Below are 72,089 nucleotides of genomic sequence, written 5' to 3'. Positions count from 1 at the left end.
TGCTATTGTCAATCTAAATGCCACCTACTTCAAGAATTCCCACCTCCTCTCTGACACTTTCTCTGACCATAAATTTTAAACATTTGTCTCTTTCAGTGATGAACATTTGGTGATAAGATACCTTGTACTGCTATTTATCTTAATACCTTACCCTACATAGTATGCATATTTTAAATTTCAAAACAATTTCACATAAATTATCTCTTTTTTATTCTGTGAGATAGTCAGGGAGGATATAATCTCTATTTTTGTCATGTGGGAAGACAAAGGATTACGTACTTTGCCTAAATTTCTAAAGAGCCAAGACCAATAGCATAGACTTTCTGACTCTTTATATTATTTTATTTTCAGCATATGAGGCTACACTTGGTTTATTTTTATTTGGAAACCACTTTTTCTCTCTGACTACACTGTAAATAAACTCTGTGAGCTCAGGGACCCACTAGCACTTAAGACTATAGTATATAAAATAGGTCCCCTATAAAATTGTTCACTGTTTAATATTTTGACAATGTCTTTGAGGCAAATTAACTTATAAATCAAAGCAAATTTTCCAAGCTCCTTTTTAAAAGATAAACCTCACAATACTAATTCTGCAACTGTATCCTTCTTCAAGCTTTTATTTTAATATTTCATTTTAAGGTATATGTGCTTGTTTATTTTAACATGTAAGCAGGAAATTTAGAAAAAAAAAAAAAAACAATTCCACATTTAGAAAGAGAAGACTTGACACTTTCTTTCAACTGAAAGGGAAAATTAAGAGAGGAATGACTTACTGAGGAGAGATGAGTGTAACTGACAAAAGCTCTCGCTGGAGTAGGAGAAAAGAACATCACAGGGGGAAGAGAGAAGCATGAGGAAATGTTGTAATGTAGGGGCTCTTTCCAGATTGTATATATTGCTGACAAGAGGGGGGATAGGAGGCTCTCACAGGTATAAGGCAAGATTCAACAAGGTTTGCAGTATACTGATGAGCAGAGATTTCCAACCACCAGTGGTGTCCAAAGTAGATAAAGTCCTAGCAAGTCAATCTAGCTAGAGTGGCAAAATTTTATGGTAAGCATTGATACTTCTGGATGAGTTGGTTGGATTAAGAAGCAAGGTAAATCACTCAAAAGCTAAAGGTAGGAAATGAATACCTAAGGGAGAGTACAATTTTTCTATTTATAGCAAAAGTAAAATCTAGTTAGGCAAACAATGATACCAATGAACTGGGTACTGACACATACTCTATAGTTCTTTCAATCTTTGTATGTATCATACAAACTTAAAATAATGTTTATGTTATAGTGAGTAATGAAATCAATATAGTATATGTTTTGTACAAAAATAATGACGGGTAGAAGCATGTGCTCATCTCTCTCCTCTCTTGGATAATTTCTATGGAAGATACTTTCATTCATTCAACACTTATTTTATCAATCGCCATATAAGGTAGGCCCAATACTAGGCACTGGGGTTATAATGGTGATGTAAGCAGACCTGAGCTCTGGCTTCACAAAGTTTTCAGTCTGGTTGGGGGATGGAGATTCACAAATAAATGTAAAATTAAAAACTGTGGTAGAAGCTTTAAAGGAAAATCTTGGGTTGCTATGGAAACATATGGCAGAAAGATGAGACAAAGTCTGGATGATACAGAATTCTCACTTGAGGAAGGGACATTTGACCTGAGGTTAGAAAGAATTAACTGCATCATTGTGGGTTGGAGAAATAGTGTACAAAAATGAGTATACAAGGCAGAGAGACCACAGGGACTTTAGCGTTCAGGCTAGGAATATCACGGCTGTGGAAGAGCCAGTGTAGAACTGTACATACTCTAATATCTACATGGGGACCTGCCCAAACAACAGGCCTAGTGTCTAGGGAGATCTTGTCAACCCAGAGAACATCCTCTGCAGAGTCAGTGTTGTATGATGACACACAAGTTTTTCTAATAAAAATTTTAAGAAAAGGCATAATAATATAACAGTAATTATTTAAAAAAGATGAATATGGTAATTTAGTAAATACCTATTTTGATGGTCATGTACTTGCAGGCTATTGTTTATTTGACTCACTGCTATCATCTGAATTGTGTCCCCTTCTCCACCCTCCACCACCAAATTCTGGGGGAGGAATTAGGTTTAGATGAGGTCATAAGGATGGAGCCCTCATGGTGGATTAGTGCCTTTATAATAAAAGGCACCAGGGAACTTGCTGTCTCTGTCTCTCTGCAATGTGAGGACACAGCAAGAAGGTGGCTGTCTGCAAACTAGAAAGACAGCCCTCACCAGAATCCATGATCTCAGATTTCCAGATTGTGAGAAATAAATACCTAAGTAATTTTGTTGTGAAAGTCTGAGCTGACTAATACACTCACAAATTGTTGTTTAATTTTTGTTTTAATTGTCAACATTTAAAAATGGGCAATGGCAGGGTGTGGTGGCTCATGCGTGTAATCTCAGCACTTTAGGAGGCTGAGGCAGGCAGATCACTTGAGGTCAGGAGCTTGAGACCAGCCTGGCCAACATGGTGAAAGCTCGTCTCTACTAAAAATACTATATATATATATATATTAGCCAGGCATTGTGGTGCATGCCTGTAATCCCAGCTACTTGGGAGGCTAAGGCACAAGAATTGCTTGAACCTAGGAGGCAGAGGTTATAGTGATCAGAGATCCTGCCATTGTACTCCAACCTGAGCCACAGAGCCAGATCTGGTCCAGTGTACCCACTTTCCCACAGGGTATCGATCTGGCTGGAGCCGGGTAGTGTTTGCTCCCTTTAAACAAAATTCATGTCCCAGTTCACAATCCCCATTTCACTTTTTAAAATCTTATCGATTATCTGGCTTTTAGCTTTTACTGGTGTGGTTCCTTTGGGCATTCAGATTTGTGACCCTTTCACTAAATTATTCAGATCTAGAAAAATAGTGATGGAAATTTAAACTAGAAAACAACATATACTATATTTAGAAGATAATTTTTTTTTTTTTTGAGATGGAGTCTCACTCTGTTGCCCAGGCTGGAGTGCAGTAGCACGATCTCAGCTCACTGCAACCTCCGCCTCCTGAGTTCAAGCAATTCTCCTGCCTCAGCCCCGCAAGTAGCTGTGATTACAGGCACCCTCCACCATGCCCAGCTAATTTTGTACTTTTAGTAGAGATGGAGTTTTACCATGTTGGCCAGGCTGGTCTTGAACTCCTCACCTCAGGTGATCCACCCACCTCAGCCTCCTAAAGTGCTGGGATTACAGGCGTGAACTGCTGTGCCAGATAGTAAATGATTTTTAAATCTCATATCAAAGCTGTAATAAAAGGTAGGAAGCAGAAAGCTTCAGAAATCCTTGAATGTGGCAGGTAAATAAGTTATAACATCAGTTGTTAGTTTGACACTTCCTTTACTAGCTACCTCTTTACTTTCTCTTATTCTAGTAATTATCCCCACCCCTACGTCACCGCACAGAAAATAGACTCTTTGATAAAGAAAATGATGACATGACAGAGTTGGTTAAAAAAATAATTGTAATTAAAAGAGAAGAGAAAAATCATATTTTCATATATCAAAATTACTGTGATTTTCAAAAATCGTTAAACTTTTGGTTGAATTATCCCAAGAGTCCTTTCCTAATCTCACAGACTTCTTAGTCTCATTTATCTTATTCACAAAATAAGAAAGAAGAATTTGCTATTTGTTCAATGAAAACACATACATATCTTAGGGGACAGAAAGAAATCTTAGAAATTAGTCTTAGATTATAGTCCAGAAAGGATCTTGAGAAAATCAGCCAAATAGATGGAAAGAAAGAGTAATATAGCACTCTAGGTTATTTTCTCTACTTCTTTTTTTACTGAGAATTTATGTGTGTGGGTTTAGTATCTCCCCCAGCCCCCACCCCATCTTGATTTTCCTTGATTTTCTGCCCACCATTTTTTTGTTTTGTTTTGTTTCTGCTGGGAGTCGGGGCAGAGTCTCGCTCTGTTGCTCAGGCTGGAGTGCAGTGGCACAGTCTTGGCCCACTGCAGCCTCAACCTCCTGGGCTCAAACCATACTCTCACTTCAGCTTTCCAGGTAGCTAAGACTATAGGAGGCACATGCCACCAGGCCTAGTTAATTTGATTTTTTTGTAGAGATGAAGAGATGAGGTCTCACTATGTTGCACAGGCTGGTCTTGAACTCCTCGACTTAGGTGATCCTCCTGCCTTGGCCTCGCAAAGTGCTGGGATTACAGGCACCATTCACCATGCCCAGCCCTTCCCACTGATTTTTATTTTTTTGCTGTACTCTTTTCATTTCAGCAAATGACCCAGTATTGTTCAGGTTTCCCAAGATGGAGATTTGTGTGAAGACATTTTATCGGGCTGTGCTTTTGAGTACAGCACCTGTAAAGGAATGAACAGTCAGAAAGCAGGAGTAGGCAGAGGGAAAAGTACAATGTAGTTGCAACAGAAGTCTGCTTATTTTATAGTTTTTATAATTATTGTTTGCCAGAACCTCTCAAAATATTTTACTAACCAGCCTATTCCCTCACACCAGTATTCCATAAGTTCAGGCACTGTGAAGGTTTTAATAATTGCACTGCTACAGTATGACAGAAGCTAGCAGTGTTCCTTATACCATCAGGGGTAGGGTTCTTATGCTATTGGGCCCTTTCTACCAATGCATTCTGTATCACTTTGATAATAGGATATTCCTATAGGCTCTATCACAGAATAAAGTCAGCGGAGGTTGTCCCTGTATGTAGTATGTCCACTCAAGCATACTACTTCCCCAAGTCTTTGAGTTCCTTCTTCCACCATCTTACGTGGCACTTCTAGCATTTCACTCCATGTGAATGATTACTTTTTCTAACTTTCACAGCTTCTAATCCAGGGTGTTGGTTGTGCCTTTTGTTTGCTTGTTTGTTTATAACAAACAGCTTTATTGGGATATAATTCATATACCACACAATTTATCCATTAAAGGTGTTCAATTTAATGGTTTTTGGAATACTCACAGAATTGTTCAACCATCACCAAAACTAATTTTAGAGCATTTTCATCACCTTAGAAAGAAACCCAGTACTTTTTAGATATCACTCCCCATTCTCCCTTTCTAAGCAACCACTAATCTGCTTTTTGTCTTGTAGATTTACCTGCTGTATTTTTTCAGATGCTTTATATATATTGAGTCATATAACATGTGGCCTTTTATGAATGACTTCTTTTACTTAGTATAATGTTTGCAAGGTTCATATATGTCATAGCACATAGTATACAACGTTCCTTTTTTATTGCTGTTTATATTTCATTGTATGTATATACCTCATTTTGTTTATCTACTTATCTGTTGGACTTTTTTATTTTCAGTTTTTACTGTTATGAATATTGCTTCTCTGAACATTCATATACAGGCTTTTATACGGACGTATGTTTTCAATTAGTCTGCATATCCACCTAGGGGTAGAATTTCTGGATCCTATAGCAACTCTATATTTAACCTTTTGAGAAATTGCCAGACTGTTTTCCAAAGTAGTTGTACTGTTTTACACTCCAACCAGCAGTGTATGAGGGTTTCAATTTCTCCATATCCTCTTTAAAACTTGTTGTTTATTTGTTTTTATTATGGCCATCCTAGTGGGATGTGAGGTGGTTTCACATCGTGGTTCTTATTTGCATTTCACTCATGACTAATGATGTTGAGAATGTCTTCATGTGCCTATTGACACATAAAATGAGACTGGAGAAATGTCTATTTTAATTTAGTTTTAAATTGAGCTTTTTTTTTTTTTTTTCTTTTTGACACGGAGTCTCGCTCTGTCGCCCAGGCTGGAGTGCAGTGGCGCCATCTCGGCTCACTGCAAGCTCCACCTCCCGGGTTCACGCCATTCTCCTGCCTCAACCTCCCGAGGAGCTGGGACTACAGGCGCCTGCCACCACGCCTGGCTAATTTTTTGTATTTTTAGTAGAGACGGGGTTTCACTGTCCTAGCCAGGATGGTCTTGATCTCCTGACCTCGTGATCCACCCGCCTCGGCCTCCCAAAGTGCTGGGATTACAGAGTGAGCCACCGCGCCCGGCAGAGCTATTTGTTTTTTAAGTTTTAAGATCTTTACATATTCCTGATATAAGTTCCTTATGAGATATGTGATTTGCACATTTTTTCACTCATTCTGTAGGTTGTCTTTTAAATTTTTGGTGATGTCATTTGAAGTATAATAGTTACTAATTTTAATGAAGTCAAATTTATCTAATTTTTTACTTTGTTTTTTTGTGCTGTTTGTAATATCCAAGAAAACATGGGCTATGGCTTTATTAGTGTGTCAACTTAGCTATGCTAAAGTCCCCAGTTTTTTGTTTTTTTTTTTGAGTCAGAGTCTTACTCTGTCACCCAGGCTGGAGTGCAGTGGCTCCATCTCGGCTCACTGCAAACTCCGCCTCCCGGGTTCACGCCATTCTCCTGCTTCAGCCTCCCGAATAGCTGGGACTACAGGTGCCCACCACCATGCCCTGCTAATTTTTTGTATTTTTAGTAGAGACGGGGTTTCACGTGTTAGCCAGGATGCTCTCCATCTCCTGACCTCATGATCCACCCGCCTTGGCCTCCCAAAGAGCTGCAGTTTTTTAATCAATACTAATTTAGGTGTTACTGTGAAGGGATTTTGCTGATATAATTAAAGTTCTTAATCAGTTGATTTTATATAAGAGGCACTATCCATCTGGGAGACCCTAAGTGCAGCGGCGAGGCTTCTCTGAAAGACAGAAATAATTGTGGATTACAACTTTGGTCTGTGTCTGTGAATTGTCATTTCGCTCTTGATCTTTCCTTATTGAATGCCTTCTCCATGAATTAGAACACACTTAGCCAGCCCCAGTAAGTGTGTAAGCCAATTTCTTTGTAAAAAAATTATGTGTGTATACATGTACATATATATGTGTACACATGTGTATGCATGATATACACACAGGCACAATTTCCTATTGGTTCTGCTTCTTTGGGTGAGGTCTGAGTTCCGTGATATAGTGTTAAATCTAGTGTTGTCAAAGGTTGGTGTTTCCCTATCAATAAATGTTATCTCAATAAATACATTAACATGATTTTTAAAAATAAATGATCCTTTTTCCAGCTTTATATTCTGCCCTCTTCCTCTGGACCCATAGTCTCAGAATCGAAGTCCATGCTTACCTCTCCACCTCTGTTGGAAAATGCTGGATGTATCCTGAAGCTCCTTTAGTGTATATTACCTTGTGTCTTTCAACAGACCAAACAGTCTTGCAGCTGGATTATGTCATATTTTTATAATTATTGCTCTAGAGCCCATTTAGGAAGGTAGGGAGAAATGTTCTCCTGCAAGGCAGATGCCTCGATATGGTTATTAGACAACAGTGGAGCATACCTACACCTTTAACCAGGAGGACAGGCCACTTCTTCAGAGAAGTCAGTTCAGGGAAACCTAGTGACTCAACTTTTTTTGTTGTTCATCCACTCAAATAGCCCCTTCCTATCTCTGAGGACCTCCCTTCTTCTCAATCAGAACCTCGACCATAGTTATCAGATGTTCTGGGTTGGGAATTTGATCTTCTCTGGGCTCTGCTAATCTTCTACCTTAGTTCTGAGTTTAATAAACACCTTGTGTGCACTGCAGCTATGGTAGGTGAATATATCTTTACATTCTGCCAAAAACATCCACTGCTTTTTTTTGTTTTATTTTTTCAAGTTGGTGATCATTCAATCTCAGAGTGTCATTAACTTGTTTAGTTCGTTGATAGTTTACAGAAAGCCATGCAAAGCCATAATCCTGAACCTCTCAGTCACATGACCTAACGCACTAACCAGTGCTTCCTTTTCTTTCACTATTTCATTCCATTTCATTAATTGTGACAATTGTAACAGTGGACCCATTATAGCATGCTACAATACTATCAATGTCTATCAGGGAAGGGGTCCTCATGGCTGGCCTGCCAGCAGGTGATGATCTAGTTCCAACATCACATTTTTAGATTGTAGAGCCTGCTTGTAGAGCCTCAACTAACACAAATCCTCTTAGGTTGGATACCCTGGACACAGTCTGAAGCAGCGATCTGTGTAAAGGAAATTATTGGGAGGGTTTTCTGGAACCACACCATCTGAGGGAGTGGGAAGCAAGACTGGACAGAGAAAGAAGCAGAACTGCATTCCGCAACAAAGGCCTCAGATGCACCTATGGAGATCTCTGAGCTGGGGTGGCACTTTAGAATTGTTCTGAATTTTACCCCACATTTTAATGGGCCAAGCCTTTTTAGCCCATTATCTACCAGTCTTTCTCTAGAGGCTGTCTCTGGGAAGGATGTTCAACTTTGGGCAAGGCAGCAACTTTCAGCTGAGAGCAGTTTCCAGGGAGGGATTGGCTATGAGCAGTCAGCAGCCAACACTCCCAGAGGCTGGGGAATGAGTGCCTTTTTCCTGAACGTGGGAAGGAAGGATTTGGGCAGGACACCACAGCATCTGCTACATTACACCACCATCCCACAACTGCTCCGGCTCAAAACCTGGATCCTTCTTCTTCTCACATCCCACATCCAAGCCATCAGAGTCCGCTTGATGAGACCTCCAAAATATCACCTGAATTTGTTCACCTCTCACCATTTCTACTGCAAAAATTCATATCCAAACAACTGTTTTCCTTTACCTGGATGACAGTCTCCCAATGATTTTCCCTGCGTTAGCCTATTACCATTCATCCATTTTCTTCACAACAGAATAATCTTCTGAAACTATGAAGTGTATTTCATATTTTAGAACCTTCTAATTGTTTCTTATGGCAGGTAGCATAACACTGATGTTCATTATCATGGTCTACTCTCATCATAACAGTTGCCCTTTTTGAGTCCAGAACCTGCTAAGTATATTGCGTTCATTATCTCGTATAATCCTCACAGTAGCCCTTTCAAGATGCTATTGATGTCACTATTTTACAGATAAAGAAACTGTGTCTTAGTGAGGTTAAGTATCCAGCATGACTACAGCTGCAAAGCAGTGGAGCCTGGCTTTGAACTTGTCCTGTCTGATCCCAAAGCCTTACACAATTCGACCATCCCTGTTGTTAATATGTGTACATACATTCAAATTCCAAACTCTTGCGTTCGTTTTAGACAAACATTGTTTGGGCTTCTCAGACAACCTCTCACCTATGAAATCATCACCACTGTTAACAACCCATATTTTTTTCTAAGAACATAAAGTATTTAATAAATATAATTTAATTTTGTATTTTGTCTTCATGAATATTTGGAAAATGATGGAGTCAATAAATAATTTCAGATGGGGAAAATAAGCCATAAGGTGGTCAAGAGAACTGTCAAGGTAACCAAGTTAGCCGATTCTGGAAAGAGGAATAGAAATATATCACCAGCCTCTGAGCAATGCCTTTTCCTACCATGGCCTCCTGTCAGCCTATGGGAGTTTCTTCAAGAGAATACTACCTCTATTTCTTTCTTTCTTTTTTCTTGAGACGGAATCTTGCTGTTGTCACCGGGCTGGAGTGCAGTGGCACTATCTTGGCTCACTGCAACCTCCGCCTCCCAGGTTCCAGCAATTCTGCTGCCTCAGCCTCCCGAGTAGCTGAGATTACTGGTGCCCACCACCACGCCTGGATAATTTTTGTACTTTTAGTAGAGACAGGGTTTCACCATGTTGGCCAGGCTGGTCTTGAACTCCTGACCTCAGGTGATCCACCGCTTCAGCCTCCCAAAGTGCTGGGATTATAGGCATGAGCCTTCGCACCTGGCCACTACCTCTATTTCTTAAGCCGCGCACCACTACCACTCGATATCAGTGTTTCCAGACAAGAATGGAGACTCGCACTCTAGGAGAAGCAGTCTGTGGTCATCACTGACTAATTAGAAGGATGGCCAGCAGGCTGGAGGGCTTGTGAGTTCTTAACCCTCATGCAGCTTGAAGGGCTGGCAGTCTTCATGTACTTGAGAGCGTTAAAACCTGATGCCTCCTTGTGAAGGTTTCTTGTGGGAGTGAGAATTCATCTACATCTTTTGAAGCTTCAGGTCTAAACCTGGGTCATTGCAGTTACTCTAAGAATTGAGAAGGAGGAATTGATATATTTTAGTGTTTTTTTTTTTTTTTTGGTTTGTTCAGCAAAATTGTCTCAACGTTGCATGCAAATAATTAAAAATAAAACAAAAAGTCAGAAGAGCTGCTAGTTAGTATTTAATGACCAGCTCCATGGCAGCAGTGCACATTCCAAAGATTTCCCAACAGGTTGTGTTTATACTGCTAAACCTCCAGCAGGTCCAGCGTTTTCCCCCAGCCTGGAGCACACTCCAAGAGCTAATATTTTCCCTACCTGAGAACTTTAAAAATGACCTAAAAAAAAAATAGCCAGGAATGTAGTGGCTCATTGTTGATGTTGTTGTTAGCCTAGAGAAGTTAGCAGCAAAAACTATCTTCTTGTTTATTGCTGAATAGACGATGAGAATACTCGTTCTTTGTCAACTTCATCAGAGAAATTACCATACATTAAGAGAAGCAAGTCATTTCAAAACTTGGTATGCAACCTATTTGTTTCTGGAAAATCAGGATATAAACTTGAGCTTAAAAGCAATGAGAAAGCTCAAAAGGAAAGATTTGTAAATTGTAACATTCTGACTTAATATTTCTGTTAAAAATACAGATACTGTGATCTGTTAAATAAATAATAACCAATATTTTTGTAGGCCTGTGTGTAAAGACTACTTTGCACATGCTATTGCATTTGGCTGTGTTGAGTTTTTCAGGATTCATGAAATATTATAGTAACAAGAAGTACCACTCTGAGTATGTCAGGAAGTGTGAAGTGTTGGTGCTTGTAGCAATAAAACCACTGAATCTTTTCCTAAGGAATTTCTTGGTATTGCATTTTATAACAGCTGAGTTGGCTAAAGGATCCTTCCTTTTAGCTTTATTGAATAGTTCTTTGATCAGAGTTATCTATTTCTAAATGAATATACTATCTGCACGCAAAACATGCAGTGTATAGATCAAACCTTTAATTAGTTTGATAATTAACTAGCATATGGAAATCTATAAGAAAGTGATGTGGTTTATGGGAAAAAATACAGGGTCACAAATCAAGAGATGAGATTGCTGTTGAGAGTAACAATAATAGCAGCCAATATTTATTTAGTTTGTAGTTTGTGCCCAAAACTGTTTTAAGTTTTTTCTCTATAGCTCATTTAATCCTTGTAACTATTCTATGGATTAGATCTTTTTGCTATTTCTGACATACAGATGAGGACACTGATGGTTAGAGGAGTTAAGAAACTTACCGAAGGGCCCTGAGATTTTAGGTGGAAGAGCTGGGATTCAAAACCTAGAAATGTTAACTGTAGAGCTCATGCTATTAATGGCTGTACTGAATTGGCTTCTGATTAATAGCTCTTCCCTTGTTAAGTGAACATGGCCAATGTCCTTTCATTTTTAGTCAATCTATTGCAATGATCTGATACCTGCCATCACTATTCCCATGAAGTTGTTTCCAGGATTAACTGAAATAATATTTTTAAAAGCACTTTAAAAGATAATGTGCTCTTCAAATGCAGGTGATAGTATTACATTGTATACAATGGTTAGTTACTCGGAACAATGGTCCATTAAATGGTCAGCAATGAGTGTATTTGGTATTCTAATAAACGGAACCACAGTAACAAGCTTCTACTACATGTACACTCATTAGTTCTTCCTAGAATTCATGAGCAAGTCAAGGCTCAAACTGCCTCTAAACACAGTTATTTGGAGATACATAGGCATATTTCCGGAAACAGGGAGGAACTGCTGTTAATTGTTTGCACATGCAGACATTGTCTCAAATATGATTTTGCTATTTCAGAGATTCCCTTGTCATAACTATCAAAATGACACAAGCGGTACTTTTTTGTAATCTCCATATTTGACGCATGAAAGAAGACTTAATTCCTGTTTGAATAAACAACATAATAAGGTTATTGAGATTAGAGACCATTACTATATAAAATTATGTCTAAGTGGCAGATATAATTAACATTGGATTGTAATTACACTAATTACAAGTCACATTAAGACACTCCAGTAATGACAAAGTGAGAACCCTATAATTGAATGGAATAAGTAGGGAAACATGCTGCTCACACTAATTACCTAAATGAGCTAATATGTCTTCAGAGCGACAGTCATGCTCAATGTTATTACGCAGACAAAGCAGTTGAATGAGGTATTTTTAAATTTATTTTTATTTATTTATTTTGCTAATTTTCTGTCTTTATTCTCTCCAGGACCTATTTCAAGGCATCACCTGCTTCAGAATTTCACTCTTGAGCCAAAGAAAACAAAAACTGCAATTAGAGGTTTCTCTAACCTTGTTAAAGGAGACTGTGCACAGCAATCCATAAACTCAGGTGAGATTCCAATCTTAGTGTGTGTGGAATGTACTGAACACCAGTTGGTTTCTCAGACTGGCGATGCTCTCAGATTTCTCCTCTGTTCGGCCTTCCAGATCAAGCAGCTCCAGCTCACCGTGTAGTTTGCAGCATAACAGTCATCATATTGTGGGTGCTGAAGAAACAAATATGGCTTCCAGGAACCCCACTTCAGAGAGGCCCTAGAAAGTGATAAAACCTGAATTATTCAGGACAATTAGTGCAAGCATTGCCCTGGAACTCACGTTTCAGCCTAAGCTGTTATGTGAGACTGTAAACTAATAGTGGAATATGAATTCACGGCACTGTGAATATTGGTTTTTTTTGAGTTGTTATTTCTTTCCCCGCTTCATATTACTTTTCCTTTATATGCCCCCATTGTCTGGGGGCACTGCTTGGGTGAGAAAAGAAAATAAAGGGAACAGACGGAAGCTATTTAAAAGCTTTCTTCCAAAAACAGAGATTTTTTGTTTTTAAGTCGGGGAAATCACAATATGCGGAAAACAGAATTGATGCACTGAAATTGATAAACAATGTTGAGCATAGCTTTTCTTTCTCTTGTGTTGGTGAAGAAGGAAAATTGTGTCAGGCATGCTTTTGTTAGCAGAGCTTTGGAGCAGTTTCTGTGCATTCCGCTTTTTACTGTAGCCATGTAAATGGGTTTTTCTTATCTTCATCCAGAAACTACAATTTTGCCTCTAAGAAACCAGGCCTATGGGTTTCTAATACAAAGCAGTAAACCAAATATGCAAGGTTTATTTTATTTATTTATTTTTGAGACAGAGTTTTGCTCTCGTTGCCCAGGCTGGAGTGCAATGGCGTGATCTTGGCTCACCGCAACCTCCGCCTCCCGGGTGATTCTCCTGCCTCAGCTTCCCGAGTAGCTGGGATTACAGGGATGCGCCTCAATGCCCAGCTAATTTTGTATTTTTAGTAGAGACGGGGTTTCTCCATGTTGGTCAGACTGGTCTCGAACTCCCAATTTCAGGTGCTCTGCCTGCATCGGCCTCCCAAAGTGCTGGGATTATAGTCATGAGCCACTGCACCTGGCCCTACAAGGTTTACTAATAAGTGGGTGCTATATTAGTTCAAAGGTGACAATTTGACCCTCCCACCCTATTAATATTTGGCATGTAGCTAAGAAATAATGACCTTGTTCTTTTGAAGCACTCCACTTCCAGGGTTATGTAATTCTTGCAATCAATTATATTTTAGTTCAAAATTGACTGAATTTTGAATTTGAATTAGGATTATACTCCATTAATTCTGTAGTTGTACGAATTCATATAATCAAGCATTAGGATTTTACATAAGAAGATGTTTATTGAAATAAATAGTATTGGAGGCCAGGCTTCCACTAATGACCATGCAAATCAGAGGCAAATGGAGCTTGGCATGTTTAATCTAAGATAAGGAGTGGGGTGACTTAGACTGTATCCTTAGCACTATCCTGTTCTCACTGATGATTTTGCAAATTATTCATTATTTCTGTTTTGGTATGATGGCGATTTCACTGGTTACTTGCAACTTATTTAGTCCTTGAGGCTTAAAGCAGCTCAGAAACTTATTTCATTTTATGTCACTACCTCCTGGTAAATGAGTTAGCCAAGTTGGCAGAGCAGTAAGATATCCCAGACCAGGGTTGGCAAACTTTTTCTGTAAAGAGCCAGATAGTAAATACTTAAGTTTTTCCGGATCACATATGGTCTCTGTCACATATATTTTTTTTTACAACCCTTAAAAAACGTAAAAACCATTCTTAGATAGCTGTATACTAACTGTGTATATTGTGTGTATATTATCTATATACAATTAGTATACAGGGCTGTATACTATCAGGCCATAGGCAGAATTTGGCCCACAATCTGCTTGCCAGCCCCTGTATTAGACAAATACAGGGTGTCACAGGGAAGATTGTTCTTTATTAGAAACTAAATAGAAAACTACTCAAATAAACTTTTCCTGAACACTGAAAAATGAAATGTAGACCATAGATACTCAAAGATATGGACATTTTAATTCTATTTATACTTGAATAAATTACTATACTTGGACTATCTGAGTTGGAGATGGGATGGGGGCTTCCACACACGCCATGGGGAGCAACCTGGCCTGGGGCTGGGGATCAGAGCCTAGGTGAAGTGAGGAGGGCATCTATGCACAGCTGGAGATGGACTGATGACATAACAGGGTGATAGGGTTTGCCTGTGTCCCCACCCAAATCTCACCTCGAATTGTAGCTCTCATAATCCCCACATGTGATGGGAGGGACCCTATGGGAGGTAGTTGAATCATGGGGTGGGGGGGTTTCCCATACTGTTCTCGTGATAGTAAATAAGTCTCATGAGATCTGATGGTTTTATAAAGCACAGTTCCCCTGCACGTTCTCTCTTATCTGCTGCCATGTAAGACATCCCTTTGCTCTTCCTTTGCCTTCTGCCATGATTGTGAGGCCTCCCCAGCCCTGTGGAACTGTGAGTCTATTAAACCTCTTTTTTTTTTTTTAAATAAATTACCCAGTCTTGGGTATGTCTTTGTTAGCAGCAGGAGAACAGACTAATACACAGGGGTTTGATCAAATAAGTAATTCTGCTAAAGGCATGGTGATCCAGGTATCAGAAGAGAGTTACAAATATGGAAATGAATAAAACTAGAATGATTTCTGAAGTTTTCAATACATATGGATTCATAAATAAATATAGATGTAAGTTGTATACATACACACACACTCATATATAGTCATGTACTACTTAGTGATATTTTGGTCAAGGACAGACTACATAAATGACAGTGGTCTCATAAGATTATAATACTGTATTTTTACTGTACATTTTCTATGTTTGGATATGTACATACTTACCATTGTGTTACAGTTGCCTATGGTGTTCAATACAGAAACAAGCTGTACAGGTTTGTAGCTTAAGAGCAATAGGCTGTGCCATATAACCTAGGTGAGTAGTAAGCCATACCATCTAGGTTTGTGTAAGTACACTCTGTGATGTTCCCGTGATGACAAAATCGTGTAATGATGCATTTCTCAGAATGTATCCCCACTGTTAAGTGATGCATGACTATATACCTTTCCTACCTCTGTCTACTGCAAGGGTCTGGGAGCAGCAAAATCTTAAAAAGAATGAACAGTCTTAGTGCCCAGATCATGACTTCTCAATATCGTTCTCCACTAAATGCAACCAGCGCTCCTCAGAGAAATGATTGATTCCAGAACTAAGGCAGGAAACATATGAGTCTAGAACTTTTTTTTTTCTGTCCTGGAAACAAACAAAAAGATCGCAGAGTGACTGGGTTGTGTCAAAAAATCCAGAAATCAGTTTGAAGGGCCCCTCATCAGGATAGTCAGGAATAATTTCAGGAGGGCTGACTTGGGTAGGCTGCTGTATCAAAGGGCTTGGATAACCATAATCCCTCATGGGAAAAGGAGTAGCAGACAAGAAGGTGTTGGTGGAACAATGATATGCAGGGGAAAAATTCTCATTGTCAAAGGTGATTTAATACCTGGGAAAGAATCCTTGATATTGCCATTTTGCTTCCATGAACACCGTAGAAAAACACTTGGTTCCACTCCTGGTCCTCCAGGCCCCATTCCAGCACACCCAGATGTGTAATTCTTGCACCCCCTGTCAAGCACACCCACTTCCTTATCCCTAGTAACTGGCTCTATCTTTAGAGTACTGTATATATAAAAAAACCAAATCGATACTAAAGCCCATTGAGTACCTTGGTGCCACCGTGATAGGTCAGTGCAGGATTCTCCCTATCACTGCTCTAATAAATTTTCCACTATAATTCTAATATCTACATTCTCAAACCTTAAGACGTATTTCTGTGCCTGAGAACTTCTTATCTAGACTAGAAACTAACACTCATTATCTGACGTTCCTTTTTTTTATTAATCACTTTTATTTTAGGTTTGGGGGTACACATGAAAGTTTGTTACATAGGTGAACTCATGTCATGGGGTTTGTTGTACAGATTATTTCATCACCCAGGTATTAAGCCCAGTACCCAATAGTTATCTTTTCTCCTCCTCTCCCTCCTCCTTCTCTCCACCCTCCAGTAGACCACAGTGTGTGTTTCCTTCTTTGTGTTCCTGAGTTCTTCTCATTTAGCTCCTACTTTATATGTGAGAATATGCAGTATTTGGTTTTCTGTTCCTGTGTGAGTTTGCTAAGGATAATGGCCTCCACCTCCATCCATGTTCCCACAAAAGATATGGTCTCATTCTTTTTTATAGCTGAATAGTATTCTATGGTGTACACGTACCACATTTTCTTTATCCGGTCTGTCACTGATAGGCATTTAGATTGATTCCATGTCTTTGCTATTGTGAATAATGTTGTGATGACCATTCACTTGCATCACATTCCTTTCTTAACCTCTGGGGTTCAGTATGTTATGCTGTAAAAAATGGACCTTCAGCTAATGTTATTATCTGAGGCTTTAACAGACCTTCCCAGATACTATCTGTCTACTCAGTACTAGATCAATTGTGACTGTAGAGTTCATGTCCCTGTTTGAAAGTTCATTTGTAGGTATCTCCACCGATGCTGAATAAACAGAGGTCCAATTTAGGCCCCATTTTCCCTACCTTTATTTTCTGCAACACCTCTGGATGTACTTGGTGATGTTTTCAGATGTAAATGCAATCTCCTGCCTAAAGCAACCTTGGCTAAGTCAGAAAATATACCAAATGCCTTAGTCCCTCCATCTGACGGGGCTTAGGATTAAAGCCCCCCAGAGAAACAACTAATCTGGTCATGACTGCTGGGCTCTTTGTTGCTCCCCCAGTGCCTTTGCTACCAAGAAACCTATGTATGGCCAAAGCCCCAGGGTGTTCTTTCCGCGCGAGGCTGTGTGCCCTTGCTTTCCTTTCCTTCTCTTTCCTGTCCGCGCTGTGGCTCTGTTCAAAAGCTTGAATTTTTGCCATGGTTCCTGCTCCTTAGTTCTGCCTGAACCACGATCTCATGGTTTCAGCACTGTCATTTTCTCTTTAGTGCCAGTCTTTTTCACCTAAGAAAACATTCCTGACCTGTATATAATCCAGCTTGGTAGCTAGGGCACTGCAACATCTGGACAAATCTTTTCAATTAAATTTTTTTCCCCATCATAATATGTAAAATATGTTTAAAACGTGGTCTGAATTAGGTTCCTTCACGGGTATTTGGGGCATATGTGTACTCCTTTGAGATCCCCTGTAGTGGGCTCCTCTTACCATCCCTTAATCCACTGGGTTTCACCTTCCTTACCCTTCTTGCTTTCCTGCCATCCCTTGAGCTCAGTCTTGCTTGAGTGAAGGCAGTTGTAGGCAAATCAGTACTCTCAGTGTCACTCAGGCATAGTTCTTGATTTTAAGGCACATCCTGGCACCACGTAATATTCCATCTGCCAAGTGCTACTTTGAATGGATAGCCTTGCACCTGAGATGCAAACTAATGAAATTGACTAACATGCTATTCTACATTTATCTTTTTTGTAGTGCTCTAACCATAGTTAAGAGCAGAGTTTTGGAGTTAAAGCCTCACCTTGACTCTAATTCTGGGCAAGTTATTGAACCTCTCTGGGCATGGTTGGCAGACCATGAGGATAATGTACAAATAAAATGTGCATAACAATTCATACATTAATCATGAGGTCGTTAAGAAATGATAACAATAGCTATTTATCCAGAGATATGTGAGAGGGTGCTGTGCTAAGTGCTTTACATATATTATTTCTAATTCTTAGAATTACATTACATAGAGTATTGTATTCTCATTTTATAGAGGAGGAAATTGAGGTTTAATGTGGTTCAGTAATTTACTGAGCTCACCACAGTAAGCAAGATGCAGAACTAGAATCCAATTCCAAGGTTTGGCTAACTCTTAAACTCTAGCATATTTCACTTTGTTCTTCTGGACGCCACCGATGGGAAGGTTTTTCTCCAAAAAAACAAAGAGACACATTTCTCTGTGGCATTTCCTGTTTTCCTTTTTCAAACATCTTTTTAGTGGCAGAAGAGTTGCCAGAATCAAAAACATAATTCATGTGTTGAACTGCTGCAGGCTGAGAAGAAAAATGCATTTTTAATCGTTTAACTCGTTCGCTGCAGGTATTTAAGTGCTTCAGGTGAGGTAGAAATAGACATATTTTAATGAGAAGTTGCGTTGACTGGACATTGGTGGGGATGAAGGACATGTGAGACAGGAATGGCAAGATTCTAAGGATCCCAGCCTGCAACATATTAGGTGCTTTTGAAAATGGTAAGAAGGTGAATTTAATTCTTAGGGATCCTGGGGAAAGCAAGTCTCCACAATGTGCTGGAGATTTCCTCAGGGTAGTATTTCGTGATCTCTTTAAAGTTGGTCCTCTAAGTATTCTTTAACCCAACCTACTGTTTGATTCCTCAATCACATTTTTTATATTTGTAATTATTATATTTGTCTGTTTCCCTTATTTTTTTCCCTGGAATGTAGTCTTAAAAGACCAGGAAAATGAAATAGTGATTGACACGTAGTAAGTGCCCAATAAATACTTGTTGAATGAATATGACAAAAGTCCAAAGAAGATCCCCTACCTATGTGTGGAGGTTGAGTTCAGGAACTGCCATACTAAAATCTACATACCTGTTTAGGGTTAGCCAGGCAAGATAATAACATGTATAAATGTGTTTTCATTAATATTTCCTCTGTACACTTCTAATTCTAGAAACAGGCTTAGAAATAAGATATGCTATCTCTTACCCACAAATACATGCAGGGAGGAAAGCAGGATTAGATGGGATTGAAGAAATGGGGCTGTGGAAGTTGACGCTCTGACACAGGTGGCCAGACAGTCTAAGAGGCAGTGCAAAGATGTGGACAATTCAGCAAATGTTTCTTTTTACAGTAGGTGCAATTTCATAGGTCTGAAGGAGGTGTAGGATGCATGACACCCAAAGTCAGATACACAGTGGTGTCATCGTGGTGGCTCAACCCAGCAAATAGCCAAGAGTGTTCCAGTGTTCAAAGGAGAAGACAGGTAAGAACTAGAAAACATCAGTTTGCCTTTGAGTTCCTATGGGTCAACAGCACCCTTAGATGGCATATCATACGCTAGACTTAACTTTGTAGCCTTTAAATCATGTTATAGAATTTGAGGGACTAGAAAAATATTCGCAACAATTCACTGAATGATATAAGGCTTATACAAGCATATGTACCGTTTGAAGCAAAACATCCCTCTATATTTTTATCTACAACTATATATGCAGAGAAAAAAACAGATTGGGAGGAAATATATGAAAACGTTATTAGTGATTATCTCCAGGTGGTTAAATCTCAGGTGGTATATGGTTTCATCTGCATGTTTTCCAAGTCTTCTCTTGTTAACGTGAATTACTTACAGAATAGAAAAAGCAAATATTAGAAAAAAAAAAAAAAACAGAGGAAGCCTCTACTAGGCAAGATAAATCAAAATAAATCAGACTGTGCTGGTGATTCTTCCTATGTCTTTTTTTCTTGTCCTCTGGAGTGAACTTTTTTGCTCTCTCTCTGAACTACAGACTGTAGTACATCCTGGGTTGGTTCTTGGCATCTTCCAATAAACCCCTGCTCAGTCAAGATCCTGCTTTGACAAGGTCTAACCTCTTGCTGTTCACAACATGTGACATTTAGTTGTGGTGGACATAGAGACCTGGACTTCATTAGAAGAATTTCAGGCAGGAAAATTGAGGCAAATATCACATTTGGAGATATCCTGTTATGTTATCAGATATCTCTGATACACCAGGTATCAGAGATCTTAAAGTAGAAATCTTTTACCTAACATCCTTCATGACAACTCCACAGACTTCTACATGTGTGATAGAGAAGATGCTGAGATTTGGTAAAAATGTAAGAAACAAAATACTGAATGTATTGGTTTATTTCTAAGATTATAATGGCTGGTTTCGAATTATGGATGAGACTAGAGCTGAAGTTTTTTGTGGAGCTGGAAAAGACAAAGACAGAGTAACCCATATCTAATTCTTCCCATTGTCGGCCGCTGGTTGTCCTTCACTCTTAATTTTCCCAATTTTATCTACCCTTTCTACCTCACAAGAAAGCCTATTTGTCACATTTTCCCTTCAGTCATAATATACAACTTCTTTATTTTATTCTTTGCCAGGTAACTGATCAGGCTCTTTTTTTTTTTTACATGAATCGAAGTTGAGGTGTTGATAGCTGATAAGGACTAGATGTGTGAGATGTGTTCAAATGTGTGCTGATAACATTGACATTTGCTCAGTGACCTTCAGAATCTTAAGTCTAGTGGGAATTTAAGACACCGTGAGGTGCTGTAAGATAAAAAGTGTAAGAGCAAAAGGGTCTTTCGTAACCCCAGATAATATAGACAACCGTCTAATTGAGCTTAACATTTGCCCAGTTCTTATTTTCAGAGCAAATTGTCTGGAATCAATCATGTTTATCTCTGATTTCTGTGTAATACCTAATATTTAAAACTTGAATTTAAAAAATTGTAGCTACTTATTTCAGAAAACTTTTGATGTTGGATTTCAAAGATCGTCTGATCTTTTTTTATATAGTTCCATTAAGTTGATTGTTATGCACTCTCTGCATCAAAAGAATTGAGCATCAATGGTAGCTGTAACGTGGTATATTTGTAAATTTAATTCTGTATCCTTTTGCAAGTTAGTCAAGGATAGAGAAGTTAAGTTGCTTGAAAAAAAAATACTATAAAACTCAGTGACAAAAACACTGATTATTTCTGAAAGGTCAATTTGAAATGGACTGATTATACTTTGTCATTAAGTGGCCCTTAACCTATACTGTGCTGCTTTTAATTTCCTTGACGTGGCCTTGTGTTTGTGAAATTCACATTTAGAGTTCTGATTAGATTTTTTTTGTATTAAGAAGAGAGAAAGACAACCACTTTTTCCTTCCCATCATTTGTGCGTTTTTTTTCTTTTTTTCCTGCTTTGCCTTTAGTTGAACTGTTTGCCTATATCATTTTATTTTAATCCATATATCAACTTTTGCTTTATTGTCCTCTTAAGATACATGGCAAGTAGGAGATTTTTTTTATTTGGCTATCTGGTTGTAATTCAGAGGTGTGTGTGTGTGTGTGTGTGTGTGTTTGAAGTTTCAGAAAGTTTAAAAACAACTTACACCATGAGATCAGTTGTAAGACATTGTGGAAAATCACTTAATTTCTGTATCTGCCTTCTCATCTAAAAATTAAGAATAACGACGTGTTTTTGTATTTTGAAAAGTAGTTGTGAAGTTCACAATGAAATAGTTAAAAGAGGTTTTAAAAATATAAAGTACTGCTTAAATATAAGAAAAATGCTACTTACATGGCTTTGATTTTTCGTATTTCTGCTTTATAAATTGCATATTTTAAAGATAAGTATGTTACTCAAATTTCCTGTTTTTCTTTATTTGTATTGAGATAGTATCTAAAGATAAAATATCTACGTCAAAATATCATAATGATATACACACAGACATACAAATATTTTTCCTTGTTTTTTTATTTAGTGTACGATTTCCATTTTGACTCTCAGTGAGTAATAATCTTAAATTTGGCGATTTGATTAACATACATACACTTTGTATTATAAAATTATGGTGAAGAACTTAAGTTTTGCTCATTAACATGAAATCATACAAGCTATGATTAGACAGTGACAATTCTGTTTTGCCATATGGTTAGGAGACAACAGAACTTATACTTTGAGGAGCTAAATAAGTAAAACAAATTGTTCTGCCATTGGACAAAAGTCTCTACAAAAATTTGACCATTGTGCAAACTGAAGAAACTATTCATCATGATTTTACAGTCAACAATTTTAAGATTTTTTTTTCTTGTGATGCTATGCTTCAATTCGTATATTATGCTGATCAGGTTGGCATCAATCTTTTTAAGCAAGACGTTCTGTGCTGGATAATCCCTGTACAGTTTTTGAGGCCATTTAAAATGAGTAAATACGTAAAGAATTTGTGATCTATGAGATCGTAGAAACAATTTTGAGCAATTTTGTGCTACAAATATTAGAAGAATGTATATTGGTAAATACTGTATTAATGTAAAAAATAACTCACATTTTGCAAGAGACTTAAAATAATTAAACGAGCTCTTTGGCTAATGCTAACCCCTGTAATAAATCTGTCATTTTTTTCCTGGAACCTTGCAGTTACATGGAATTTCTACAGTCTCTGCAAATGCGACCTCATTTGGGCAGATATTTTTAAATGTTTGCCAGAAAGTAAACAGGAAGCAAATCTGAAAGTAATTTGGAAAAGTCAGAAAGATACTCTCCTTCCAAGAATCTAACTCAGTTACCACTGCTCTCCTTGCTTCTATTTAATACTCAGATAGCTTTATGTTTAAAGAACCAGGTGACAACTGTAAGTTAAGTGGATTTCAGCACCTTCCGGACACCTCAAAATAAATCACCCAGATTCTTCTCTCCCTCCTGCAGCACCCCCTCCTCCCATTTAATGAAGAGTTGTATATGCTGCAAGAGACTATTTGATCATTGAAGAGAGACAAAATGTTCTGCTTTTCAGCACATTTTAATCCACAGCTGGTGCACAGATTGGCAGAGAGTATATGTTAGTTTTAGCTGTGAATTTTTTCAAGTTGAGGTTGCCTATATTTAGATCGCTGGAGTTTTAGGATTGCTGAAAGTAAATCTTTGAATGAGAAAAATATTGACTGGAGGAAAATACTGTTTAATAGAGGTGTTGATTTTGACCAGCCTAAAATATGCTCATGTTGGATGAACATTTGTAATAGGAGAAATAAAATTGTGGGTATTACTGGGAAGGCACATTTATTCGATTACCATGCACTAAAGATAAACTAAGGTGTTTAATTTGGTGTCTAAAGGGTACTTGACTCCTTTGGAGAAAAAAAATGCTTTTGTAGGTTCATTTTATAAAGCAAAGTATTGAACTTTAGAGATAGAGAAGCCAACACACAACCTAATTCACACTTTTAAAGTTAATTTTTAAAATCATCAAAATCCTAAAGTAATTACTATTGATTCTTGGACTACCTTGCACAACAGGCTGTTCATCCACAGGAGAGAATGCAACGTTGATATATGTTATTTCTTCCTGAACTGACTGAATTCGTTCAACAAATATTTATTAAGCACCCATGAAGTGCCAGGCAATGTGCCAAGCACCAAGGATGTTTTAATTTAACTTTGATTGTTACTGCTCTGTGAGATGTAAATAAACACAATAGATTGTTTTAAACCCTGATTCTATTATATTATATGCTTTTTAAAATAACATGGGTGAGTTTATTTCTTAAGATTTGAGTGCTTTTTTAGCTAGAATGTTATTTCAATAGTTTTAATAGTAGATTTACCTAGTAGCTCAAATAATTCAGAATGTGTAGGTTTTACTCAAACCTTACCTTTGTTCAGTATGAGATGCATAGAATATGGACTCAAAGTAACAGAAACTATAGCATTATATGACTTTTTCTTTCCAAATCTCTCTCACCCATAAAGTAAGCTGAACAAAGTCAGTTCTAGTATAAAAAAGGATAACTGTTTTAAATAAGAATTATTGTTTCAAAATGAGTGTAGAGGAACGAATTGGGTTGTTGGGTGTTGGAGACCTCTACTTTAATTTAAACAAGATAAATCATTTTTAGTTCATTTATTTGTATTTTATCACCAGATCAGGAATTATACTCTAAGTTAAACTGCATAGAGAGGGGGAAATTGGCAGTATATATTCAAAACATTTACCATGTTCATTATCTGTGAATTAAAAAAACACCTCAACTATGACTTTGTCTTAGGGAAGCGATTGAAGATATAACACTATATGTACAAGGAGAGTCATAATTATGTCATCTGTAATACTGAAAAGTGGATATAAACTAAATATATATTATAAAGTATTTCTTAAATAAATTACAGTACAACATAGAGGCTGGGTGTGGTGGCTCACACCTGTAATCCCAGCACTTTGGGAGGCCGAGGCAGGTTGATCATGAGGTCAAGGGGTTAAGACCATCCTGGCCAACGTGGTGAAACCTCATCTCTACTAAAAACATAAAAATTAGCTGGGCATGGTGGTGCACCCCTGAAGACCCAGCTACTTGGGAGGCTGAGGCAGGAGAATTGCTTGAATCCAGGAGGCAGAGGTTGCAGTGAGCCAAGATTGCACCACTGCACTCCAGCCTGGAGACAGAGTGAGACTCCATCTCAAAAAGAAATAAATAAAATAAAGTAAAATAAAATAAATTATAGTACAACATAGACTGAACATGGTGGCATGCTCAGTGACCATAAAAATGGTTTTCTTAATAATGTATCATGGCCGGGCATGGTGGCTCACACCTGTAATCCCAGCACTTTGAGAGGCTGAGGCGGGCGGATCACAAGGTTAGGAGATCGAGACCATCCTGGCTAACACGGTGAAACCCCATCTCTACTAAAAATGCAAAAAATGAGCCGGGCGTGGTGGCAGGCAACAGTAGTCCCAGATACTCAGGAGGCTGAGGCAGGAGAATGGCGTGAACTGGGGAGGCGGAGGTTGCAGTGAGCGCAGAGATTGTGCCACTGCACTCCAGCCTGGGCGACAGAGCAAGACTCTGTCTCAAAAAAGAAAAAATAAATAAATAAAAATAAATAATGTATAATGAATATGCTTCTACTGAGTTCCACTGAAACCGCTTTTATTAAGATCACCAGTAAGCTTCACAGAGCAAACTGGAGGGGCTTTCCTTTTCTGCACTCATCTCACTTGACTTTTCTGCAGGAATCTTGTATCTAGCTGACCACACTATCCCCTTTGAAACACCTTGTTGAACTTGTGACAACATACTTTCTTAGTTCTTTATCCTCTGCACTAAATGCTGAAATGCTCCAGGGACCTCCATTTTTCATCCACACTTTTTACCTAAGTAACTACATACATCTAATAATGCTACCTACTAGTTATAGATCAGCGCTTCACATGTATGTTTTCACAAACTTGACTTTTGCCTAACACTTCACAAATACATTCAACAACATATTAGATAGCTCTATGTAGATATCTGAAAGAAATTTAAAACACAACTCTGCTAAACTAGAACCTTGATTTTTTTTACCTCTCCAACTCTATTGTCTCCAATTTCTAAAAGTTAGTATATTCCATTATTATTCACTAATTTTTTCAAGTAAAAAACTAAAAATTATCTTTGACTTTTTTCTTTCTATCCAATCCCTCATCACACCCATTCCATCAGCAGGCTTGCTTACTTAATACCATATAATATCACAAACAGAGAATAGACAGTCTAGCCGGGCGCGGTGGCTCACGCCTGTAATCTCAGCACTTTGGGAGGCCAAGGCAGGCGGATTGCCTGAGGTCAGGAGTTCGAGACCCACGATGGCCAACATGGCAAAACCCTGTCTCTACTAAAAATACAAAAATGAGCCGGGTGTGGTGGTGCACACCTGTAATCCCAGCTTCTCTGGAGGCTGAGGCAGGAGAATCACTTGAACCTAGGAGGCGGAGGTTGCAGTGGGACAAGATTGTGCCACTGCACTCCAGCTTAGGCAACAGAGCGAAACTGTGTCTCAAAAAAAAAAAAAAAAAAAAGAAAAAAAAAGTCTGCATATCCATCCATCCATCATTTAGCCAGCCAGCCAGCATGTGTTTTTAGGACCTTGATAAAATCTACACTGTCTCTATTCTCTTTTGTAGTCCTTCTTAACAGATTCTTTTAAATGCAATAAAATTAAAATTTCCAAGAGACAAATATCAGTAGGTTTTTTACCATCATCTTATTCTCTTCACACTGCACTAATGAATGTATTTGTATCTTGCTTATAACACAATGGTTTTCGGTTCTTTGCTAGTGAGTTGTCTTTTCCCAAAATATTCCAGTATTCTGAATTTTTCAAGATGAAATGTGAAAAATAAAGCCATCTAATTGTTATTGAAGACGCTTGGTTGGGCAAGACATTTTCCTTTCGTTTTCTAATAGATGCATTTAGAAAATAAGCATATTTTTTAGATCCAGGTGTTTTCATAAGAATTTTGTGAACTCATTACATCCTGGTCCTCTCTCTCTCTCTCTCTGTGTATATATATATATGTGTGTGTGTGTGTGTGTGCGTGTGTGTCTTGGGGGAGACTTTGGACATAAAGGGTGATAAATGGAGAGCACTATAACATACGTCCCCACTTTTCTCAAAGGTCTGTATTTAATACCCTAAAAAAGAGGAAGAACAATTAGAAGGCAACTGGGCTTATTGGATCAAGGGTACTCTGAGTCTAGAGGGACATATGGAACTCTTGGGGGCACAAAACAATGTCCTGGCAGAGATGAGCCATCGACAATTTTCTTAACTCTACCTCAGATCAGTGGGCACTTCTGATAAATTGAAGGCTCAAGAAAGCCGCTGGTGGAAGATTTCAGTGACTGGCAGAGTGACTGAGTATGCTATAGCAAAAGAAAGCACAATGGAAGAATACAAACAAACTTGGCTTAAATGCATGTGAAACAATCCTAGAAATCAGTGAAGAAAATTTGAAGACTAGATCTTTTGCATGGAGAAGACAAGGGTCATCAAAATTCAAATATTGACCATATAACTACAATTGTGCCTAAATGGTTTTTGCATGGAAAACCGTGGATAACCATCATTTTAGATATTTCTGCATTTTCCAAGTTTTTTATTGATTCTATGATTAGATTTAAGATTTTTGATTGTGTTTTCTGTGAAATCATCTGGTCTTGGTTACAATCCCAATTCCATTTTGGGCGATTTATTTAACATCTTTATTCTTCCTTTAAACATCACCCAAACTGGGACAACAGTGAAGTATAAAAGAATTAAGTATCTATAAAGCACTTAGGACAGTGTCTGACATCTAGTTAGTGCTACATAGATAGTTACCATTATTCTATTAATACTTATTCCCGCTCATAATCTTTACATTGAAAAACAAGCAATGAAACACCCAGGAGAGACTATGGGTCAAATATTTTCTAATAAATCTTTGTAAATGACATTTTTTTCAATTTATAGTTGATATCCTTTGTTTCCCTAAGACAATTAAATTTCAACTACAAATAATAGCAATTCCTCCTTTCATTTCTTCTTCAGTCATCAGAAGTCCTAGAAAAATGTAGTCATGTTAATGGTAGATATATTCAACTTTAATGAAATGCTTTTCATGTTTGTTCATTAGATATAAAATTTGCTTTTGACTTCATGTATGTCTTTTATCATTTCAACGATGTATATTTTTATTTATTTACTTAATTTTTTATGAAACAGTTTTCTAGACCCAGGGCATTAGGCAATGCAGAGCAGTGACTCTGAAAAAAAATGAGTTGAAACCCATAATTGTCCCAGCTTACTTCTTTGAAAGAGTCTCTAAGCAGTTGTGTGAGGAGGAACCTAAGAGGAGCTTATCAAACTCCTGGAGTTCAGGAATTTTAGGTGAAAGTTCTAAGAGACCAAGAAAGCTACAGTTTGCACAGTGAAGTATTTCAAAAGAGAGATAGGCTCAGATAAAGAACCCAGTGATCTGTACAATGTCCCTCTTGATTATTCAGCAGAATACGTTTTAGTGCACTGATGTGAAAAAATTCCCCAAGGCCAGGAAAAGAACTACAAAAAAGAATTAGAGGTAACAATGGCCAGTGCTTACAGAGACCAAGAAGGGTCTTGTTACCCACAGGCTGGTCTGGAAAACCTTACAACTCATGGGCATTGGTGAGAGTATATAGTAAACAAGTCTTGCTTCACTCGTGGAAATAATTAGCCCCAGGAGAAACCCCTCCCTGGTCTTGCCTATCAAATCTTATAAAGTAAGATCCAAAAGAATCAAAATGATTTTAAGTAACTTAAGTATGTCTCAGAACAAAGTTCAAGGATATTTTTAGGAACACAAAATGCCCAGTACCCAATAAGATGTGTACCAGGAGCACAAAGCTACAGAAATATAAGACCCCCTAATAAGGAGTATAAATCCATCCAAATGAATCCAGAAATGATGCAGATATTACAATAGCCAGACAAGGACACTAAACATTTGTTTTAATTGTACCCCATATGTTAAAAATGTTAGCTAGAAATATAGAATGCATGAAAAAAGATTTAAATCACACATATAGCAATGAAAAAATACCATGTGTGAGATGAGAAATACACTGGATGGGATTAAAGCAGATGAGTAGACATTGTGGAAGAAAAGAGGAGAGGACTTGAAGTCATAGCAATAGAAACTATCCTCAAATTAACACATAGACGAAATAAAAGAGTACAACAGCAAATACATGAGGGAGCATCAGTGAACTGTGGACGATGTCAAGTGGCCTAATATACATGTAATCAGACTATGAAGGAGGCAGAGAAAATATCTGAACATATAATGACTTTCTAAAAATCTAGTTTGATGAAAACTATAAATCTACACATCCTAGAAGCTCAATAGACTTCAAAGGCAAGGGGTACTTAAATTAAGCTTTTGTAATATTTAATATTAATACATTTGGGTTTTAATTGTTCAACACTTGTTATCTCTTGTTTATTTCGTACTAGTTATCTTAACAGGTATGAGGTGATATTTCATGGTGATTCTGATTTGCATTTCTCTGATGACTAGTGATGTTGAGAATCGTTTCTTTTGCCTCTTGGCCATTCACGTGTATCCTTTGGAAAAAATGTCTATTCAGGTCCTTTGCCCATTTTAAAATCAGGTTTTTGTTTTTGTTTTTGCTATTGACTTACGTTAGTTTCTTATATATTGTAGATGTTAACCCCTTATCAAATATATGGTTTGCAAATATTTCCTCCCATTCCATGTGTTGCCTTTTCATTTTGTTGATTGTTCCTTTGCTAGGAAGAAGCTTTTTAGTTTGATGTAGTCTTACTTGTTTATTTTTTTCTTTAGTCACCTGTTCTTTTGGTATTATATAAAAAAAAAAAAATTGCTAAGGCCAGTGTCTAAAAGCTTTTTCCCTTTGTTTTCTTCTGGAAGTTTTATGATTTCAGAATTTACATTTAAATTTTTAATTCATTTTGAGTTAATTTTTGTGTGTGGTGTAAGACAAGGGTCCAATGTTATACTTTGGTGTGTAAATATTCAGTTTTTCTAACACCATTGTGTATTCTTGGTATCGTTATCAAAGATTAGATGGTTGTATTATTTCTGGTCTCTCTAATTTGTTCCATTGATCTACGTGAGTGTTTCTGTGTCATTACATACTGCTTTGATTACTATAGCTTTGTAATATAGTTTGAAATTAAGAGTGTGCTGCCTGTAGCTTTGTTCTTCTTTCTCAAAGTTGCTTTTATTGTTTCATGTTTATAAACATAATGGATGACTGATAAGTATGTCCTCATGAAGGCTACACACTTAGCCCATTGGTTACTGGATAACAGAAAGTCATGCAGATATATAGAGAGATATATATAGATATAGATAGATAGATAGATAGATATGCTCCTCCTTAAGCCTGTTATTAGCTAGAAAATATAAGTTTAGCCAAACCATATAAAAGTTAAAAAGTAAAAGTTAAAAAGTAAAGTTAAAAAGTAAAAAGTAAAAGTTAAAAAGTAAGTAGAAAGTTAAAAGTTCAAAAGTAAGTAGAAAGTTAAAAAGTAAAAAGTAAAAGCTAAAAGGCTAAAGGTTAAAAAGTAGCTTAGCATCTGCTGTATAATAGGATGTAAATAAAAGTTGAATTTAAAAAATCCACCTAATAACAAATAATATTTTAAATTATAAAAGGTAGAACCTCTACCTTTTTCAATATGGTAATCTCCACTGCCATCAGCTTAATGTGAACAGGTACTTTGTAATGAACACATCAAAAAGATTGATTATGGGAAGTCATATTTAAGATTTCTGAAATTGATAAATCTGTTTTTTAACCTATTTTTTAAACCCTGGCTCTTTCATTAGAGAAACTCCAACATTGTTGCCGTTGTTATTTAAACTCTTTGTCTTATTGGAAACATTATTAATTTTTAAAAACAATGTGACTGTATTTTGAATAGAATTAAAAAACCACTGAAAGTAATTGGTGACTAATTTATGGACTACTTTAAATAAAGCTTTTGTAATATTTAATATTAGTATACATGGTCTTTAATTGTTGAATTATAGTTTGATTTTTTACCCCTTCTGCCAGTCATATATTTCATATTTTATTCAAATGGATACCCTTAGTAGTTTCATTATTTTTAAAAAATATTTAATAGCTTTTTGTGGTTCTTATGTATTATTATTCTTTAAAAATCAAACCAAACCTCATAGCCTTCTCACCCATAAAGTATATGTGAGGGAGCTTCAAGCTAAGAGTAAAACTCAAATTGGTATTTTTCTGGATTCCTGGGGGAAAACAACAACAGTATATAGAGACTTATGGTTGCTAGGTTATGCAACTTTATGATTCACTTTTCTCTTTTGACTCTCAAACTTTTATAACTATATTTATATATTCTTATTCAGGCTTTAATTCACCTGGTGAATCTTTTTTTTTATTTTTTATTTTTTGGGACGGGGTTTTGCTCTGTCGCCCAACCTGGGGTGCAGTGGTACTGAAATGGAAAAGTCCCCTTGTCCCCCTTGCAGGGCACGTGATGTGGGTGTGGCTTGCTTCTTCAGTGCTCTGCTGCTCAAACCTCTAGGGGAAGCATACAGACAGGCAGGCTATGGAGCCGCAACCCCGTGGCAGTGTCTAGGGGTGAATGTTTACAGCTCCTGAAGCCCCAGTGGGCATGTGTTACAGGATGCTCTTTTAGTTTTGCCGTCTACAGGTGGCTTGTCTTAACCAGCTCAGTTAGACCCTCCACCTTATCACAAGGACAGAGGGCTTTCTGTATTCCAGGTTCTCGCTTTGATGTACCAGAGGAATCGAATCACATTTGGGCTTGGAGAATGAGTGCAAGGTTTTATTGAGTGGAGGTAGCTCTCAGCAGATGGGGGAAGTCAGAAGGAGATGGAGTGGGAAGGTTTCCCTCTGGAGTTGAGCCTCCCAGCAGCCTGGGCTCTCCTCTGACTGCCCAGCCAAACCCCACATTCTTCTGCTTCTGCTGGTTGGTGGCCTGCCAGTGTGCTGGTGCCTGTCGGCTAGTTCCTCTCCATGTCCAGCCACCTGAGTGTTCCTCTGCTGATGTGCTCCTCTCCATGTGCAGCGGCTTGTGTGCCTGCCTGGCTAGGGTCTTGGGTGTTTTTATAGGCAAAGGATGGGGGTGTGGCAGGTCAGAGTGGTCTTGGGAAATGCAACATTTGGACAGGAAATGCCTGTCCTCACCTAGGTCCGTGGGGGTGGAGCCCTAGCCAGGGACCACACACTCCTCTACCCAGCATTTCCCTTCCCCCTCTCTATATCATTTAAAGGGACCACACTCTTCCCTTCCCAGCACTTCTCTTCTGTATCAGTACCCTCACAGATCACTGCAGCCTCGACCTCCCAGGACAAAGTGATCCACTAACCTCAGTCTCCCAAGTACCTGGGACCATAGGCACACGCTATGATGCCTGGCTAATTAAAAAAAAAAAAAAAATGTAGAAATGAGGTCTCCTTATGTTGCCCAGGCTGGTCTTGAACTCCTGGCGATCCTTCCACCTTGGCCTCCCAATGTGCTGGGATTATGGGCATGAGCCACTGCACCCAGCCTACCTGGTGAATCTTGATTCTTTTTTCAAGACTCAAAATTAGCTCCTCAGTGAAGATTATCCTTTAAACTCAGAGTTAAGAGATACCTGTTGTGTATTGCACAGCACTGTGTACTCTGCAGCTTCCATTATGATTCCTATGTGTCATGCTAAAGTATGATGTCTTTGAGGGAGGGTCATAGCTGGGTCTCTTATATGATCATTGATAGACTCCCTGGCATAAGGGTAAATACTTTGTAAATGCTTTTTGAATAGTAATTTTTAAAGAAATTGACATGGAAAGATCACAACATTTATTATCATGTAGTTTTCAAAGAAGCTAAATCTGTTATTTTGCTTAATTCTTTACTCAATTGCTATCATGGTTTTCATTATTCCAATGACGGTGCAGGAAAGCAGACAATGTGTTTCTTTCTAAAACTGTTTTATAAATAGACTAAAAGCATTAGATATTTACCAGTACTTTTTACACTGGTTGAAATGACCCAATTTTTTTCATCTTTCCTCAAAATACATGTATTTTCACAATTCAAATAATATTTGTAGATAAAAATTAATTTCTATATTGTAAATAAAGTGTTTTAAATCATAGAATGCTATGCAGAGATGAGATAGTAATAGGAATACTTCAAATATAATTTTCATTCTTTACATAATTTTTAAATATGAGCTCTACATGGTAAATTTTATAAACATGATATCATATTTGGCTTCTATATACCAGTTTTTAAAAGGCTTGCTGCCAAAAAAAGAAAAAGAAAACAACTGAATATCGTTAGAAGGTTATCAGAAATAGGAAAGAGTAACAAAAAAACATGGTCCTCTGAATAAAGATATACAAAGATGGAGAAGACAAATATGGTCCATAATGGATTTTAATAAATCCTAGGAAAGAGGTAGGAATGGGTCAGTGAGAAATTCAAAGAAAGAACTTGGAGTCAGGAAAACTTATCCTCTGGGTCTCACTTCAAACGAGCATCGAATAAGACACCAAAAACATAAAAGCACCAGGACCAAAGGAATAGTAATTATCACATCAAGTTTTTTTTTAATTAGATATTTCTTTTTCAGATTATACCATATACCCCCCCTTTTTTTTTTTTGCTAAAATACAGTTACTTTGCAACAAATTTACTCTGAATGAGTTTTCAAATAGTCTTTCAAGTGTGTTAAATTATAATTACAGTGAGTATGACCTGCTCAGTCATTCTTGCATGTAATTTGCTCATATACTCTGGGAGTAGGAAATGATCGAGGGTATGAAATACTAACAGGCCTTATTATGAGAGGGGAGCATTTATGTTTGGATTTCTTAAAACTGCAGTGTGGAAGTCCTCTATTGTTTATTTATTCTCATGTTTAGCATTTCAATTTTGCCACTAACTTTAGGAAACTCATGTATGTGTTAGTCATCAACTAGCAAGAATAGTTGTCAATTTGTAAGTCTTAATTATATTTCTATCATAAATGATATGCTTTTGTAGCCTGAATTGTGAACTTAAACTCTAACATAGTTGCAGTGTGAAGAGCTTATTTGTGTTTTATAGTGTCATGAGGTTGTTAGGAAGATTGAGGAAGATATGGCATGTGAAAGTGCTTTGCAATTTTTAGGAAATGATCCGAATGTAAAATATTAATTTTATTTATTAGAGTACCTAGTATGTGTTGGGCAATGATAAACCTTATAGTCAGCATGATTTAAATTGACACTAGGAATTTCCAAATGGCATTATAGGTTTTTTCATTTTAACCATTCAACCGTGATTGCACACTTTAGGAATGGAAAAGCTGTTTTTATTCACTGATAGAAATTTATTAATTTAGTGAAGGAAAAACAATTTAAATACATATTTTATTATTTGCTGTTACCCAAATGACGTATTAGTCTCTCTTTGGTCTTTAGCCACAGTGTATTTTCAATGTTATATTTCATCTAGCTCTTGTGGATTGTGGAAATGAGTAATAATAATAAAATTTTATATTGATAAATAGACTATGAGTCATTTTCATATCAATAGTGAATGTGTATAGTTTATTTTTATGGCCTGGCTCCATGTCATTACACAGAGATTCACACAAATACATTTCTCTGTTGGTACCTTTCTTTGTTACTGTCTTTTTTGTTTGTTTGTTTGTTTGTTTTTGCTACTACCTCCCTTTGTTATCACCTTTCTTTGTTAGTCGTTCCTTTGGCAAGTTCACTGGATAATTATGTGATAGCATCAATATGCCACATGTTAGAGAGACTTGATTGAGTACTTTCTAACCAAAAGACAGTGTACCATTCATGATTCTACTTGCCTGGTTTCCAAAATGGATTTATTCTCTGATTCCAATTGCCAAAACTATCTTCAACCATGTACTGCAATTTTTATATCTAAAGAAACAGCACAATAGAAAGCAGTGAGAAATTTGGTTAATCTGAGTTCTCTCTCGTGCACGTTCCATCCCTTCCCCTCTCTCTTTTCAAATGCCAGTCAGTTAGAAATTGTTGTCTTTTCACACAACCCCAAATAGCCTCACTCCAATGCAATATTTGCCGATAGAGGGCAACTACATAGACCAAGAGGAGGGAAATTGTTTGTGTAAGTGCTTTTGTTCCCAGGAATCTCTGATATTAAAAGAGAAATTTTTTTCCATGTGAATTTGTATAGACGTGAATTTGAGGGGCAGGTCCTAATTAAAGCAGGTCCTACTGGAGTTGATGGTTTTGCAACCCTGGTACCGTCCTTTTGGCTCAGACGGTGCTCCCAGGACCAATGCCTGGGAGCTGAGCCCTTTCAGCTCACAATGATGCTGACTGCTTTCAAGTCGGCCTGTGTCTCCCCCTTCTGGCTCTGGACTGGGTGGTCATTTCACAGTCTTTGTCCAGAGTCACCTTGTCAACTCTGTAAATAACTTCTTTGCTTACTTACAAATCCTTAAGCCAGGATTTGTGTTCTGTCTATGTCACATAGGAACTGGGGGCAGCTGGGAAGAGCCACACTTCAGCAGCTTCCTGGTCTCATTGTGCTGTCCAGCACATAATGATGTATCTGTGCTCAGGTTGTTACAGAACAGCCCGACTTCCCAGAGGGAGAAAGGAGAGCTGGATGGAGTAAGAGGCTCCACTGTCCTTGGTGTTAACCTTACTTATGTAACTTATCTCCTTTGCTCTAGACCAAAGCCTGGAATGGGGAATATTAACATAAGAGCACAATCCTTTTGAGCTCCTTTTCAAGCTCTTGATTTCCTTTTCTTGATTGGAGACTGTGGCTTTTTATTTTTCCCATCCTTCATTATTATGCCTTTCTTCTTCCTGACTCCATCAAAACCTTAATGACAGAAAGAAATAACTTCTATTACTTCAGGTGAACTCTATCAACTTATTTCTCCAAGCTAAATTGTTAAATTGCTGAAGGGTTGGAGAGCTTGCAGTAGGAATTTAAAAACAAAACAGAACAAAACAAAAACATGAAATGACACTCAAGACAACCAGTAGAGCTTGAAGGTATATTTATTTGGGGGTGTGGAGGGTAAACCAGCAGGGGTCTCGTATTCAAAAAAGCAAAAGAGAAAATAAAAATAATCTTAAAATTAATTTTGAAGGTATTGTTTTTATCCCCTGCTAGAATGTTATATGAAAATATAATAGCAAAGTTTTTTTTATAGTGGCTGCTCATAAAAAATGCTCAGAAAGTGTTTATTTTGTGAATGAATGATATGTAATACATATTAAAATGTTAACAGCACTATTAATTTTTAGATTTATTACACTGTGTTAAGAGAACATGAACTGTATTCTTCTTCTTTTTAAAATATTTGGATGTCTTCTTTATGCTTAAGTATAAGAAAATACTTATGATTATTCCATGATGCTAGCAAAAAGACACATTCTCTGTTAAGTCTCCGATCATTCAACCTTATTAATTATTTCTTTTTTTCTTTTTTCTGTTATTTATCTCTTTCTGCCTGTTTGGGTGAAGATTGAAATATATTAGACTCCCATTATTACAGTATTTTTTCTACTGCTTTTAATTCTCCCTCTGCTTTTCTTTTTCCTTCTTCTCCTCTTTCTTTTCCTTCTTTCCCCCTTTTTTCCTTTTTATTTCCTCTGTCTTCCTTCTTCTTCTCTTTGTTTTCCTTTTTATTCTATTTACCCCTTTTATCATTAGTATTTTGCATGCTATCACAGTCTATTCTGTGGTATTTGGTACATGGTATTTGATTTTGATTATAAACTTTATTAACAAAACAATCATGTATATATTTACTTCTTTGTTCTAATTGAATTGTAATTTTACAGGGTAAAATTTTTTCCTTTTCTTTTCATTGCATATGCAATTATATATTATGTATATATTTGACTTCTTGAAATAATGTGAACTATTTCTAGATGTATCACATGTAGATAGACTTTAGTTGCATTTTTAAAAGTCAGTGTGAATGTTTGTCTTTTATTGAGGGAAATGAACGCACTTATAATTACCGTCCATATCAGACACATATTTTATTTGTTTTCTTGGCTTATGCTTTCTTTTTTTAATGACAAATAAAAAACTGTATATATTTATGGTGTACGTTATCTTTTCATATATGTAAACACTGTGGAATGGCTAAATCAAGCTAATCAATATATGCATTACCTCATTTATTATTGTGGTGAGAATATTTAAAATCTAATCTCTTAGCAATTTTCGATTATATAATATATTGTTATTAACTGTAGTCACTGCAATGTGCAATAGATCTATTGGATGTATTTCTCTTGTATAGCTGAAATTTTGTATTCTTTGACCGACATCTCCCTAATCCCCTAATCCTCGGCCTTTATTCTCTAGTGCCCTTCATTTTCTTCTCTGTTTCTATGAATTTCACTATTTGAGATTGAATAGATGAGATTATGTGGCATTTGCCTTTTCCATTTCTAGTTCATGTCGCTTAACCTAAGTGGCATTGTTTATATACCTCCTTTAGCATTTCTTATAGTACAGGACTTCTGTAATGAATTCTTTCAGGTTTTTTATATCTTGAAGTCCTTATTTCACATAAAAAAAAAAAAAAATTTCTGGGTATAGAATTCACCCAGACAGGTTTCAGTTTTCTTTCGGTATTAAATGTGCTGCTCCAAGTCTTCTCACTCGCATTCTTTCTGATAAATAATCTGCATCGCCTTTAACTTTGTTCTTCCATATGTGTATTTTCTTCCTCCAACTGCTTTTAAGATGTTCTTTTTGTTACCATTTTAGAGGAATGTGATTATTATATACATAGGTGTGGTTATTTTCATGTATTTTATCTGTGGATTTTTGAGCTTTTTGGATTTGTGGGTTTATAATTTATATCAAATTTAGAAATATGGGGACCATTTTTTCAAACATTTTTTTCTGTCCCCTTTGTTTCTTATCTTCATTAAAGACTTGGATTACAGATCTATGAAGCCATCTAAACTTGTATAGCTCACTGGTGCTCTGCTAATTTTTAAAAAAATTAATTTTTCTCTGTATTTTATTTTGGATACTTTCTGTTTTTGTCTTCTTTACATTAACTAGCTTTTCCTTCTGCAATATCATAATGCTATTAGTTCCATCTACTGTATTTTTGATTCTTCATACTGTATTGTAGTTTTCATCTCTACAAGTTCCTTTTTGGCATATATATACATCTTCTAGGTCTCTACTTAACTTTTTGAACAAATGGAATGTGGTTATAACTTTAAAAATATCCTTGTTTGCTAATTTGAACACCTGTGTCATTTCTGGTTTATTCCCGATTGATTTTTGTTTTTCATTATGAGCTGTATTTTCTTGCTTGCTTTCATGACAAAATCTTTTGTTTGGGTTGTAGACATGTGAATTTCACCTTGTTGGTTAGCTTGTATTTTTGTATTCCTGTAAATGTTCTTGAGCTCTGTTCTTAAGCACAGTTAAATTACCTAAAAAGATTTTAATCTTTTTAGATCTTGCTTTTAATCTTTTTTAGGTAGGACCAGAGCAATGTTATCCTAGGGCTAATCCTCACCTCTGAGACCTTTCTAAGTTCACTATCAAATATCCTGGAAATCTGAACTTTTCCTGATTGACTGGTAAGAGACTGAATTCCTGGCCAGTTACTGTTTCCCTCTAATTATTTCCGGTAGTTCTTCTCCAGTCTTTATTTTTTTTTTTTCACTTGTTTATGCTGATCAGTGCCTGGTTCGGTACTTGAGAGCAACACATCACAGGACCCCAGAGTTGTCTCCGTGTGTGGATTTCCCTTTTTCAGTACTTTATCTTGTGACCTTGACCTGCTTTGGTTTCCTGGGATCTCAGTTCTGTCTCCCCAATTTAGGGAACCTGCTGGGCTCTGCTTAGGTCCCTCCTTGTTGGGCTGTAGTCTGAGAACTTTCTTAAGTTCTAAGACACTAAGCTGAGCAATGGTACTACTTATCTTTCTCTGAGAGAGCCCCATCTTTCAGAGATCACTCCCCTTCATTCCTAATGTAATGGGGCTTGCAAACCATTGTGTATGTACTGTTTGGCTTTTTATTATTGTTGTAATTTTATGTGAAAAGGTAAATTGGGTTCCTTTTGCTTCATCTTAGCCAGAAGCCTCCTTCATTTTTCTTATTTTTTTTTTTAATTTGGGCTTTATATTGTCTTTGCATTTTGTAAAATTAAATTTCATTGTATATAGTTCTGTTACAATTTTATGTATGCTTCTGCTTGATTTTAGTGTTTGAAATTCTATTTTAAATATTAGCTTCCCTTTTCATTTACTTAGATTTTAAAATTAATTTTATATTTCAGTTTTCATATCTTCTGCTGTTCAGTTACTTCTTTATCAATATACTTGTATATTGTCTTCACTAGTTGTGTCATATAATCTGTACGTTCTCACAAATTTTCAAGACCACAGCTCAGTTTTGAAATTAGTCTATTCACGACTTCTAATATTTACAACACATCTTTTCTGGTGTGGGGGTAAATGGTGAAGTTTACTTTTTTTTTTTTTGGTTTACCTCTATTTTCCAAATTTTTTTCATTGAATTTACACTTTTATTACATAAAAGTTTATTTTGCAAGAAAAATGCTTTTCTGTTCTGTCTGGATTATTCATTTTTAAAGAAGACCTTATTGCTATGCTGCTGTATTTCTGTTTACTTCTCTTTGTCCTTGAAAGGCGAGAGGTTTATTGAAGGCAAATATACCCTCCCTTCAAATGAGAGGTGTGCAATATTCTTGGATCCTCCCAATCCCCTTCCATACGGTATTCGAAAACAAAAATCTTCCTTTTTTATGTTAAACTGGAGGGCTTTTTGGTGTAAATTTGTGTTATCATTAAAAAATCAAAAAGCCTTGGATCCACAGGAGAGGAGCAAGGTCCTGTTGGAGGAACTTTATTCCTTCATCCCATAGTGTGTGTGTGGAGATACCTCTTCTCCTAGGGATCAGGTTTCTAAATCCAGTTGTCTTGCTGTCACCTCAGTTTGCTTGCATGACCAGCTCTTTTGATACTGTGGCCCAACGGCCTCAGCGCAACCTCCACCGCACCGGGGAGAAGTCCCCTGGCACTGCCATCTTTCCGCTTAGTACACATCTATTTTTAAATGCTTCAGTAAACATCTTTATCTTTCCCTTTGTATTGATTCCCAGGAGGATTATTACTTCCTGAGAGTGGTAGGCACATTTAACGAATATTTTCAAATTGGCCAGGCGTGGTGGCTCACGTCTGTAATCCCAGCACTTTCGGAGGCCGAGGCGGGTGTATCACCTGAGGTCAGGGTTCGAGACCAGCCTGGCCAACATGGGGAAACCCTGTTTTCACTGAAAATACAAAATTAGTCAGGCGTGGTGGTGCGCACCTGTAATCCCAGCTGCTCCAGAGGCTGAGGCACAAGGATCTCTTAGAACCTGGGAGGCGGAGCTTGCAGTGAGCCGAGATCGCGCCACTGCACTCCAGCCTGGGCGACAGAGCAAGAATCCATCTCAAAAAAAAAAAAAAAAAAAAAAAAAAAAATCCGTGCGTGGTGGCTCAAGCCTGTAATCCTATCACTTGGGAGGCTGAGGCGGGCGGATCACGAGGTCAGGAGATCGAGACCATCCTGGCTAACACGGCGAAACCCCGTCTCTACTAAAAATACAAAAAAATTAGTCGGGCGTGGTGGTGGGCGCCTGTAGTCCCAGTTACTCGGGAGGCTGAGGCAGGAGAATGGTGGGAACCTGGGAGGCGGAGCTTGCAGTGAGCCGAGATTGCGCCACTGCACTCCAGGCTGGGCGACAGGCAAGACTCCGTCTCAAAAAAAAAAGAAGAAAAAGGAATGTTTTCAAATTACTTGCTTTCTTAAAAAAAAAAAAAATGCTGGGCTCCTTTTGCCCTTGCCATTTTAATGTGGGGAAAAGGTATGCCCTCACTATATTTCTTGGGTAAGCATTTTTCTTATTACTTTAGTTTGCCTTATTTTGTTTACTGGTAAGGATAAATTTTCTTCGTGTGTGTGTGTGTGTGCTTGTGCCATTTGGAGTAAATTACATATTCAGATCCTTTAGCCATTTTTCTCTAGGATTTTTAATTATTCAGTGAAAATTTCTGTGTTGCCCCTTACACATTAAGGTTATTAACCTTTTTATACACTTCACAGACTTTTCTTTATTGTTTACAAGTACACTAAGTTTTATTATTTTTTCTCTCTTGTTACACACACACACAACACACACAGACCATTATACTATAACATTTTTAATTTAATCAAATTAATAAATATTTCACTTTTTAATTTCTTCCTTTTATTTTATTGGAAAACTCTTCTTCATGGAGAAATGGGATAACTAAATATAAGTAAATCTATCTTCTTGCTTCTCTCAGTTGAATATTTGTTAACTGAATGAACAGATAAATACAGATAAAAATTATAGTTTCCCTCCCTCATATCCGCCCACCCTGCATTGCTTTAACCACTTCCAAGGTCTCATGTTGTTAACGTTATTAGTATTTTATACCTCAAGAAGCAATGCTCACTCTTTTTAACAGCCAACATTACACCATTTTGCAGATCTGTTCAACTCCATTTCTGCTATCTCTGTAGATGGAGAAGGGTTAGTAAGACTGATTGACCAGGAGAAAGTGAAATGTAAGGTTATCCAAACTGAGGTAGGCAATATATTACCTCAAAACTTAGTGATGTGAACCATCCATTTACTATGCCTTTTGATTCTGTGGGTGAGGAATATTGACAGGACACAACAGGGATGCTATGCCTTTGTTCTGCCATGTTTGGAGCCTAGTTGGACTCAAAGCCTAGGGCTATAGTTATCTGAAGGTATGCCCACACACATGGCTGGTGATTGAGGCTGATTGTTAACTGAGTCCTAAATTGAAGATGTCAGCTGGAACACTTATCTGCTGGCTCTTGTTGCCTGGGCTTCCACTTGCTATCATGGTGGGATCCAATAATAAATGTCCTGAAAGAAAACTGTGTTTCTTGTCATGAGCTACCCTTGGGAGACACATATCATTTCTGCCACATTCTATTTGTTAAAAATTAGTCATTAAATTTGGCCCATATCCAAAGAGAGGGAACAAAGACCTATGCTTCTGGGTGGAGGAATGTCAGTGTCACTGAAAATCTATTTCCAGTTTCTTTTCCTGTTAAACTTTCTGTCTCACTTGCTTCTCACTTTCAGTGGCTCCTCTTTTCTTCATGCCAATGAAGTTGTAAAATGTTGATCCTTTTCTTTGATTTTCCTAAAAGAAACTCCCACAAGATATTTATATATGCAGTAGATTTTACTGGGGGTTTGGTGTCTGTGTAGAAGGGGACATGGTTGGTAGCAGTAGAGGGAATAACCTAATAGCCACTATGAAGAAAAATCATTCAAATTTGAATATAAACAACTCTGCTATTAAAGACCCCTTGGAATATTCCTGTCACCAAGAACGTCTGACTGATCTGTATTTCTTTATTGGCATTCACCTCTATCATGTGACATGATTTTCCTCTACTCTTTCACTTCTCCTCTTCTCTTTTTCTGCTTTTTTACATGCCCATTTTCTACTGATGCCATTACTATCGATATTTAGTTATTTTATTTCATCACCAGCTTCCAGCAAGGGGAAGTGTATGCGGCACCTGAGCTCCAGATCAGTTATGGGCAGTCCTACAAGGGCAGAAGCTGCATTCATTTGTAATTTTAAAAACAAATTTGCCTTACCAAAAAAACTATCACATGAGTAAACAAATAAGTAAGCATATAATTTTTTTTCAAACATGTTGATAATATTCTTTTTAGCATCAAAAATACCCTTTATTGCAAAGACACTACATTTGTGATAGTTTGAGGCTGGGTGCAGAGGCCGATGCCTGTAATCCCAGCACTTTGGAAGGCCAGGGTGGGTGGATCACTGAAGGTCAGGAGTTTGAGACCAGCCTGGCCAACATAGCAAAACCCTGTTTCTACTAAAAATACAAAAAAAAAAAAAAAAGTTAGCTGGGCCTGGTGACACGTGCCTATAGTCCCAGCTACTCAGGAGGCTGAGGCAGGAGAATCACTTGAACTCAGGAGGCAGAGGTTGCAGTGAGCAGAGACCATACCACTGCATTCCAGCATGGGTGACAGAGCAAGACTCTGTCGCAAAAAATAAAATAAAAATAAAATAAAATATCTGATAGTTTGGGAGAAGAGCTTGATCTTGACTTTCTTGTTATTTTTCTCCTTTCTTCTTCTGGGTCTTGACAATTTTCCCCTAAAAATGTGTCAACCCAAGATGAGTGCTTAAGATTTGTGAAAGTTTTACATTTTCACATGAAGTGTGAATTAATTGTTTTGTGTGTAAAGGGGATTCATAAGAGTTGAGATTGAATGTTTAAAACAGCTATTCTCAAAGTGATATACTCCAAAGGAAATATTTATTTAGCATTCAGGGCACCTCAGTTCATTCTAGAACAATAAGGGAAAACATGATTGAGTCCTTTCTAAATTTTCAGTGTTCTGTGACGTGAATCCAAGATAACATTTTGCATTTTTAGTCTTCATAGACATGAGAAGTTGTAATGCGCCTGAAAGGTATTGAGTTGGGAAGATTATATTTAACATAAAATATTCTACACCACTAACACACAAGAAGTTTTCTTTTAGTTGAGAAATTAGTTTTAAAAACCATCGACTTGGTGGTAAAGGCCACCTTTGTGAGAGTGGAGTATAATAAGAAAAGTCATGCCTTCAATTTCTTCTCACTGGGAAGACAGTGCTTGAATCAGTGGTGAACAATCTAAGGCAATTTCCAATGCTTATAAGAGGTAAATTGTGTGATACACATTATAAGTACTATGGGTTTTGAGAAGAGGAAGTCAATGAAAAATAATGAGTAAGGCTAAGCTTCATGGAACACGTAGGAGAATCCTATAGGTAGAATTTGGATGGAATCTTTCTAACTAACTAATACTATGTCATAAGGGTTTCTGGTCATTTAGGAGTAGCAGTAGATATACTGTTAAGTAAAGGAGGTGAAAACATCAGGGCTTCACTTGTCTTGGCCCTCTGAGTGCAAGAATTTATACAGTATTCCAGGTGGGGAGGAGAAGCAAGGTAGCATGCCAAAAGCTTATCTATATAGGTGCTTCTGGTAGGTTACCTCAAGAGGTATCAAAAGCCTCCAATTGTTTACTATGATTTATTTTTTCATTCAAAGTAAATATTCATTTTCATATCTATTTCTGTATCTGTTATTTTATGCTCTTTTCCTTAAAAGAGTCCTCAATTTATATAACTCAGACACCATAAAACCTAGGTCCACCCCTGTTTGAAGATAATCATGGAATCTGCAAGCTAGAGGTTAACTTAGTGCAGTTCTCTTTGATCACAAGGAGGCAGCTGATTCATAGCTTGTTAGTAGCAGAACTAAGAACAAAACTGGGAAGCTCCGTCCTTTACACAGCAGGTCTAGTATAGGAATCACCTTTAATGACTCTTCATTTGGCTTCCCAAAGTTATCCAGATCTGATCTAATAAAATATGACAACGAATTATGTCACTGATAAAGTTAAATGCTTAAAATCTGCTGTATAAAATGGCTCTGGCAGCATCTACCTTTCTTCTGTAGATATTATAGTTTCTTAATTACTACACAGCTGAAATGCCTAGTGTTTAGAAATTGGAATGAGTTCATATAAGCACTTACATTATCAGGAAATATAAATAGCTCATTTATTCATGGTAGCATTACTGTGTTCCTAATATAGTTTTTATTGATGGACACTTGAACTGTATCAATCCACTTAGAATTCAGAGTGGTTCTTTTGTGCATGGCTTTATGGCAAAAGCAGTATAATTTAATTTAATATAATCTTTTAAAAACAATGATGTTTGTTTCATAAATGAATATTTTATATGTTGTGTTTAATTAAAATAAAACTATGCTACTGATCTAGAAAACACAAAACAGACTTGAGTTCATATTTATGAAGTGTAGCAATATTGGCAAGGCACAAGTTATCTTGTTTATGAGACATGCTTGCTATTACTTGTACAGATTGCAGTCATTTTATTGCTGAGCTTTACATGGTTTACAACCCAACAAATGCAATGAAACCATCATGAGGAAAATAAGCCTATAAAATTTTTTTTAAAAAAGAAGGTGGCACTCACAGATTAAAATGCAGTTTTTGCGGAGACGCCGGTAGGTTTTGAACTGTTACATCCTTTAAGGCAGTGGGTTTCTGGATATATCTCTAAATGAAGGGGAAAAGGCTGAGATAAGACACTAGGCTATTTTGAGTGCCTCTGCTTTGAGCGCAATTCCCTGGAGACCTTCTTGCTTTTGCTTTTGCTCTATTGATAGTTTCCAGAATTCCAGGTAGACATCGAAATGTTTTTGACAAAGAAACTATTTGAAAACGAGGAAATGGCTTTACATGAGAAAGGAAAGGGATGTGGATGAAAACATTTCTGTCTCCTAATTTAAAGTGAGCAAAGTACATATTGACTTGGTTTATATTTCTGTAAATTGTTGACATGCAACAGGAGTGAGAAATTGTTGTAAGGTATCTGCAGGCTGTGGTGGTCTGGGTACAGCTCACATCCCATCTGTTATCATGTAGAGACTCATTTCATGGGTTTTCGTCTCCTCTAATCCCCTTTGCCAGGGATTACGGATGCCGCCTACCTCTGGACTCAGGCCCACTACAATTTTTCCTGTTTTTCTGGTTGCTTATTGCTCAACCAACCAATACTTAAAATGTTCTTTCTTTGTGAGATAATCATAGTAGGAAGCCAGCAATGCGGTCTCACTGCCATTAAAAGTCATGCCTCGTGAACCTGGGTGTCTACATAGCAGGACCTACCCACTTCAACAAGCCTCAGTACCCCAGCACCCTGTTAGGTTAATGCCAGGCCAGGATGTCACGGTACTTGACTCTGGGACTCTACCATACTGCCTTGCTACTTAAAAAAAACTGGCCCTTTTCTTATTACTGTTTCATTCCCATACCTGTTCTACTTCCCCAACTCATTCACTGCCTGCTAGAGGCTGGTGTCTTGCCTTGAATGGATGATTTTTTTCCTGGACTGTGCTAATAACCATCACCTTCCAGACTTTAAATATTTCCTATTTCAGTGTCCCATCTATTAGATTTTTTTTGGTCCCTGCTTTCCCACTTCATCCCTGACTTCCATATAGAGTCAATGATACATTAAGCTATACTTGAAATTGTATAGTGTACATACTGGAAATTGACCATTACACCACCAAGCTGTGCTCAAAGGGGTAAGCCCTATGCCTAGATTTGTTTCTCCATACCCATAACCAATAGTCAACTTCAGCCGCATATCTGCAGCATTTGTAAGTTTGAGGCCTCAGCGGTTCTCTTATTAAAACGGCCTGAATTGAAATTGGTCATGACTTCACCTGATGGTTTTCTTTCCCTGTGTACACTAAAAGAAGTCCATATAGGCACTCTGCCGGCAAAATACAATTTTAGTTATTTTGTTAATAGATAATACATGTATGCGGTACAACATTCAAAATTTCCTCAATAGAAATTAGTGGCTTTTATCTGTGACACCTCCCACCTCACTTCCACTCATTCAGTTTACTCACTAGATATAACCATGGTTAATAGTACTTTACCATCCTTTCTGAGATAACATATGCATATGTAGTATATACAAACATATGTGCATATGGTGAGTGTATGTGTCTATTTATATGTGTATTTTATATATAAAATTACATACACATGCACACATATTTTACTCAAATGGAAGCATACTAGTAGACTATTCTATTCTTCTCTTTTTTTAACATTACACCTTGAAAGTCATTCTATGTTATATATAAAGAGCTGTCTCATTCTTTTAATAGCTTCACAATATTCCGTTGTAGGACTGTTTTCTATTGATAGATATTTAGAATTTTTCCGATATTTTATACTACAACCAAAGCTACAATGAGTATTTGTCATTTTGGAATATGTTGGGATATATGTATTAATATGAAAATTATGTGAAAGTCCTGGGTTGATGGTTCTATGTACTTATAATTTTGATAGATATTGCTAATTTCCCTCAACTGAAGTTGTACTATTTTACAGCTAGAAATTCTGGAGAATGTCAGTGTATCCTAAGAAGCATGGCAGAAAACAGATGCATGAATTGGGTAATATGAAGAAGACCAAGTAAAGGAATTATTTACAAAGTATGGGCAGGATACAGAAACCCCAAGGCTTTCCATGAAATATATATAGAGAGGTGGGGGTGGAGGGGCTGAGGTTACCGCTAGGGGACCTGAGGGTGCAAGAGGAGGAAACACTCACTGGAGCCTGAAGGCAGAGAGGGTTGTGTTCAGAGGGCCACCTGAAAGAGGCTGTGAATTGGGGACATGGAGGCAGCCAGCCAGAAGCAAATCCTCAGAAAGGAAGCCTAGGGAGTACATAATTTCGACCACACTCTCCTTCCTCCCGCTGATGCCTCGCTGATACCATCCATTGCCCAAACTTGACAGATGGCCAGAGATTAAACCAGACCCTTAATGTAATCCCCACAGGTCAGCTGCCTGAAGTACAGAGCAGGGTGGAGAAATGGGACTAGAAGTACAAGCAGGACATCTGCAGCTCAGTTGACCTCTTCACACCATCACCGACACACGGGTCTACACTATTATTTATACTATACATTTCTCTTAATATGAGTGGGCAGTGAATCTCATGAAATAAGTAAGAGATAATTTCATATCTTTTTTCTTTTTCTGGGTAGTATCTATTTCTAACCTTCCTCTTTTACATATATATGTATTTTACTTTTTATTTTTGAAATGATTTTAAATTTCAGAAATTACAAAACCAGTATGAAAAATAGTCAGAGTTCCTGTGTAGCTTTCGTCCATATATGCAAATTGTTAACATTTTAGCATACTCGCCTTATCATTTCCATTTTCTTTCTCTCTCTCTCTCTCTTCTTATGTATATGTGTAATTATATGTCAATTCATCAATCTAGTATATGTGTACATATATACAAACACACATATCACTATATGTGGTGAACCGCTTAAGAATGGTTGCAAACATGATACCCTTTAAGTGAGTATTTTCTGAAACAAGGCATTTTTTCCCACTTAGCTGTGAGTGCAAAAATCAGGAAATCAATATTGTTCCATCATTACCATCTATTAAAAATTTGTCCTCTTGTCCACATAGTCATTCTTGTATTTGAATGTGGTTTCTCTTTAGTGTCTTTCAATCTAGTATAGTTCTTCAGTCTTTTCTTGTCTTTCGTGATTTTATTAGTCAGGGTTCTCTGGAGAAACCGAACCAGTAGGTTACTTACAGATGTGTTTCTCTGACATTGCAAGTTTGGTTCCAGATTGCCGCAATAAAGTAAATATTGCAATAAAGCGAGTCACGCTTTTTTTTTTTTTTGATTTTTCAGTGCAGACAAAAGTTATATTTACACTATGCTGTGGTGTATTAAGTGTACAATAGCATTAGGTCTACAAAAACAATGTGCATACCTCGATTAAAACATGCTTTAGTACTAAAAAATGTCAGCAATAATCGAACCTTTAGTCAGTTGTAATCTTCTGCTTGTGGAGAGTCTTGCCTCAATGCCGATGACGGCTGAGTGATCAGAGTAGTTGTTGCCGAAGGTTAGACAGTTGTGGTAATTTCTTAAACTAAGACAACAATGAGTGTGTAGCACCAATGACTCTTTCTTACATGAGAGATTTCTCTGGCGCATGTAATACCCTTTGATAGCATTTTACCCACAGTAAAACTTTCAAAACAGGAGCCAATCCGCTCAAACCCTGCTGCTGCTTTATCAAGTAAGTTTATGTAATATTCTAAAACCTTTGTCATCATTTCAACAATATTCACAGCATCTTCACCAAAAGTAGATTTCATGTCAAGAAACCATTTTCTTTGCTCATCCATAAGAAGTAACTCCTCATCCATTCAAGTTTTATTATGAGATTGCAGCAATTCGGTCACATCTTTATTCTCCACTTCTAATTCTACGTCTCTTGCACTTTCCACCACAACTGTATACTACCTCTACTGAAGTCTTGAACCCCTCAAAATCATCCATGAGCTTTGGAAGCAACTTCTCTCAAATTCCTGTTAATGTTGATATTTTGACCTCCTCCAATAAATCATGAATGTTCTTACTGGCATCTAAAATGGTGACTCGTTTCCAGAATGTTTTCAATTAACTTTGCCCAGATCCATCAGAGGAATCACTACCTAAGGCAGCTATAGCCTTATGAAATGTATTTCCTAGATAATAAGACTTGAAAGTCAAAATTACTCCTTGATCTATGGGCTGCATAATGGGTATTGTGTTAACAGGTATGAAAACAATGTTAATTTCCTTGTACATCTCCATCAGAGCTCTTGGGTGACTAGATACATTGTCAATGAGCGGTAATCTTTAGAAAGAGAGCTTAATTTCTAAGCAGTAGGTCTCAATAGTGGGCTCAGAATATTCCTGTAAACCGTGTGCTGTAAAACAGATGTGTTGTCATTCATGCTTTGTTGTTCCATCTATGGAGCACAAGCAGAGTATATTTAGCATCACTCTTAAGGGCCTAGGATTTTTGGAGTGGCAAATGAGAATTGGCTTTAACTTAAAGTCACCAGCTACGTTAGCTTCTAACAAGAGTGTTAGCCTGTTATTGCGGCACTATTCACAATAGCAAAGAGTTGGAACCAACCCAAATGTCCAACAACGATAGACTGGATTAAGAAAATGTGGCACATATACACCATGGAATACTATGCAGCCATAAAAAATGATGAGTTCATGTCCTTTGTAGGGACATGGATGAAGCTGGAAACCATCATTCTCAGTAAACTATCGCAGGGACAAAAAACCAAATGCCGCATGTTCTCACTCATAGGTGGGAATTGAACAATGAGAACTCATGGACACAGGAAGGGGAACATCACACTCCGGGACTGTTGTGGGGTGGGGGGAGGGGGGAGGGACAGCATTAGGAGATATACCTAATGCTAAATGACGAGTTAATGGGTGCAGCAAAACATCATGGCACATGGATACATATGTAACAAACCTGCACATTGTGCACATGTACCCTAAAACATAAAGTATAATAATAATAAAAAAAGAGTGTTAGCCTGTTTTGTTTTTTTTTTTTAAGCTTTGATGCCACGCATTGACTTCTCTAGCTATGAAGGTCCCATATAAAGGATTTCTTTCAATAGAAGGGTGTTCTATCTACGTTGAAAATCTGTTGTATATTGAAGCCTCCTTCACCAATGATCTTGGCTAGATCTTCTGGATCACTTGCTGCTGCTTTTACTTTCAGCACTTGCTGTTTTACCTTGCACTTGTATGTTATAAAGACAGTTTCTTTCCTTAAACCTCCTGAACCAACCTTTTCTAGCTGCAGCCTTTTCTTCTGCAACTTCCTCACCTCTCTCAGCTTTCATAAAATTGATAAGAGTTAGGGCCTTTCTCTGGATCAGGCTTTGGCTTAAGAGAATGTTAGACCACTAAAATTTTCTCCTTATCAGCAGTAAGGCGTTTTGCTTTCTTATCACTTGAGCGTTCACTGGAGAAGCACTTTTAATTTCCTTCAAGAGCTTCTCCTTTGCATTCACTTGGCTAACTGTTTGGCACAAGAGGCCTAGCTTTCTGCCTATCTCAGATTTTGACATAACCTTCCTCACTGAGCTTAATTATTTCTGGCTTTTGATTTAATGTAAGAGAAATCTGATTCTTCCTTTCACTTGAACACTTGAACAGGTCATTGTTCACTTGAACAGGTCATTGTAGGCTTATTACTTAGCCTTATTTTAATATTGTTGTGTCTTAGGAAATAGGGAGGCCTGAGGAGAGGGAGAGAGATGGAGGAAAATAACCAGTTGGTGGAGTAGTCAGAACACACACAACATTTATTGATAAATACTATTATGGGCATGGTTCGTGGCACCCCACCCCCAATTACAAAAGTAACATCGAAGATCACTGATTACAGATCACCATAACAGATATAACAGTAATGACAATGTTTGAACTATTCCAAGAGTTGACAAAATGTGACCCAGACACACAAAGTGAGCACATGCTGTTGGAAAAATGGCACCAATAGGCTTGCTTGATGCAATGTTGCCATAGACCTTTAATTTGTTATATACACACACACACACACGCACACACATCTATGGAGTGTAATAAAGCAAAGTGCAATAAAACAAGGTATACCTGGCCGGGTGCGGTGGCTCACGCCTGTAATCCCAGCACTTTGGAAGGCCAAGGTGGGCAGATCACAAGGTCAGGAGTTCAAGACTAGCCTGGCTAATATGGTGAAACCCTGTCTCTACTAAAAATACAAAAGTCAGCCAGGCGTGGTGGCAGGCGCCTGTAGTCCCAGCTACTTGGGAGGCTGAAGCAGAAGAATCACTTAAACCTGGGAGGCAGAGGTTGCATGAGCCAAGATCATGCCACTGCACTCCAGCCTGGGTGACAGAGCGAGACTCCGTCTCAAAAAAAAAAAAAAAGGAAACAAACAAAAACAAAACAAAGAAACAAACAAAAAAAAAAACAAGGTATACCTGAAAGGTATGCCTGCTGAAACCTTACTTTCAGCAGGTTTACCTCAAAAACGATGCTGTGTTTATTTCATTATATCACATCAGGTTGTATGCAACACTGGTAATGTTACTACTACTGGTAATGTTAAATTTTATTACTTGAGTGATACAGCTTCTGCTAGGCTTCTTCACTGTATAGCTAATTAATAAAAAATTGTGCTCATTAATTAATGAATAATTAAGTATCTTGTGGGAATATGCTTTGAGATTTTCACTGAACAGTACAGTCCTTCCCTTCCTTCCTTCCTTCTCTTCCTTCCTTCCTCCCTGTTTTCCTTCCCTCTCCGCTTACTTCTTTTCTTCCTCCTTTCCTTCTTTCCTCTCTTCCCTAATTCCTTCCTTTCATCCCTCCCTCCATCCTCCATTTATCCTTCCTTTTGTCCTATCTTCATGTATTTGTGCCAATCAGGTTTTGTGCAGAGAAGCAAGATAGTAGGATATATATATATATATATTTATATATATATATATTTATATATATATATATTTATATATATATTTATATATATATAAATATATATATAAATATATATTTATATATATATAAATATATATATATTTATATATATTTATATATATATTTATATATATATAAATATATATATAAATATATATATATATAAATATATATATATAATAAAGGGTTTATTATAATATCACCAAGTGCAATAGTGGAAACTGGCTGCACAGTCTTGTGAGCCTTTTGTTTCTGTGTCTGGAGCTGGATTCTGAATCCTACGGGACAGACAATCAGGAAAGGCCAATGGACATAAAGTGAGGGAAGCAAGGATAAGCTAGAATCTATAGGGATAGAGTGGAGTCCCTTGGTCTCTAATCACCTCCAAGCCTCCAATTAGATTTTGGGATGTTCTGTGGGAAAGGTCAGTGCCCTTGACCATGGGGCTAATCATGTACCTCTCCAGGCACCAGAGAGATGGAGGGAGACCAAAGATCTCACAGGAGTCGGTGACCTGCCAACCTGGTTGCACCCTCCTGACACAAGGTGAGCCAATAATGTGAGCTGTAACAGCATCTTGTTCCTTGCACCAACCTTCTAAGCATCAAGGAATACTTCTGTTCATATACCCTTGTATTCTGAATCTTATGCAAATGATCACTTCTGGCCCATGCTAATTCAGAATTATGCAGGGAAGGGAATTCTGGGAAATGTAGTTACAGATTGGCCAAGTTGACACAATACAAACCCACCATGGTATTTATAACAGTATGAATTGATGAATTCCTATTTTACTCAAAGGATTACTATCTATTACAACTATTCTTTATTTTGATGCTCAAATCATTTCAGACTTGCCCAGTGGAAGTCTTTCATACTAACTCCCATATTCTTTTGACATTTTTTCCCATTATTATTTTAGTATTTCTTTACTTTCTGGCACCAAAAGATGTTCTAGGCTTGTACCATTTGACCCAGCAATCCCATTACTGGGTATACACCCAGAGGATTATAAATCATTCTGCTATAAAGACACATGCACACATATGTTTATTGCAGCACTGTTCACAATAGCAAAGACTTGGAACCAACCCAAATGCCCATCAATGATAGACTGGATAAAGAAAATGTGGCACATATACACCATGGAATACTATGCAGCCATGAAAAAGGATGAGTTCATGTCCTTTGCTGGGACACAGATGAAGCTGGAAACCATCATTCTCAGCAAACTAACCCAGGAACAGAAAACCAAACACTGCCTGTTCTCACTTATAAGTGGGAGTTGAACAATGAGAACACATGGACACAGGGAGGGGAACATCACATACTGGGGCCTGTTGGGGGCTGGGGGGCTAGGGGAGGGATGGCATTAGGAGAAATACCTAATGTAGATGACGGTTGATGGGTGCAGCAAGCCACCATGATGTGTATATACCTATGTAACAAACCTGCATGTTCTGTACATGTATCCCAGAACTTAAAGTATAATAAATAAATGTATATATATATATATTTCATTCTAGTGATTATACAGAAAGCACATGACATCTAAAAGTGATTAAGGGAGGGAATCTAATATATCAAATATATCCTATCAAAAATATTTTTTCATGTAAAGTTTATATATTTATATGTTTATGTATCTCATAAATATATATAAAGTTTATATTAAAATATTTTAATATAAATTTTGTGGCTTTTGTGCCTCAGAATTTAGGGTAGAAAAAGGAGAGAGTGAATATAATATTTGAGAATGGTTTGAAAACTAAAATCGGAAGCCACAGAAAGTTACATGTGGAGTAAGTCGGAGCTGCTTTGAGTCCAGTTCTTCATTCTGTTACAGTTCTCCTAATATTTCCTCCCAGGGCTTCCTCTATATCATAAGACTGGGAACTACTCTCCTGTTGAGACTCAAAGCCTCTCCTTCTGGAGGAAGTCTGTGTAAATCCTATCACTAGCCAATTATGAATAATAATTTTCTCCATTATGCTCAGCTCTGCCTTGTATTTCTATAATATCATCTCTGTAAGAATATATTTCATTTATGTGTTTTCATGTCGTAGCCTCTACAAGACTAATTGACCATAGGACAGGGATTATATCTTATTTCTCTTTGTGTTTCCAGTGTCAAGTTCAGGGCCTGGCAAATGGTAAGTGCTCAATGAATGTTTGTAGGATGAATGAATGAAAGAATTTGCCGGTTTCCCTTCAGTATTATTGGCTTTTGGGTAGTGAAAAGGGAGCACGTTTCCAGTCTAACCATTTAATCTATATTAATCTCCTCATCCCAGCTATTAATGCAGTGGTAAACCTGACCATCTTGGTTTTCTTCATCTAGTTCATTTTTTGGCATGGAAAGGATGGAGAGATGAGTTTCAGATGCTGGTTCTATGCCATCCGTCAGACATCTCCTGTCCCATGCCATGTACAGACACATTCTGTTCACCAGCTGCTGATTTCTGTTCGTTCTCAGCACATTGTTTCCTGGGCCAGTGGTGGCAGTGCTGCTGCTGCTGCTACCGGCCTCTTTTCTGCTTCAGTGTCCCCTAATCACATCACACAGATATAAAATGTGTTATCTATCATCCCTTCTGTCCTCTGCCTTTTTTTCCCCCTCTGAGAAATAATAGAGAAAAAGGAATATGCCTGCCAGTATATGTTTTGTAAACTTTCCCAGTCCTCGTGATTTAACCCCTAGTTTCTCTGTGAAGAGGATTAGGCACTCCTTAGAGACACCACCAGAATTTGGAATTGGAGCTAGTGCTTGGAGCAGATTTTAAAAATCACTCTGGGGATTTAAATTTGCATAAATTTAAATATTGGGGCCACAAGGTTTTAGCACTAAGCCTGTAAGGGTGAATGCACTACAATTAATTAATTATTGCAGCTACAATGTTCACATTAAAATTTGCTGATAAGGAAAGGAAAAAATGGTATAAAACTTACAAATTTAATCTGTCATCTTTGTCACAACCTGGCTTATGAGGGGCGGCCTCATGAGACTCTCTTAATATTACTTTTCTCCCCTTGAGCTATTCAGATGCTTGCCTCCCAGAATCTACCTGTAATTTCTAGCACTTCAACCAGTACAACCTTTGAGTAGACATGGCCTTCTCCCAGCATGTTAAGTCCTCCCTACCTTCCAGGCAGTGAAGAAAGGATACCTTTGGGAATTCTTCATTCAAATACTAGTATAGTCTTGAGGGGGTAGAGCGGGGAGGAAGACACTTAGATTTCATGTCTACTTCTTGCCTCTATTTTTAAGGCCAAAGCATGGTTGGCATATGCTCTCTGACCATCATTAATTCATTTTTTAAAAGTTTATTACTGTTATTAAGGACTTAGCAGTCAATAGGCCCTGCGGCTATGCAGAGACAGGGCATGGTGCCCGCCTGCCCTGAATGCTGCAGTCTCGAGGGAAAGGTGTATATGTAAACCAGTTTTTGATTGCCCTCCACAAAGATCAAATTTTAATGTGCCCTCTACAGAGCAAGCACTGCAGGAACAATGGGCAGCTTCTTTCACTGTAAAGTCATCAGCGTGGTCTTTCTCAAGGGAGTAGGTCATAGGCTAAGTGTCAAAATGAGTTAGTAAGGCAGAGAACAGGTAAGTGTTTAGATATATATATGGTGTTCAGATATGGATTGTTCAACAATTGTAGATCTTGTATGTCTATTGGGTAGGGGTCATAGCAATACCTGAGATTTATTAAATACTTAATAGCAGATCCTTTATTATGTTATCTTTACTTCCCTTCCAAAACACTGATGGCAGGTATTTTTTATCATCATCTACCCATTTTAAAACATAAGAAAATTGATTTCAGAGTGGTTCAGCAACTTGACAAAAGCTAAGTATATAGAAGAATCAGGATTTGAATCTAGAACTTTCTTTTTAACCATTAATGTTTTAATATTACAAATATATGTTAGGGAGAAGAATTTAAGAGGGGGTTGGAGATGTAGAGCGATGAAGTAAAAGAAGAAGGAAGTAGCATGTCATGAAGTGTTTTGTGGGCCAAATTAGGAATCTTGGCTTCTATCCTGAGAGTAACAAAGAGCCTCTAGAGAGCTTTCAGCTAGTCAATGGCATGATCTGAATTTAGAAAGGTGTCTCTGGCTACAGGTTTAGGAGGGCCAAGATCATAGGCAAGGAGACCTGTTATTGAATTGATTCAGTTGAGGTATGACAGATGAGTTTGCACAGCTCATTAGTAGCAGATAAGCCACACCAAAAAGTCATCTGCTTTTATAATCATCTTGATCTTACTTCCTATTCAGGTCTTTGGTATCAGCTGGTTCCTCTTATTCCACTCTAAGCCATTCCTTCCAGTTTTTAATTGATTTCCTTCCAACCTGCTGAAGAGCTCTTTCTTCTGGAGCCTTGCATTGGACTGCCTGTTAATTTGGCATTGCCAAACCAGCAGTTGTCATTTTGATAATTTAATATTTACCTCACTGAAGTAACCTGAGATTTGTGATCTAACTTGAATTTATTACTTTTAATTTAAATGCATATCAATCATAGATTTGAAAAGTGTGCTTGCATAATTCTTTTTACTTTGTCAAAATATATAATGCTTATCTCTATATACAGTTGCACCTACTGCCTGTGCAGCACAAAGAATGTTAAGACTCTACCAGCTCAATTATTTTCAAGCAAATGACAGTAAACTACCGTTTTGAACATGGGAAAAAGGAAGCTGTTACGTGGCATAGCTGGCCAAGAATACGATCTAGAAATCTAAGTGGTAGGAGCATGGCAGTAGGGGGTAAGTCAGGCTGGATCCAGAGTTAGGGGTCTGCAAAGGACTTGGTGGCTATGGGTGATAAGGCAAGCCATAAATTCAACCCAAGAATTACATGAAGGTTGGAAGGTTCAGAAAGACTTTGGGAGATCAAAGCATCGGTTAGGGAAGCTGTCAGAAGTAGACCTAGAACTTTAAATGTGGGGAGGTTGGTTTACTTTGTTTCCTTTTCTGTGTTGGCTTTTAGGTATGAGCTGCTCAGAGTCCACAGCTGTGGCTGTGGTCAGAGGACACGTTAGTGTTCTCAGTGTATAGCTTGATCCTCATGGAGTGAGACCAGAGCTCTTGGGTGGCTGGTCAGGAGCCTCTCACTGAGACGACAACTGAACTTCTCACAGCAGTGCCAAGATGATTGGTCTATTCCGAAAATGCAAGTCACAACCGGACAGTCCAAATAAGCGTATGACAAGTCCTAAAGATCTTTGTATAGAGCTCTGCAGTTTATAAAACTCTTTTCATAGACAGTATGTCATTTGATCCTTATATCACATCCGTGAAAATTTGTCTTTAATAGTAATGCCATTATATTAATAGAAGGGCTTCGACCAGATCCTCTAACAAATCCTGTCTCTCATTGAAAGACTCTTGTGGGAGGGATAGTGCGGGAATGCTGATTGGTTTTCCTGGATCATTGGGATTATTATTTGGGGATGCATATACCATTTTATTCTGTTAGCTTTTGCACCTTTCTGACTATCCCATATCTTACAGAAGAACTGTCTCAAGTATTAACTGCTTTATATCCCCGAAACATTTCTAATCAGAAGTGATTGCTCTCCTCTTTGGCCTTCCATAGCACACTTCCTTTGTGTCTTTCTGTGGCAGTTATATTTTCTTGCCATGTGTCATTGATTTTGTATATGCCCATAAGCAAAGTTTATACCTTCTTCCCAAACCCAGATATAGTAACATGCTTAACACCATGAATATATACCACTTAGATTCAACAAATATGTGAACATGTCAGAAAATTCCAACTGTATTTGATTCTTCTAGTGTTGAATGCTGGGATTGAAATGCCAAAAAGCATAAAAAGAAAAAAAAAAAAAAGACCAAGATAGAGTTAGAGATGTATTGATAAAAATGTCTACCTTGTTTTTCATTCTCGTACTTGAGGAGTTTAATACATCGCCTTTTAGAATGGAATATGTTTAGTTAACACTAGCACATGCAGACTCATTCACACATATGAAGATTTGACTTAAATGCTCATGGTGTTCGATAATACCATAACTTTCTTTAAGTTGGCAGAAAGGTGGCCAAAGGAGATGGAGATACAAAGGGAGACAAAACTAGAAGTTAGTTACAGGTGGGAGAGAGGTCCTGATATAAAGAATTTTTACCAGGCTGGGCGTGGTGGCTCACGCCTGTAATCCCAGCACTTTGGGAGGCCGAGGCGGGTGGATCACGAGGTCAGGAGTTCGAGACCAGCCTGACCAACATGGTGAAACCCCATCTCTACTGAAAATGCAAAAATTAGCTGGGGGTGGTAGTGTGTGTCTGTAATCCCAGCTACTCAGTCAGGAGGCTGAGGCAGGAGAATCTCTTGAACCCGGGAGGCAGAGGTTGCTGTGAGCCAAGATCATGCCACTGCACTCCAGCCTGGGCAACAGAGTGAGACTCCATCTCAAAAAAAAAAAAAAAAAAAAAAAAAGAATTTTTGCCTGAGGGATCACAGGAGAAACTAACACTGGGAAGGGGACCTGAAGGATGTGGGAGGACAGCCACGCCTAAAAAGCTCAGAAAGTCCTTTGGATGTGGTCTTCACATCTAGCAACCCTGTGCTATATGTAGAGAATGAACCTGTGGATCAAGATTTAGTAAAAACAGCAGATTGCCAGCTCCAGGTGCAGGTCATTGAAGTCACCAGCTTCACTGGAAAATCAGGGATTTTTTTGTTTTGTTTTGTTTTTGTGTTTTTTTTTTTTTGAGATGCAGTCTCACTCTGTTGCCCAGGCTGGAGTGTAGTGGCATGATCTTGGCTCACTGAAACCTCTGCCTCCTGGGTTCAAGCTATTCTCCTTTTTCCGCCTCCCAAGTAGCTGGGATTATAGGCACCCACCACAACGCCCGGCTGATTTTTGTATTTTTAGTAGACACGGGGGTTTGCCATGTTGGCCAGGCTAGTCTTGAAGTTCTGACCTCAGGTTATCCACCTGCCTCAGCCTCCCAAAGTGCTGGGATTACAGGCGTGAGTCACCACGCCTGGCTCAGGTAGGGATTTCTATCTTCTCTCTGGTGGTTTGATAGTGTTTAGCTGTAATTCTTTTAACTCTGGTTTCAGGACCAACGGCTTCAGCATCAGCTGGAACTTGTTAGCAAAGTAAATGCTGATGTCCCACACTAGACTTACTGAATCAAAAACTTAGGCTAGGGCCCAATAAGGTGTGTTTAACAAGCATTCATGGTGATTCTTATGCCCACTAAAGTTTGAAAGCTAGTGAACTAGAAGAGAGTTTAAAAAGTGGGTTGGGGTAAGGCTGGGAAGAGGATAAGTGTTTAATTAGAGATTCTTAGGAAAAGAGTTTAAAGAAAATTCGACTGAATGAGTTAATTCCAAGCAGAAGGCCATGCCACTTAAAGCTCTTGGTTAATTTGATGATGAGAAAATCAGAATTAGATGCTTTCATATATTGTCTATCCCTGCTTCTTTAGCCAGGAATCTTGAGGTCTCTGGGTGAAGCCAACATGGAAAGTCCAGTTAGGTTAATTTTCTAACCCTTGATCCTTGTGTTTCATAAGACAGCATTTCATTTGGCATCCCCTCTGAGGCTCTGGCCACTCACTGATTTAATTAAAATCTAAATTTGGATGAGGCAACTTTTCCATAAAATACTATAATACTGATACATGTAGAATGCATTCTTCTTGGTGTTGACTTCTCAGGATTGGATCTGTCCATTTACTGGATTAGGCTTTGGTAGGGGAGTGGCCTGCCCTGAGTACCAAGGAAAAGCTTGACATGAAGAAAAATCTTCTCTCTTCTTATTTGGAAATAGGACGATGATAACAAAAATGTTGAAAATATTTTTAAAATTTAGTTTGATGGAATGTCAAGCAGAGATGCACAGGTTCAGAAATATTTACATTTGAGAACCAGAAAATAATTGGAACAGAAATGCCTCTGTCCCCTCCCACCTTTTCTGTCAGCTGCCCAGTCATTTCCAAATGGTCTGAAGTTTCTGTACAATCATCTTGCTAATGACTGTAATTCATCACAAGAGGTGTTTAGCTTTGAAAATGAAATATGACTATATATTTTGGAGATTGATAGTGAGTACTTATTTATTGATTATACTCCTAGTGTAAAAAAAAATAAAACAAATATTGCAGAGAAAAATGTATTTTTCAAGGTCCATCACAATAGTTGACGTAAGTTGATGTGTGAGACCACCTGTGACTTTACTTAAAAGAAAACTGATTGTGGCTGTCATTATGCACCCTTTTTTCAAAAACAATTTTGAGAAAACTTAAAGACATATAGGTCAAAGATTAGTAACAAGAATTAAACCATATAAAGGAAACAAATCAATATTCTGACCATGAAGTTTCATACATTTGCTATCAATGAGCATTAGTTTGCCTCTGAGTTTCCTAATAACTGTGACCAAATATATATATTATATATATGAGAAGTCTCAAAATTGTCAATGAAGAACTGATTTTAAAAACAAATTTATTATCTGGAATTTTATGTAGAAGGTGCAGAGTAATATGAATAGTGCTCTTTACAGTAGTTTTAAAATAGATGCCGAAATGACTGTCATGTGGCTTTAAAAAAAAAAAAAAAGGAGATGGGGTAAATTTAAGGTCAGAGCATTTAAGGGTATAATTCAGAGAAGAGGAATTATTACATGGGAGGTTAAATGAATGAGGTTCAAATATGGAGGCTTCCTGTGATTCTTATGAGATATAAGATCAGAACTGAGAATACATGTATTCATTAGAACCTCTTCTCTATTGCTTCTCTCCAGAAGGCTTTAGTTAGAAGTTAAGGTGGTATCAGTTTAAAGTCATTCTAATTTCTGATATGCAGATATGATATGATACTGGCTTAATATAATTTCATATAATTCGACTTCATAGACTTTTTAGACCAGAAGGACATTAGGTAGGGTTGTTATTCTGTTAATGAAATGAGAAGGTGAAGGGTATTCTTGCCCAGGAGAAAAACGTTCTACCATTAAGAGAGAGGAAACTATGGGGACAGAACAAATTTTCCTTAGGAAAACATCTTCAGTTTTTTTTTTTTTTTTTTAAACAGCACTTGCAAAAGCACTTTATGGACTACAGCAGAGAGAAGTTTGACCAACATAATTATCTTTTTTTTTTTTTTTTAATTGAGAGGGAGTAGTCTCGCTATGTCACCGAGGCTGGAGTACAGTGCCACGATCTTGGGTCACTGCAACCTCTGCCTCCTGGGTTCAAGTGATTCTCTTGCCTCAGCCTCCCAAGTAGCTGGGATTACAGGCTCACACCACCACGCCTGGCTCTTTTTTGTATTTTTTTAGTGGAGACAGGGTTTCTCCATGTTGGCCAGGCTGGTCTCAGTTCCTCCTAACCTCAGGTGATCTGCCCACTTAGGCCTCCCAAAGTGTTGGGATTACAGGCGTGAGCCACCACACATGGCCCAACCAACATAATTCTTTAAGCAGCGCCTCTCTCTTCTCAGTAGAAAAACCAGGAGTTTATTTCCACATAAATGACACTAAGACCTTATTTAAAGTTGTCATTAATCAAAAGTTAGTTTTATTCACTTGAGATAGTTTAAGTTTTCATTCACAGATAAGTGAACTTATCATAGATAAGTTTTCATTCACACCAGGAGCGGTGGCTTACTCCTGTAATCCCAAAACTTTGGGAGGCCAAGGCAGGCAGATCACCTGAGGTAGGAAGTTCGAGACAAACCTGGCCAACACGGCAAAACCCCGTCTCTACAAAAATACAAAAAATTAGCCGGGTGTGATGGTGTGTGCCTGTATTCCCAGCAACTCAGGAGGCTGAGGCAGGAGAATATCTTGAACCTGGGAGGCGGAGGTCACAGTGAGCCGAGATCCTGCCACTGTACTCTAGCCTGGGCGACAGAACGAGACTCTGTCTCAAAAAAGAAAAAAAAAAAATTCATTCACCTGGGACAGTGGGATAAATAAACAAATAAGAATGCATTAATGGGGGACTTTCAGAGAGATCTGAATCTTTGGTTAAACTAAGCCAGTCCAACTCTTGTTTCTCTCTCTTTTTTTTTTTTTGAGACAGAGTCTCGCTCTGTCACCCAGGCTGGAGTGCAGTGGCGCAGTCTCAGCTCACTGCAAGCTCCGCCTCCCGGGTTCACGCCATTCTCCTGCCTCAGTCTCCCGCATAGCTGGGACTATAGGCGCCCGCCACCACGCCCGGCTAATTTTTTGTATTTTTAGTAGAGATGGGGTTTCACCGTGTTAGCCAGAATGGTCTCGATCTTCTGACCTGGTGATCCGCCCGCCTCTGCCTCCCAAAGTGCTGGGATTACAGGCGTGAGCCACTGTGCCCGGCCTTGTTTCTCTTTTTAATGCCTTAAGAATTCCATATTCTTCAAATAAAAGCAACTTCCTCCCAAGTGAATTTTGTTTTCCATATGCATTGAAAATTATCCAGTCTTAGAGAATGTTTCAGGAAATTTAAGGAATTGTCAGCAGTATGCTTAACTTACTAATTAATTGTACAAAAAAAAATTCTAACTATTTGTCCTGATGATTGGAATGTTCACATTTAATTTGCCAAACAAAAGTTTAAAAACTATATCGTTAGAAATGCTGCAGGCTTTGTAATGTGGCTTTCCACTGGCTGAATGTTAGAGCAAAACCAAATGTTTATTAATTCTGTCACACTGCTAATAGAACTGTTCTTTTGATTCAACAAACAGAAGCCTGTGTTCTTTGGATGGTTATTTTATTTCCCATGGAGTCTGCATGCTGTTGGCTGACAATCACAATGGCTGTGTATCTATTTGGCTCTACTGGAAAATAAAAAAGCAATTTTTAAAATTTGTTTTTGCAATAGTTCTGAAAATACATATTCAAAAATTCTTGAGAAAGTCTCTGGAAATTACTTTTTTTCCTGAGACACATTTTTTTTTTAATTGTAGAACTGCTAAAATAAAGACCAATGATGGACAGATGAAGTCTCGAGTGTTTTTCCAGTTGCATTTGAGATACCCTCTTGAATCAATCATTGTCTTCTTTAATATATTGTTTTATCTATTATATATATATATATATATAGAGAGAGAGAGAGACAGACAGAGAGAAACATTAACCTACCTACCACCCCCCCACCCATATACACACCACACTCCATGGTTACTACCTTACTCAAGAGGATGGGAATAATAAGTAATAAAGCTGCCGTGACAAGACAGGTATAGGGAGTAGTCAAGCACGTAGAGTGGAGCACAACTCTAGGTTCAAATGTCCTCTCTGCCCCTTTGGCCGTGTGATTTTGAACAAATTACTTAATCTGTCCATGCTTTATTTTTCTCATCTATGAAGTGAGCATAAAGATAATATAAGCGTGACTCTGTAAAGCCAAAGTTTTGGAATTCAGGAGTTAGCCACTGCTCCTGGTATGCATGAAAACTAATCTCACTATCTCAAGTGAATAAAACTAACTTTTGATTAATGACAGCTTTAAATAATGTCTTTTTTTTTTTTTTTTTTTTTTTTTGAGATGGAGTCTTGCTCTGTCACCCAGGCTGGAGTGCAGTGGCGCAATCTCGGCTCACTGCAAGCTCCGCCTCCCGGGTTCACGCCATTCTCCTGCCTCAGCCTCTCCGAGTAGCTGGGACTACAGGCGCCCGCCACCACGCCCGGCTAATTTTTTTTTGTATTTTTTAGTAGAGACGGGGTTTCACTGTGGTCTCGATCTCCTGACCTCGTGATCCGCCCGCCTCGGCCTCCCAAAGTGCTGGGATTACAAGCGTGAGCCACCGCGCCCGGCCTAAATAATGTCTTAGTGTCATTTATGTGGACTCTTCTGCAAGTGTGATATGAGGATTAACAAGTTAGTTCATGGAAGAGCACCAGCAGCCGGTGTTGCGATTATTGTCCTAGCCCTTGATGCCTTAATGCAATGCATTTCTGTCCTACAGTTTAACTTTGCCTGGATGCACCTTTTCCTAGGAGCATTCAAATGTAAGTGTACTGAAGTTTTTCACCTCTTACATTCTTCTGTTTGCTTTTTTTTTTTTTTTTTGAGATAGGGTCTCAATCTGTCACCTAGGCTGGGGTGGTATAGTGGTGCAATCTCGGCTCACTACAACCTCCAATCATGGGTTCAAGCAATTCTCCCACCGCAGTCTCCCAAGTAGCTGGGACTACAGGTACACACCACCATGTCCAACTAATTTCTGTACTGTTTGGTAGAGACGAGGTTTCACCATGTTGGCCAGGCTGGTCTCAAACTCCTGACCTCAAGTGATCCACCCAGTTCGGCCTCCCAAAGTGCTGGTATTACAGGCATGAGCCACCATGCCTGGCCACTTCTGTTTGCTTCTTATCATTGTTTTTGCTCTACTTTTAAACCATTAGCTTTCATTTTTTATTTCCTTTATTAGTTGCTCATCCTGCAATTTTCTAATTTTAATCTGTTGCAAACTGAAAAATTACGTTATCAACCCAGTTACAAATTGAAATAAATTGGGAGTCATTTGATTTAGCGTAAGAACTTGGAGGCTTCCCTCTGAGTAAGGCAAATCCTCTTGACCGCATAAATTTTGTACTTGGTGTTATCTATTTCACTTTCTAGGAACTTTTTTGCTTTTAAATGTAAAGGTGTTGCTATTGAAATGAAATATGGAAATGTATTAAAAAGTGAAGGTGTTAGATAAGTCACTTTGGAGAAAATGAAATGTAATATTAAAATGAATTTCCTTCTGAATTTACTTTTGTTCATAGAAGGCCTGGCTGCAGAGTAAAAAGTGACCTAGAGGAGGTAGTAAGGCACATGTAACAATATTTGCTACAGGAGTGTATGAGGAACCTAACGCATGAATTTAAATACCACCTTGACTGCATTTGAAATCCCGTGTGGCAATAGGTTCACTGCCTCCCACTTTGCTTCCAGAAAATAGAATTGGTAACTAGGGATCACTACAAAAATTCTCAGATTGTCTTCCCAGACCAGGAGTGGCTAAATTTTGGAAATGCAAATTTTCTGCCTCATCTTAGACCTGTTGACTCAGAAACTCAGGGTGAGTCCAGCAATCTGTATTGTAACAGTCCTTCCAGGTAATTCTGATGCAGGCTAAAGTTTAAGACTCAATGGCCAAGGCTGGCAGTGATCAAGCCTGATTACATATTAGAATCACCTGAGGAACTCACAGCCCCAGGAATTCAATTATCTTAAGATAACAACCAAAGACCTCAGGTGATTTCACTGTAAACAAAGTCAACGTCTCTAGACCATGCTTACAAGCACCGAGCAAAATAAGTCACTGTTGCTTAAAAGCCATACTTTAAAAAGGCTCTGCAATAGATTGAAAGTTTATATTTCTCAAAATTCATGTGTTGAAATCCTAACCCAAGTGATGGCAATAGGTTGGGCCTTTGGGAAGCGATTACGTCATGAGGGTGGAGCCCTATGAAGGGCTTAAAAAGCCCCCTTACAAAAGAGACCTCAGAAAGCTCATTAGCTTCCTTTCACCGTTTGAGGACACAGCAAAAAGACAGCACCTATGAACCAGAAAGTGGGCATTCATCAGACACAGAACCTACCAGTGCCTTGATTTTGAACTTCTCATCCTCTACAACTGTAAGACATAAAATTATGTTGTTTATAAGCCACTTAGTCTATGGTAATCTTTGGTCCCTGCACTTTTTATACCAATATTTTACTATGTTTGCTTCAGCATGGAAGATATCTATTAAAATGCAAATGTTATCTGTGAGAGCTGATATCCAGAATTAATATACATTAATATCTTTTCTCCTACTAATCTAGCAGTTCTGTAGCAGTGTTTCTCAAATATTAGAGTGCGTCAGAATCATGTGGAGGCGAGGTTAAACAAAGCTCGCTATGCCCCACCTTCAGAGTTTCTGATTTGGAAGGTCTGCAGACTCAACCATTTGCATTTCTAATAAGTTCCCGGTGAGATGGTGATGCTGGTCCTGGGAGCATAAAAACTATTGCTCCTTGTAAATTTGTTTAAGTTCCTTGTAGATTCTGGATATTAGACCTCTGTCAGATGGATGGATAGATTGCAAAAATTTTCTCCTATTCCGTAGGTTGTCTGTTCACTCTGATGATAGTTTCGTTTGCTGTGCAGAAGCTCTTTAGTTTAATTGGATCCCATTTGTCAATTTTTGCTTCTGTTGCAATTGCCTTTCATGTTTTTGTCATGAAATCTTTGCCCGTGCCTCTGTTCTGAATGGTATTGCCTAGATTTTCTTCTAGGGTTTTTATAGTTTTGGGTTTTACATTTAAGTCTTTAATCCACCTTGAGTTAATTTTTGTATGAAGTGTTAAGAAAGAGGTCCAGTTTCAACTTTCTGCATATGGCTAACTAGTTTTCCCAGAACCATTTATTAAATAGGGAATTCTTTCCCCATTGCTTGTTTTTGGCAGGTTTGTCAAAGATCAGATGGTTGTAGATGTGTGGTCTTATTTTTGAGATCTCTATTCTGTTCCATTGGTCTGTCTGTCTCTTTTGGTGCTAGTACAATGCTGTTTTGGTTACTGTACCCTTGTAGTACAGTTTAAAGTCAGGAAGTGTGATGCCTCCAGCTTTGTTCTTTCTCCTTAGGATTGTCTTGGCTATATGGGCTCTTATTTGGGTCCATATGAATTTGAAAGTTTTTTCTAGTTCTGCAAATAATGTGAATGGTAATTTCATGGGAATAGCACTGAATCTATAAATTACTTTGCTCAGTTTGGCCATTTTCATGATATCGATTCTTCCTATCCATGAGCATGGAATGTTTTTCCATTTGTTTTTGTCCTCTCTGATTTACTTGAGCAGTGCTTTGAAGTTGTCCTTGAAGAGGTCCTTCAAAAAGTGGGCAAAGGACATGAATAGACACTTCTCAAAAGAAGACATTTATGCAGCCAACAAACATGGGGAAAAAAGCTCAACATCACTGATCATTAGAGAAATGCAAATCCAAACCACAGTGAGATAGCATTTCATGCCAATCCAAATGGCAATTATTCAGAAGTCAAGAACCAACAGATTCTGGTGAGGCTGTGGAGAAATAGGAACACTTTTAAGCTGTGGGTGGGAATGTAAATTAGTTCAACCACTGTGGAAGACAGTGTGGCAATTCCTCAAGGTTCTAGAACCAGAAATATCATTTGACTCAGCAATCCCATTACTGGGTATATAACCAAAGGAATATAAATCATTCAGGAATATAATCATAAAGATACAGGCATGCATATGTTAATTGCAGCACTATTCATGAGAGCAAAGACATGGAATAAACTCAAATGCCCATCAGTGATAGACTGGATAAAGAAAATGTGGTACATATACACCATGAAATACTGTGAACTCAAAGAAAGGAATGAGATCATATCCTTTGCAAGTACATGATTGGAGAGGCAAGTCATTATCCTCAGCAAAGTAACACAGAAACAGAAATCAAACACTGCATGTTCTCACTTATAAGTGGGAGCTGAACACTGAGAACACATGAACACAGGGTGGGGAACAACACACACTGGGGCCTGTTGGGGCCAGGGTAGGAGGGAGAGCATCAGGCTAAATAGCTCATGCATGTTGGGCTTAATACCTAGGTGATGGGTTGATAGGTGTAGCAACCCACCATGGCACACGTTTACCTATGTAACAAACCTGCACATCCTGCACATGTATCCCAGAACTTAAAATAAAATTAGAAAACAAAACAAAAAAGCAGTGCTCCTAGGAAACACAGGCTTTGACAAATGGGATTCAAAACAAGCTTTTCTGAGAGGGAAAGGAAGACATCATGATGCTCTCCTCCAAATAGGAGACCTGAGCAACAGGGAGGTCACCCTGGTGCAAAGAAATAGAAGAGTGGCTATAAAACAGCCCACTTCAATAGAAAACCATAAAATATTGATGTACCTTATACGTTTTCAACCATTTAGAAATTTAAAAATCAGTTTTTTGCCCAATAACTATACAAAAATCAGTAGTGGGCCAGATTTGGTCTGGGGGATATGGTTTGCCTACTTTTGAATTAAAATATTCTGCCAGTGTTGACATTTCAACCTTTTTTTTCTTTAAAGTTTTGTTTTCATTTTACTTAGTTATATTACTAGTAAATCTCTAACAGGGAACATATACTGATTCTATTCACTCAATGGATATTACCTATTTCTAAAAAGCTAATTTAAATGATATCCATTTGATATGCATGGATTTCTGAGAGGGAAAGGAAAATACCATGATGCTTTTAGGTGGATTTTAAAAAGTCTGTTTTTTTTTTTTTTTTTTTTGGAATTATATACTCTCATGCTTGTATTTGATAAACTTTCCTATTGTTCCTAAAAAAGAAAATTACATGATTATGATTAAAATAGTTTAGCTAATAGCACTAATTTCTAATTTCCAAGTTTTTATCCAATATTTTCCAGAATATACAGTGTAGCAAAATGGAAATAGAAGCATGCTTAAAAATGCAGACACCTGGGCCTCAGTTTTGTAACTTTTTTTTTTAGTAAACCTGGGATAAAGCCCAGCAATGAGCAACCCAGGTGATTTTGCTGAAAATGGCATTTTTTTAATTTATTTTTTTGGTGGTGTTTAAAAAAAATTTTTTTTGCTTTATATATTTAGGTGCTCTGATGTCAGGTGTATGTATTTATAATTGCTAGGTCCTCCTGGTGAGGGTGGAACTTCTTATTCAGGAGAACTCATGGCCTTTCTTACTAAATGTCTCTGAAGTTTTAGAAGTAAAATAGAAATATTTTTCTTTCTGAAAGTAGTTCAAGTATACATTTGCTTTGTTCACAGGATGATCTTTTGTGACCTTGTCAGAAAAATAAAAACAAAAATTGTTTAACTTTCTACTTTAAGATCTTAAGATCAAATTCTTTTAAATTGAACACTTTTTTAAAAAAGATATAATGCACAGGTTTGTCTAAATTCAGGAGAGATGAGAAACTTTTTGATAGGTCCACTACTCCCAGCTGTAGAAATCAATTTAATTGGCAAAGAGTACATGGGAACAGTGCACTGAGCTGCATTCTAGTGATTCTCATGACTGTTGAGCTTTCCATGTGATGACAGCTATCATATTCCTGCAATACAAATGGAGATGTCTACTGATAGTGGTGCTGTCTTGCTGTTGACAAACTATTGTGATCAGAAAACACATAGCACTTCTAAAAAAAAAAAAAAAAAAAAAAAAGAAACTATCATCAGCAGTTGTTAGCTTTTAATTTTCTTGTTCCTTTTGTAAACTCCAGTTTAGGACCCAACATACATTTTTATGCCAAGGTAGTAGCAAGTTTATAATAAGCCTTGAGTCTCCTTGCATAGGAACAAAGATTGCTTTCCCAGGTGTCTTCAAGTAAGACTTTGATCACTTAATTCGAAGGTTACACATGCTGAGGAGTTGGGGCGGGGGTGGGTCCCATAAGAGACACAGCTGTTGTATTTAAACAGTTAAGCAAATTAGGAAAGCTCTTGTAGAATCTACTCACTGGGAAGGAAGAAAGGAGTCCAGTTCTCAGAATCTTTTGCTTTATTAAAAATAAGTTTAGCAAATACGTCTATTATGAAAGAATGCTACCAGAGGAAGCCCTTCTTTCTAGAAATCTATGCCCATCAACTCATAAAAGGTCTCAACTGAGGATATTTAGACAAGATTATAAAGAAATGTTTGATGTTTTAAAAATGTGTTTACCTATTATCTCAAAATTTTCACGTACATAAAATATTGTGCTTCGTGAAGGCCTAGTGATATGCCTACAGAATAGCCCATCATGTTCTGGGAGACGTTCTGGGAGAGTTTCCTCCAAAAACCTCTCTTCATTCATTTAATCTGTGAGTTGTACTAAAAGTTGGTGTACAACTGAAAAGGGCATGTCATAGGTTGGCTGTAAGGGACGCTGTGTTGGAGTCACTTCCTTAAACTACACATCAGTTTGAACGGGCTGCCTCTTGTCTTACTTGGCTTTGGGAACATTCTTTTTTTAATAGTCATGTTTACTCAGACATTCAACCTTGTCCTCATATTTGGTTCCTGTATTCAGCATAGAGAAAGATAGAAGTAGCTGCTTATCAGAGACAGTTTGCCAAGTTCCAGGGTCCCCAGGGAAATGTCTTGAGTAGAACATTGCAGAATACTTCCTAATTTTGATGCTGTAAAACAGTTAGTATTCAGCTCAGGCTGATAGGCAATTCTTATATTCACGCCATACTAGGTGTTATACTATAGAAGGCATAAAAACACGTTTCAAGCAGTATGTTTTCCTTCCTGGCATTTAGGAAAAACTAAACTCGAGAAGTTTTAAATGTCACTCTGGATTTGCTTGTTTTCTATAGCAGAGGGTTATTTGTTAAGATCATAAAGATGCTTTTGTGAATGGTACCTTATCAAAAAAAGAATATTACTACCTCTCATTTTGCCACTGTGCCTCTTTTTCAGCAATAATATACTTCTGATCTTGGTGTAAATGTCATATTGTGTGAATATGCAAACATCACATCCGCCTACATATGTTCTGTTTCTTAGTAATTCTTGGCACTGGAGCACAGTGAATTCTGTGCCTAATAAATGAGATATCCATCAGAATGAAAAATGAACTATGTTGGTCTCTTGAATAAGATATCCCTATTTCAGATTTTAGTTTTGAAAGTAGGCTGCATTATTGTGTATGGTAGTAAAGAAATTCAGAAGGGAATTGAATTCAGGGCTAACATTTGTTTACTTATTCATGAAAAAATGCCCACCATTTCCTAAGACATTAGCCAATATTTCATTTAAAGATACTTAGATTTTTAGATGAGGTTTTGTTTGAAAAATGTAAAATCTACTACTTTAATCTGTAAAAGTCTTTCACAGTAAAACACTTATATAATTATTATTGTCACCCTTTTCAACTCTAAGCCCCCATCTCTTTTTTGTAACATTCATTCATAAATCTCTGTAATATGAGGTTTTCACTAGGGATCCATCAGCAACTTCAAATCATCGAATTAAAAGATATCTATTAATACAGTTTATTATCTCTCTGAATTGGAGAGACACTACCTCTGCTCAATTAAATATACTTTTCTCTAATTGGGACTTTGAATCTACCAAACAGGGTACCAGATTTCATATTTTAAAATGTCACCGTCTCCCCCGAGATGACTTGAACATCACTGTTTTCTCAGTCCTCACCTTGTGCTAAAGACTGGTGACACAATGGTGGAAAGATACCACCTCTCTCATTCAGAATCGCATGCTCTTGTGAAAAAGACAGATATGTACTTTGTTACAGTAGACATTTTGACCAAGCCACCAAGAAACGAGAGAGATCATACAACAAAACAGATAAGAATCAGTTTTAAAAAGAAAACAAGAATCAGATGACTCATGAGGCCCCTGTTCACGTTGAGAAATATTAAATAAGTAAATAAAATATAAAAAAATAAAATATTAGGAGATTGAGGGAAAACAGTTTGGAGAGAGTTATTAGTTAATAATACTTTAAGTCATAACCTCTCCCAAGATGGAAGAAGTATAGGGTGTTCCACACTCTACCACAAATCAAGAGCGGGGCCTTTAAAAGGACTACTAAGAATTTGAGACATGAATTCTTCAGTTTTTGGAATGGGTGCAGAATATACTGCTGGGAAAATTGAAACAGAGGTTCACCTCAACTTCCTGAGTTTGCTAGGTCTTCAGTAGATCAGCTGTTTACCATATCATAGGATAAAGCCAACAACAAACTTAACTAAATACATATTTTATATCCCTTACCTCAAGTGAACATAGAGTAAAACTATGAATGATCTTTTATAGACGAGTTATTTTTATTTCAGCTGAAATACTGTGCTTCTGTGCCCTGGCCTGACTTCTGAATGCTGAAAATCCTGCTTTTTCTCTTCACACATTGTCTATTGGGTACTTTACCCCTTCTCATAGTTCCAGCTACCTACTATGGGAAGATGTCTTTCAATTCTTTATCAATATACTCTTGACTCGTATCTAATGATATATGTGACTGTTATAACTGGCTGTCCCATGGGTACTTCAGATTTCCATTTATACAAGCCTGAACTAATTTTAAAATAATTCTTCAATTTGTTCCTCCTTTCATGTTCTATCTCACATAGATAACCCAATTATCCACCCAGCTGTCATCAAATCTAGAAGAGTAAGAGCCAAATTTAATACATAGGTACTTCTTCACCTTTCAGTTCCTATAAATTACTACCTAAAGTTAGGTTTCCCATTCCTTTTTCCTCTCTTTTCTTCATCACAGCTAGCATAGTCTAACTTGTCATCACTTGTCTAGACTCCCATTTAACAACTTTCTTGCCTCCATTCCTGTTCCACTAAAATTTATCTTTAATAATATTTCTAGAGTGAGGATTTTTTTTAAAAACAAAAATCTGAACATGGAATGCCCTTGATTAAAATTTATTCGTTAATTTGTTAAAGTTCAAGCTCTGGAGTCTGATAAACATTGCTTCCTTGAACTTGCTCCTTCCTGTACTCTAGCCAGATTTCCTGTTACCCTCTGCCTTTTACTTTATGCTCATGCAACCTATACACCGTCTGTAGTTCCCACCT

Source organism: Symphalangus syndactylus, chromosome 22 (assembly GCF_028878055.3).
Source record: "Symphalangus syndactylus isolate Jambi chromosome 22, NHGRI_mSymSyn1-v2.1_pri, whole genome shotgun sequence".
In the NCBI taxonomy this organism is placed as follows: Eukaryota; Metazoa; Chordata; class Mammalia; order Primates; family Hylobatidae; genus Symphalangus; species Symphalangus syndactylus.
This window is presented reverse-complemented; position numbering follows the sequence as displayed.